A 72089-nucleotide genomic window follows, 5' to 3' on the forward strand; every position below is an offset into this window, starting at 1 on the left:
TCTCTATAATAGAAGTGTCAGAGATGAAAGAAAATTAGTAAAATGTATATGAAAATAGTATATAGATTTATTAATAAATAAACAATCACAACATGATATAACAACAACACAGATATGATATAAAAACATCAAAACATATGAAAACAACAAAAACATGATATAAAAACAACACTCATACAAACAATGACTGGTAAAGTGATTAAACTTATTCTAATTTCTCCCTGTATACCACATTAAGAGTGAAAACACTTTCAGAATGCTTGACTAATTTACTTTGTGGTGAAGTATTTACAACTTTAACTTTAATATCACATGCTCTTCAAACTCGAGAGAAAGCAACATATAACTGACCATATGCAAAAACAGGTTCAGGTAGGAATATTCCTACTCTGTCTAATTTGTCCTTGTGATTTATTAATAGTCATCACAAATGCTGACATCATGGGAAACTGTCTTCAAATTAATTTAAATGAGAGGACAGTGTCAGATGGAGACAAATCAATTCTTGGAATCAGAACAACCTCTCCTTCTGTAGATCCTGTTAATACTTAAGCTTTGATAATGTTAGGTCACAATCTTTTGATAATAAATCTAGCACCATTACAAAGACCCCATTTACTATTAAGATTTCTCAGTAGCATCCACTTTCAATTTTAATTTATGATATGGCATTCCCCAAGGAGTAATACTATTAAGAAATTCGATGGGAAAATTTTCCATTTCAGCATCATCTGTTGAATCAATGGAATCATCACTCAAACATGTGTGAAAATCTCCATCAAGTATATCCAAAAATTCTTCATTTAATTTTTGAATGTGCTCATTTTTTGAACAAAGAATCACACGTTTAAATATATTTTTAATATTATCTATAGATATAGTATTTCCAAAGGTAGCTTTAATAATAGACCCATTACAAATCATTTCACAGGGGATTTCAATAATATCCATTTCTAAAGGAAAACTGCTATCAAGTTTGCCATCTCAAAGTTTTACTAACCATTCACTATAAGTAGAATCCTCTGATCTCATATTTGTTTTAAGAGACAACTTTCTGAAACATCTCCAAACATTACAGTACTTTAAACTCTTTGGACTATGGCCAATTGCATAGCATGTGGCACAATACTGAGACATTGTCAAAAATCCCCTCCAAGAAGGAGAACTTTCCCATCAAATGCAACATTCAAATTCACAGTTTCTCTTAGTAATCTGTCTAAGGCATTTATAGCATGACTGGATGCCATAGTGCATTCATCAATAATAAGAAGTTGGGCCTTTTTAATGGTTTTAGCAACTTCACTCGTTATATTGAGTCTAGAAATTGAAGTTTCATTTAATGGAATTGGTAATTTATATTGGGAATGAAAGGTTCTTCCACCAAGAAGTAAATGTGCAGCAATTCCTATTGATGCTGTGGGTAAAACAGTACCACCACAACCTCTAATATAATGTATTAAAACTTTATAAAGATAAGTGTTTCCACTACCACCTGGATCATCCAAGAAAAAGCATTTGGGGTGTACAGTTTGATCTTCAATGGCTGAAATTATAGTCTGAAAGGCTGCTAACTGTTCATCATTTAGAGAATTTATCAAAACCTCTGCCTGTTGTCGCTCGTATGATTCATCACATGTATTTGTATTCATTAATAAAAGATAGCCTGGAAGTTTGAAATGTGAACATTTCATTCTATGCAATGTGAATACCTCTTGAATTTCATTAAGGGCATGCATTTCACAGTTCACACAGGCACCTTGTCTTCGGTGTAATTTCCAACAAAAATCTTCAATAAGGAGAAACCAAGATGGCGGCATAGGTAAACACCTGAAATTGCTGCCTCGCACAACAACTTCAAAACTACAACTAAAAGACAAAACAGACATGATCCAGAACCACAGGAAGGCTGGCTAAGTGGAAATTCTACAACTAGAAGGGAAGACAAAAGCACACTGAGACTCAGAGGAGCTGTGGAAGTAATGGCAGAGGTACGGAGGCGCGGGTGCAGAGAGGGCTGGCAACTGAGTATGCGGCTGTGTTTTTCAAGAAGGAGGGAGACAAAAGCTCCCGACTGCTCTGAACTCCAGTTCCGGGTAAGACTCTGGGGACCCAGACTCATATGGGGAGAAACTGGACTGTCTGGCAGCGAGCAGAACTTGAGGGTGGCTTTTTCTCACAGGTGCTTGCAGCGATTACCAAGGGACACTGAGACCTGGGGGCCTCTTAGGGCAGGGCTGACAGGAAGCCATTGCTGTTTGTTCTGCCCTGAGACTCCGCCCCATCCAAACTGTGCACAGAGGCTTTTGCATATGAATGGCCTGGTCCTCTGAAATCTAAACTTACCTAACAAACTGCAGCTGAATCAGTGAGACCCAGAACATCCAAAGAAGGCCCATGGCCCCACAGCAGCTTGCATTGCTTCGCAGCTGGGCCTCATCTGGGCACCTCCAAATCCCAAACAAAGAAGAGGAATCTGCAGATCTCTCCATAGCTCCTGCTGGGTGGTCTCAGGCAGAGGCTAAATTAACACCTCCTTGGAGATCCAAGAGCCAGTGTACCCAGGGGTCAGAGTAGGACCATCCAGACAACTCCTCAGATCCATAAGGGACACACTCAGGGGGCAGACTCAGTGAGCACCAAAGCCCCACTGAAGCAAGTCTTGCCTCATAAGGGTGTCTCCAGCACAGAAGTTCTCCCAGCATAGACACAGCTGATTCTCACAGCCAATTGGCCTGGAGGTAAATTCCTCCCAGTGATACCAACAACAATCAAGGCTTACCTACAACAGGACTGTGTATACAGCCCACAAAGGGGTGCACCAAGAGTGTCCACCTCAGGTAACTGGGGAGGTTGAGCCACTGGGCCCTATAGGACACCTAGCACACAAAGCCACTCTATCAACTCAGGGAAGCAGCCAAAATGTGGAGACAAAGAAACAGGTCACAAATTAAAGAAATGGAGGAAAGCAAATGACTGCATATAGAGTTCAAAACCACGGTTATAAGGTTTTTCAAGAATTTTCTAGAAAAGACCAATAAATTTAGTGAGACCCTCGAGGATATGAAAAAGGACCAACTAGAAATTAAGCATACACTGACTGAAATAAAAAATAATATACAGAGATCCAACAGCAGACCAGAGGATCACAAGAATCAAGTGAAAGATTTGAAATACAAAGAAGCAAAAAACACCCAACTGGAAAAGAAAAAAGAATCCAAAAATATGAAGATAGTGTAAGGAGCCTCTGGGACAACCTCAAGCATACCAACATCCAAATTATGGGGGTCTCAGAAGAAGAGAGAGAGCAAGATACTGAAAACCTACTTGAAGAAATAATGACCAAAAACTTCCCCCACCTGGTGAAAGAAATAGACTTACAAGTCCAGGAAGTGCACAGAACCCCCAAACAAAAGGAATCCAAAGAGGACCACACCAAGACACATCATAATGAAAATGCCAAGAGCAAAAGACAAAGAGAGAATATTAAAAGCAGCAAGAGAAAAACAGTTAGTTACCTACAAGGGAGCACCCATACGGTTGTCAGCTGATTTCTCAACAGAAACTATGCAGGCCAGACGGGAGTGGCAAGAAATATTCAAAGTGATGAATAGCAAGAACCTACAACCAAGATTACTCTACCCAGCAAAGCTATCATTCAGAATTGAAGGTCAGATAAAGAGCTTCACAGATAAGGAAAAGCTAAAGGAGTTCATCACCACCAAATCAATATTATATGAAATGCTGAAAAGTATTCTTTAAGAAGAGGAAGAAGAAGAAAAAGGTAAAGACAAAAACTATGAACAACAAATACGTATCTATCAACAAGTGAATCTAAAAATCAAGTGAATAAAAAAATTTGATGAACAGAATAAACTGGTGAATATAATAGAATCAGGGGCATAGAAAGGGAGTGGACTGACAATTCTCGGGAAGAAAGGAGTGTGGGGGGTGCGGGAAGAGACTGGACAAAAATCGTATACCTACGGATGAGGACAGTGGAGGGGGGGTAAGGGCAGAGGGTGGGGTGGGAATTGGGTGGAGGGGAGCTATGGGGGGAAAAAGAGGAACAATTGTAATAATCTGAACAATAAAGATTTATTTAAAAATAAATAAAATTAATTACTGAAAAAAAAATCTTCAATAAAATGAGATTTATTCTCATGCCATAATTTGTCTGCATCAGGACATCCAAACACACATATATACACAAAAAGTTGCCTTAGTTGTTTGATCACATCGTCAATTGTATCTTTCCAGATAGTGTCCATTAATAATCCTCGATGTTTAGCAGCTTCACGAAATGTATCATAAATTACACCACCTATAGTTCGCAGATCATCAAAACTTATCGCACTTTTTACATGCAGAAGCAAAAGTCTAAGGTAATATCATTCTGGTTCTCTAAAGCTCACAGTCAACAGTTTACCTAATACTTTATTCCCATCATGTTGGCGTTTTCTCCACAAAGAATTATTAAACACATAATGCTGTGGAATCTCCCAATAATAATAATTACGCACGTGAGAATCTTCTCTATTCAATAAGAACCAAGCCATCAAAGTCGAGTTATGCCTTTTAGCCTTATCTATAACTTCAGCAAAGTCATCAGTATGAAAATACAAATTCTGTTCATTTGGCAAATGAATAGCTAATCTTGTGATTGCATGAGATTGGTCATGCATTCACATTGCAAAAAGTCTTCAAACAGCCCCTCAGGAGCACTCACATACCTAGAGTCAATGAAGTCCTATACTTCGTCATGATTGATAATATTTTTTTCAGAAATTTGAATATTTGTGCAATCGTGCCCTTTTTAGATGTATTTAAATAAATACTTGACACTTTTAATCGATGCACAGACTTCAACGTTTATATGACAGTTGTATTTAAGGCACAAATACGGGTTATAAGGGACAATCCAAGTGTTATCGACAACTTTATTTCCAATGGACATGGTGCTATCAGATCTTCGTTTGTATTTGGGTTATCCATCAATATTTCCAATGGTCACATTTTGAAATTCTTTCAGATATCCCTTTGAACATTTTCCATTTTCCATACATGGACTATTTGGATTTTGTATTCTACATGGTCCATGTACTATATTTGATTTTACAATTTGAAAAAGTCAAGAACACTGGTCTTCATCCGGAATTTCTGCCTTAACTATACAGTCAATGTCATCTTCTGTTCGTAATTTGGATTCACTATCTAATATCAACAATATGTGAGCGTGAGGCAGTCCACGTTTCTGAAATTCAATGACATGAATTTTAGCTATTACTTTGCCAAATAAATGGAATTTACATACATCATTTAAAAGAGCATTCAGTTTAATATTAAAAATTATGGCTTCCAACTTTTTCAACTTTTTGCCAGCTTTGTAAATTGTTTGTAATATCTACCCATTTGGGGTTGCACGTCATGGTTATGAATAAATAGGGCTTGCCATACTTCTACAATTGCCATAGCATCCTGATATCGCTGCTGCATATTTCTGGGACTACCCTCAAAAGATGATGGAAGTATTATCATTTTACCAATTGGCACATTGTCATTTTCAGATCTAGATGTGAGATAATCCATCAAACCACTATATTTTTCAACTCTCAACTTAGATTGGTTTGCATTAATGAAATTTATCCAATTGCCTTCCATTTTTGATATGAATCGACAATAAACTGTTGAGTTAATTTTCCTGCATTTAAAATAGGATTGAACATGTCCTGCACAGAGAGATGAAATCCATAATACTGCATTTGTGTGACTCGTGTCCTTACATTTTGTGTAGTATTATTGTCGATTACACTGTTGTCTCTGAGTCTTAATGCAATATGTGTTCCTCAGCCTTTTTCACCATGTGGAAAAAGAATAGGATATGTCATTGCATCTAATGTAGGAAACAAGATACTGATTTGTTTCATTTTAGTGGCATTCAGATTATTGGGATCTGGTTTACAATGAATGAGCAACTCTCTTTCAAAAGGAGTTTCTCCGTCTTCATTTCTGAATATGACGGCAACCTCGGTTACACGGGGAGAATTATATCTACCCGGGTCACTACTACAAACATATTTAATTGCCATAGTTACTTCTGTGGGAGCAATACCTTTTGCTGCTGCTTCAGATTGGGCTTCCTTTTCTACCTCATGTAGCATCTTGTATGATTTGTTAATTCATTTATTTCATGCATGAGGTTGTTGATGTTGATCATGAGTCTTTCTGAGCAGCCTTGGTTTTCTGACATTGCTAAACTTTTACTTGTTGCTTTGATCATATCTAAAATATAGAGTTGAGCAAACTTCTGAGAAACACCATCCGAAAAATGTAAAGTTCCAGTATGGTGATAAACTTGTCTGTGTATTCTAAAACAGTATGGCCCATATCCTGATGGCGATGCAATATTTGCACCCATTGAAGCAAAAGCAAAAGAGCTATTTATTGAAAAAATTTTTCCATGAAATTTTTACTGTCATTAATCTTTTAAAATATGCCGGGTATTCTGGAAAATGTATATCATTTGGACAAACTTTACCTTTGCTACAACATTGAGTAAATTTTCCATCAGATGGTTTTTCATGAGAGAAATTTAGTGATTGGCTAAATTGACATCTAACAGTCATTCCACCACAACTATGTTTTATCATTGCATCCTCATGTACTCCATTTTCGCTGAGAAGGCAGTTCCTACCAGTATTGGTAGTACTTGTTGATGACTGCTCTTTAGACATATTCTGTTGTCGCCAGCACCTTCTTTCAACTTCAGAGTCAGGTTGGTCTTCAGACATTTTCTGTTGATGACGCCGCCTTCTTTCAACTGCAGAGCTACATTGTGCCAATAGTTGCTCTTTAGACATATTCCCACCTCCCTGCTATCAGGGTCTGAGGTGCAGGTGAATGGGATTCCTGGCTGGCAGGCCGCTGACAGCAAGCTGACCAATGGCCGAGACCACAAGGAATGAGGCTCCCTCATCCCTCCAGTCAGAGTCTGGGCCTGAGCCTGCAAGGACACAGTGGAGCTGGGAGGAGGCAGGACTCCCAGGCAGGCTCAGTGCCAGGCATGCAGTGTCAAGCCCAGCCCTGCCCACCTGCACATGCCCACTGTGAGCACAACCATCTTGTGATGGCGTGAGGGCATCACGGTGTGATGACTACTTAGGCTTTTATTAGTAAGGGTTATGATTTTCAAATGCTATTACCATGATTCTTACCATCTAAATTTCCAATATTTTATATGATGTAAAACAAAGCAAAATGAGACAAAACAAAACAGTACATGTAAAAATACCACAACCTGTAAATATTACCACTCCAATTCAGAGGACAACAAAAAACTTGTTTAAAAGTGAAATATTACCCTGGTTCAATTCCCCATCAGAACACATATATCCAGGTTGCAGGTTTGATCCCTGGTTGGTGTGGCAACCAATCAATATTTCTCTCTTATATCGATGTTTCTCTCTCTCTTGCTTCCCGTCTCTCTAAAATATCAGTAAGAAAATATATTCTCAGGTGAAGTTTTTTTTTAAAGTGAATATTTACTCAATAAAAGTTTGGACCTAAAACAAGGGCTGAGGAAAAAAATGAAATTAATTTGAAAAGATAAAGATGTAGTTAAAAATAAATAAATTTATATGCAAGATTAATATATTTACAATAGCTTTTCATTTTTATGTAAATTGCCTCAACTCCTCTGTGGAAAAAAACAAGCTATAAAGCACTCAATCAGTGCATCACAGGCTAAATATAAAACAAGAGTTAGATTTTCAACTGTGTCCTATGTCATCTAGCTACTATTTCTGAAATCTTTTTCATTTTTCTTCTCTTTTCAAGTGTTGCAGGATTTCTAAATGCTTATTGAAACTTTCTCCTTGGTTATTGAAGCTAAATTCACCATAACCTTCTACCTACCAATCCACCCACTCATATATTTCCCACTTATCATCCCACCATCATTTCCCGCATTACTGACAGTATTTTGAGTCACCATTGACTCATTCTTCTTATCTCCTGATTTTATTTAGTCAGCATGAAATCCTAAATAATTAGTTTGCGAAGTATCTCTGGATTCCATTCTTTTTATCCTATTTTCATAACCTCATTGCCTTGTCCTTTGTAGCTCAAATACTCCTTATGTACTTGAGTCTCTGTGCTACATCAATTTAGAGGAATAGTAATCTGACTAAAAAATAAAATTGATGACAATTCAAAACTTTACTTAGTCTCTCAAGAAATGCACAGTCTAATAGTTAAGTGTGAGGATCTGAAGCCAGACAGCCTGGGGGTAAACTGGCTCTCTCAATTCCTGCCAGTTACTTTATCTGTCTCAGTTCCTTCATCTGAGAAATGATAAAGGGGGATAAGAATCCTATTTAATAAAGATGGAATATACTAATTGACCATCACTTCCTCACAAGATGGTGGCACCCACAGCCAATAAGGAAGGAATATGCTAATTGACTGCCATGCCCTCAAAGATGGTGGCGCCCACAGCCACAGGATGGCAGTGCCCAGTCCTCTCAGCCCCCAGCTGCCCAGGGCTGGCCCTGGTTACCTGAGCCTTGGGTGGCCCTGGGCAGCTGGGCAGCTGCCATTCAAGGCTTGCCTGTGCCTCAGGCCAGCCCTTGGTGGCTGGGCAGCTGACATAGGAGGCTTGCCTGTGCCTTGGGCCAGCCCTGGGCAGCTGGGGGGCTGAGGGCGGGTCTGGCCACACCATGTGCTTGCTGCCCCCCAGCTGGGCTGAAAGGACTTTATTTAGGGGAATAGTTTGCATAGGAGTGGCTGGACCCACTTGAGGGTGGTTCTGGCTGCACCATGCACCTGCCACCCCCCAGAGGGACTGCAAGGACTGGGGGAATCCGGCATGGTTGAGGGGATTGGGTGCCGCCATCTTGTGGCTATGGGTGCCACCATCTTTGTGATGGCGTGATGGTCAATTTGCATATCCCTGCTTAATTAGATAGGATTTTAGTGTTATTGAAAATTCTTATTAGTCTTTGTCACTATCAAAGAGGATAGCAGCTATTTTCCCTAAAATATCTTTTCCTCCACTGTCAACTTTTGACGCAAATCCTTTTCCAGAAATCAGCCCACCCTGCTCACAATATCTCAGGCCAGTTTTTCAACTTGCTGGACATTTTTCTTATCTTGTTCCAATGTAAAAATCCCCTAGCCCAATTCCAATCCTTTCAGGTTTTTCAAGCTTTCTACCAAGGAAAGGATGGTGAAAGCAGTCTACAAGGTGCAGGTGATTAGAGGTCTGCTCACTATAGAGAACTTAATATCAATAACCAAGCTAATGAAAAGTCAGTTTGATTTTTATTTTTGCCAAGTGCTGGAAATTCTTAAAATATCAGTGATAAATTACTTCCTCCTTCTCCCCAATCTTTTATGAATCTAGTTGCTATGACTGCTGTTGAATTTTAATCTACACTAATAAAAGAGAAACATGCAAACTGACTGTCCCTCCACTACACCCACCAGCCAATCAGGAACGAGTACGCAAATTAACCCAACAAAGATGGCGGCGGCCACAGAGCTGGAGCAAGCAGGAGGCTTGGGTTGCCCCTGGCGATGGCGGAAGCTGGGGGTGACCCAGGCTTCCAGCTGGCCCTGGCCTCCATTCAAGGAGGGGCTGGAAAAAAAAAAGGAGGGTCTGGGAGCCTGGGACACCCAGGTGTGTGGCCAGCCTGAAAATGGCCCTCAGCCCCTTACCCAGGCTGGCCATGCCCCCTTGGAGTAAGAGTCCCCGCTGGGGGGCATGGCCAGCCTGCAAACAGCCATCAGCCCCTCACCCAGGCTGGCCAGGCACCCCAGCAGGAACCCCCACCCTGAAGGGGATGTGGCCAGCTTGAAAACAGCCCTCAACCCTCACCCACACACCCCCAGCGGGGACCCTCACCTCATGGGGGCATGGCCAGCCTGCAAACTACCACAGGCCCCTCGCCCAGGCCACCCCACACCCCAAGGGAACCCCCACCCTGATCTGGGACACCCTTTAGGGGAAACCAGCTGGCGCCCACCCATGCACCAGGCCTCTATCTATACTAATAAAAGGGTAATATGCTGATTAGACTGGGAGACCTTCCTGGAGACCTTCCAGACATTCTTCTGGACAAAGCCATGGTGGCAGGGCTGAGGTAGAAGCGGTTAGAGGCCAAGAGGGGAGGGCAGTTGTGGGTGATCAGGCCATAGGGTGGGGGCGTTGGGGGTGAGCAGACCAGCAGGGGGGCCAGTTGGGGGTGAGCAGGCCAGTGGGGAGGGAAGATGGGGGCGATCAGGCCAGCAGGGAGGTCAGTTGGGGGCAAGCACACTGGTACGGGGGCAGTTGGGGGTGATCAGGCTAGCGGGGGGGGGGGCATTTGGGGGTGAGCAGGCTGGCAGGCAGAGTTGATAGGGGCAATCAGGCAGGCAGGCAGGTGAGCAGTTAGGAGCCAGCAGTCCCGATTGCCAGCTTACGCCCGATCCCTGTAAACCGGCAGTAGGACATCTTTCGAGGGGTCCCAGATTGGAGAAGGTGCAGGCCGGGCTGAGGGACACCCCCCCATGCACGAATTTCATGCACCTGGCCACTAGTGTAAATGTAAATCTGTACACATTCATATATGTATATATGTCTGTATTGTCAACAAAAGTTCACTGCCACCAATCCAATGACAACAGGAGTTCCCAATCTGAGGTGCAGTAAAAAGAAAGACTTTATTTAGGGGAATAGTTTGCAAACTGGGGCAACACAGCTTTTGAAAAAAACTAAAAGTCCATTATCCCAGACAAAGGGAGGCCAGGTTACTTTGAGAAAATGCCTGCAATGGGCCCTGACTGATCCATTTTTATAAAACCGAGGAATCCAAATTTGCAGTTTGATTGGTCCAAATAACACTGTCCTGATTGGTCAGAGTCCCTGATTGGTTGTTATGGAGCCACTCTGATTGGTCAATAAACACTCAAATAAAGATATTGCTGCACAGCTATGCCTGGAGGGGCAGGTCTCAGCCCACAGGTCAAAATATGATTCCAGGAACTCAAACAGCAGGAGACTTGGCAGTGCAGTGTGTGGCTTTCTCCTGCGTGTATTCCCAGTATGTAAGAGAGGCCCCTGTAAACAACAGCTGCTAGAGTCTCATTATAAATTTGGGCCCAGTTAACTACAAGGAGTCCTTTTTTGACAGGTATACTCCTTCTTGGAGTCAACAATATGTATAAGCTTTATATTATTGTGATTTTATAGCATAGTATTTACTCAACATTGGATTCTACCTCCAAATAAATTCTGGAAACTCACAGTTACACAGTTGACCTCCCACCTCCAACACAGATGACTAAAATATATGTGTTCTTTTTGCTTATAAATTAATGAGAATTCAATCATTCAGCCACTTTGGGCACAATTTTCACCTCCAATTCTAAGGTATTGCATATTTCTGCATTTAACAGTAGAATTAAAATAAACAATGATAGCACCATGACTATAAAGACAAAGAAACTGAACTTGAGTTACTTCAATTCTGGCATTCTATGTAACTACCTGAAATTTTAATTTGTGTTTAAAATTTAAAAGTAAAACAGAGCATGCACTACAATGTATATTTTACTGTATCTGAATGACATCTTTAAAATATAAATTTATTCATTTTTAAATGTTAATTGTTTTAAATATAAGGAATGTATCAAGAAAATAATCATGCTAATTATTATTACATGATTATTACTGAAAGCAATTTTGTCTTATGGAGCAGGAGCTGTTAAAACTGTTTTGCTTTAGTGTCAAATATTCTTCTGTAGTAGCCTTCTCCCTGTATCCCTGATTTTATGCATCCTAAGAAGATGCTGACGTGGCATTCTTCTTGGAACAGAGGTTGTGAAGGCTGGGAAAATCCATATACATAAATAACTCTTTTCCCATTCTTGGATTATTACATTAGCCTCCGAGATAATTTTCTATGCCATACTCTGATCCTCTCTGTTAGACCTTACTTTTAAGCTCTAACTCTCTTGCAGGAGCCTATGTCAGTGCATCAAATCTAAATTTATATGCCTGAGCTTCAAAGTCTTCCATAGTTTCTTTGTCTCCATCTAATCATTCAAGGGTTCCTCTTTCTATTCCCCAGCTGGCTCTTCTTATTCTCCCTCAGGCCAGTCACCTCTCCATTGATGGGTCATTTCCAGGAAAGGGGTCTCTTCTGGAACATCATTCCTCTCCATTTCTTTATGTTATAGGCCTTCCAATGTTTAGCTTAAGACTTAGCCTCCTTGTAAGGTTGTTCTGACCATTGCCGCCCTCACAGATTGGCTGTCCTCCGGGGTCCTATAGCAACACAGAGCCCACACTATGCAATTTAGCACATTCCCATCATGGTTTTTGTTTTTGGTATTTTCTCTGTATTTAAGACCTTGTCATTTTACATAAAGGGAAGAAATTGTAACTTACCATCTATGCATCTGACATGGTCTGAACATACAAGCAACAACAGCAATTATAGTGTAGCACTTATTGAACATGGTGGTGATCAGCTATTATCTATAGTTGATACTGGCTCATTTGGTGATGATCAGCTATTGTCTATTGTTGATATTTATTCCCTATTGTTGAAGTTTATGGAAAAGTCATGTATTCACCATGATGCTTAACCCAGAGCCAAGGACAGAGTGCTCTCTAAGTCTCTCCTTCAGTCTTTGTAGTGTTGCAAAACTCCACCAGGCCTCGCCCTGCCCTCAATAATTCCAGTTGAGAGAAGGCTTTGTCTGTGGATTGATTCTGAAATTTGAATCCTCTCAGTGTTTCTGTTAATATATCATTCACTGTAGAAGCAAGTGATAGGATTTTACCATTAAAGAAAAGAGTCACTAGCACCTGTACCACTTAAACGAGAATGCTCCTATGTATCAAGTTCACATTGATTTTAATTTTTGACATTTCCTCAGTCTTTTAATGCATATTTTAGTTTACTCAATTTTGGATGATGTCTTCTTAAAGTTTTTTCTGACATATATAATTTCATTTTTCAAATCTTCTTATTGTATGCCTATACTTCTTATTATATCCCATATCACCAAGATAATACATTCTCTTAATTATGGAATCTATTGCATTAAATCTTTCTTCTTAAAGATATTCTTTCTGTAGCCCTCAGACTTTCTCTTCCCATGGTACCAGTTATTCTCAGGGCCTAAAATAGCCATAAAATTTTAGGAGTGTGTTTTTTAGTTTAAAAAATCATATAAATAATTTTATTAAGATAATATATAACATATTGTGTAAAATGTAACATAAATGCTTACAATGACAATCTTAAAAACCAGCATTCTGCACTATCTTCCCAATCTCATTCTACTCCCCAGAAGCAACTCTATTTTATCATTTTAGCTATTTCTTTGACTGTTACCTCAATATTCTAAATACTTTTTTGATTTATCCACTTTGGGCATTATCTCTCTATTTTCTGCACAAATGGATGAGAATTTATTTCTTGAACTACTTATCACTTTTTTTCATCCCCCCCCCCCAACCGTTAAACCAATGTAGTTTTATTTCTATTTTGATGTTATTCTAGCTTTTATATCATTGTAACAGTGACGATGCAATATTACATTCACTGCCAAACCCAGTATTACATTCTTTCTTGTGAAGCTTTGTTTTTTTCTGGCACTTATCATAATTGTCCTTTTCTTACTTGTGTTATTTAACCTTATAGCCTCAAGCCCAACCTTTTCCCCCATAGATTGTCCACATAGTGACACATAGTACAGTGTAAGAACATGGGCTCTGAAGGTAAGCCATTCAGTTCAAATTCTGGCTCTAAAACTTTCTGTGTGGCCTTGAGCAACTTAGTTAACAACTCTATGCCTATATTTTCTTATCTGTAAAATGAGGCTAATAATATTACCTGTCTCACAAGTTGTTATGAAGACTAAAACATGTATCTAAAAAGAATTTGGAGCCCTGGCCGGTGTGGCTCAGGTTGGTTGAACGTTGTCCTGAGCACTGAAAGGTTGCAGATTTCATCCCCAGTCAGGGCAAGTGCAGGAGGCAACTGATCCATATTTCTCTCTCACTTTGTTCTTTTCAAAATATATTTTATTGCTTTTTTACAGAGAGGAAGGGAGAGGGATAGAGAGTTAGACACATCGATGAGAGAGAAACATCGATCCGCTGCCTCCTGCACACCCGCTACTGGGGATGTGCCCACAACCAAGGTACATGCCCTTGACCGGAATTGAACCTGGGACCTTTCAGTCCACAGGCCGATGCTCTATCCACTGAGCCAAACTGGTTAGGGCTCTCTCTCACTTTGATATTCATTCTCTCTCTCTCTCTCTCTCTCTCTCTCTCTCTCTCTCTCTCTCTCTCTCTCTCTCTCTCTCTCCTTCCCTCTCCATTCATCCTCTGTCTCTATTTCTCTCACTCCCTCTTTTTCCCTCTGAAAGCTTTTAGCATCTTTCCTTTATTCCTAGTATGGAGAAATTTTGTAATTGCATATCTAGGGCTGAACACTCCTTCATTATTTTACTGGACACTCTCCATACTCTTCAGTTACAAGCTTATGTCCTTCAATTTGGAAGATTTTCTTCTATTGTTCTTTGATGATTTCCTCTTAAATTTTAATTTTTTTCTTCTTCCTTTGTAATACCTATTAGAGAAATATGTTTCCTAGACTGAGCTTCTTTTATTTTTATCTTCTATTATTCATCGTATCTTTTTTGACTTGTCTAGACTTCATCTTTCTTTCATTAGAACATTTGTATTACATTCTGATCTTGTATGGTTACAATATTATTTCAAAAATTTCTGTGCATCATCAAATAGAAATATTTAAAGTTCTAGCCCTTCTCTTTGTGTCCTCCTGCTCATTTATTTTTCTCTTGCTTCTTTAATATTCATCTTTTCCCCTTATGTTGAAGGATCTTTTAAAAATATCTGCTGATATCAAAGAACAAGGCATTGAACAACTGAATGAGAATTCTGCATGTTACTGATGGTGAAGCATCCTGCTGACTGATGAGGATCACTTCAGATAGTCCCCTGAGCTAAGGAACCCTGGAAGCCTCTGGTCTCCTGCCTGGAGGCAGACACTCAGTTGTCTGAGTTCTGTTCACAGTGGTGGGGATAAACACTTCCACCCACAGCTTTTCAGGTGCTCCCTTGTTTCCAGATCTTTGTTTCACTCACCTCCTTCCCCACATTGGGATCCTTTAATGCCTTAACCTCTTCAGGGAGGGCAGAGTGCTTTGGCTTCCTTATTCTCTAAGTGCCCCATATGTGCTCTAATGTAATAGTTACATATAAGCAGGTCAAGGAGTTCCAGGAGGATTCGTGTTCATTCTTCTTTACATTTTTGGTAGAGTTCACCAGTGAAACCATCAGATCCTGGAGTTTTCTTTGTTGTGAGTTTTTCTATTACTGATTCAATCTCCTTGTTAGTTATACATCTGTTCAGATTTTCTATCTCTTCATAATTTAATTTTTGGGAGTCTGTGCTTCTAGAAATTTATCCATTTTATCTAAGTTATTCTTCTGCAAGAATTGTAAACCTTACAACTTTAGAACACAAAATAAATTAATCATGAAAAAGCAATTTTCTTTAGAGAGATGAAGTAAAAATGTTTTTAATATCCATGTTGGCAAGGAATGAAAAACATAGGAACTATCTCGCACTGCTGTTAGTGGTGTTAGTACAACAACTGAGAGAATATTGCCTATAAAATATAAAATGCTCATAATCATTGATCTACCCATTAGAATCTGCTCTACAAAATATACTAGGAGAAGTGTGCATTGTTACATGCACACTAATGCAAATTGCAGGTTAGTGTATAAAATCTAAAAATTCAAAAAGATCTAAATGCCATTGTCAGGAAAAAAAGCTGAGATTCTGCATTTTTTCCTATTAAAATATAGTTGATACACAATATTATATTAGTTTCACGTGTACGACATAGTGATTCCACATTTATATTCCTTACAATGTGTTCACTACAATAAGCCTAGAAACCACCTATTTTTTTTTTTTTTATAACTGGAGGTTCATACTTCTTATTTCTCTTCACCTTTTTCACACATCCCTCCTTTTCCTCTGGCAACCATCTGTTTGTTCTCTGAATCTATGAGTCTACTAGTATATCTGTTTTGTTTTACTTGTTTGTTCTTTTAAGAATCTACATATAGGTGAAATCATATGGTATTTGTCTTTCTCTGTCTGATTTATTTCACTGAGATAATACCCTCTAGGTCTCTCTATGTTGTCACAAATGGCAAGGTTTTGCATTGTTTTAAAAGTATTTATGCTGCAGTCACCATTTATTTTAATTGTATTATAGTTGATTGCTTTAAATTTATAAATCCTATTTTGTGTAAGAATTCTCCCCAGATTTCTATCTTTACCATATTTTTTCTTACATTTATTGGTTCATCCATGCATTTATTCATCCTTTCATTCCAAAAGTATTTACTGAGCTCCTTCCCTGTGCCAAGTACTGTGTATTCACTAGGTAGAGAGTAGTGAATAAAACAAAGCTCCTCTCTCAAGAGATGAGCCATAAACATCATTTATCTCTCCATTTATTTAGGTCTTCCTTAAGATCTTCCAATAAAGTTTTACTATTTCTCTTATTTATTTTCTTATTAGTTTTTCTTCATGTTTTCCCCTTTGTATTGGCTTGAGAGAGGTATGTTCTTTGAGTTATTACCCCTGGAATTTCAATCTTCCATATTCCAAACACAGAAGTTATCCAGCATCTCTTCTCAAACAACACAGAGCCCTTAGAATGCTGTAAGTCAAATCTACTGGTATTCCTTCCAGTTATCATTCAATTGTTGTATTTTACCTCTATCTTACTTTAATTATGTTTACCTACCCCCCCCCCAACTTGGGTTGTTATTATTTTTTTATCGTTCTAGTGTTTATTTATATGTATCCACATATATACCTTTTCTGTATTCTTTTTGAAATATGTCGTATTAAAATTCTTTGGAGTACAGATAGTTCAGAAACTCTGTTGCTGGTTTTTAATCTTAAAATGTTGTTATTTCAACCTTGTTATTGAAAGATTTTTATGAAGAATACAGTTCTTGGTTAATTGTTTTGTCATTGTTTTATTTTGTTTTGATCATCACTTTGAAGATTTTTTTTTTCTTCTGATATCCATCATCCCATACTATTCTGGAGAAGTCAACTATCTGTTTAATTTTTATGTTACTTTTGTTACCTTTACTCTCTGATCCCTTTAGGATCTTTTCTATCTTTGGTGGTCAGCAGTTTCATTATAATTATTATTTCTGAATTTGTGGATTGATATTTTTATAAAATTCTAAAGCATTTATATAGAAAAAGATCAGTTGGTTGACTCTCTATTCTTTGCATTATTACATGCTATCATATTCTTTCTCTTTATTTTTACTTTTGCTTTTTTCTATGCATTATGAACCAATTTTCAAAGTCATACACCATATTGTTGTTTAATTTTATGTTCAAGTGTTCTCTCTTAAATTTAAAATTCTTTTTTGTGCATAATGTGAATTTTAATTTCAACCTCATAGTTTTAGTTTTCTTTCATTTATTTTTAAACTTCAAAGTGCTCTATTTTTATCTCCATCTTTGTCTCAGCCCATTTGTCTTCCAGTTTCTTGTTCATATTTCTTTTTCAAATTTGTTGAGGGCAGCAAAGATATGAGCTCTAAAATGTCCTGAACTATTGTCGTAGAGAAATGCTTTTCCTCAGAGTCTTTTTCATAATGCTCCCTCTCAGTATTAAATACAGATTCTATTCATGGTGAGGTGATGAGTATTGGCTGCGGATTTTCCAATAGGAAGGCAAGAGACAAGGAGAGGAGTGTCCTAAGTACATCTGTGTACATTTGGGTGTTAACTGGCTTTGCTTTTCAGATGGACATATGACAGAAGTGTACGTGATTAGCGAGCATTTCATCACGTAATAAACTTCACTGAATTAAAAGATTCTGTTTTGCCCATTATATTCTCTGACCACACCAGAGTAAGATGCAGTCTATGTTTTTTCTTGGTTTGGGGGTACACCCTGAGAGACTGTCCTCCTAAGTGGCCCCACTGTCAGGGCTTCTTCTGCATCTGTACCCACCAACCACATATCTTCGTAAGTGACACTGCATTCAGAGCATACTGTGCTCTCCACAGAGAAGTCAACAAAATTAATTGATGAGATTACAGTGAAGCAAGAAGGCACAGCTCAGAAAACACCTGATTAAAAAGAAAACTATAAAAAAATCTGTGTTACATTTGCATAATGGAATATTATGCAGCTGTGAAAAAAAGAAGGATCTCTTACCCTTTGAGACAACATGGAAAGACCTGGAGAGCATTATGCTAAGCAAAATAAGCCAGTCAGAGAAAGACAAGTGATCTCACTTATATGTGGCATCTAATGAACAAAATAAACTGATGAACAAAATAGATCCAGAGACATCGAGGCATGAACAGACTGTGGAATCTCAGAGAAAAGGGTGAGAAGTGATTAACCAAAGAACTTATATGCATATAATGCATGACACATGGACACAGACAGTAGTGTGGTGAGGGCCTGGAAGTGGGAGGGAGGGGGTTAATAGAGGGGGGAAAAGGGGGCCATCTGTAATACTTTCAACAACAAAAATAAAATTTTTTTAAAAAGAACAAAAAGACCAGATTATGAAACTATCCCCACATGACCTGGCCAGTGTTCTCAGTGGTTAGAGCACTGGCCTGCACACTGAAAGGTCCTGGGTTTGATTCCCGGTCATGTCTCTCTCTCTCTCTCTCTTTCTCTCTCTTTCCCTCCAACTCTCTCTAATAATCAATGGAAAAATATCCTCGGGTGAGTATTAACCAAAACAAAAAACAAACAAACAAACAATCCCTGCACAGTTGAGGATTGCTACTTCCACTGTGCATCCTCACATCCCTGTGTTAGGGTTAACAGGGAGTTAATTTAAGACTTCTTATCTCTTTAATGCTTTCTTCCTGTTCTACTTCTGAAGATAGGGTGCATGATGTTGAAGAAAGCATTTTGCTTTTATCCTCCACATTGAAACTGGAAATTTCTCCATGGCAGTTCTTACTTATGTTTCAAATGGTGTGATTGGGTTTTGTGGTTATTTACCTATCTATGTAATACTTTTCAAGGGAAATTGGGAGAAGTCTGTGCTAGTATTCTAAACTGATAACCTGGAATTCTGTGTTTGCGTATTTCTCTGTATTGGCTTCCTCCATGATTTTAAGAATTTTTGTATCATTTATATAACACTAGAGGCCCAGTGCACGAAATTCATGCAGGGGGTGTCCCCTCAGCCCAGCCTGCACCCTCTCCAATCCAGGACCCCTTGAGGGATGTCCGACTGGCAGTCGGACATCCCTCTCACAATCCTGGACCCCTGGCTCCTAATCACTCACCTTCCTGCCTGCCTGGTCACCCCTAACTGCGCTCCCCCTGCCCCCCGCAGGTCTGATCGGCCCTCACTGCCTCTGTGTGCTGGCCTGATTGCCCTCAACTGCCCACTCCCTGCCGGCCTGGTTGCTCCTAACTGCTCCCCCCCCCGGCCTGGTCACCCCTTACTACCCCCCCCCTGCTGGCCTGGTCACCCCCAAATGCCCCCCCATGCCAGCTTGGTTGCCCCTAACTGCCCCCCCACCGGCCTAGTCGCCCCTTACTGCCCCCCCCCAGCCAGCCTAATCACCCCCAACTGTCCCCCTTACTGCCTGGTCACCCTCAACTGCACCCCCCCCCCTGCCTGATTGCCCCTAACTGCCCCCCCTGCTGGCCTAGTCACCCCTCATGGCTCCCCTGCTGGCCTGGTCACCTCTTACTGCCCCCCCACTGGCCTGGTTGCCCCCAAAAGCCCCCCACCCATTGGCCTAGTCACCCCTCACTGCACCCCCTGCCAACCTGATAGGCCCCAACTGCCCCCCTCTGCTGGCCTGGTCACCCCAACTGCCCCCCCTGCCGGCCTGGTCACCCCTCACAGCACCCCCACCAGCCTAGTCGCCCCATGCAGCCTGCTGTTCAGTTGTTTGGTCGTCCCTCACTAACCCCCCTGCCGGCCTGGTCATAGGCAGCCATCTTGTGAGGGTTAATTTGCATATTACTTCTTTATTATATAGGACAGGCTATATCACCTTGAGACTGCTGATTTTTTAAAATATATTTTATTGCTTTTTTACAAAGGGTAAGAGAGGGATAGAGAGTTAGACACATCAATGAGAGAGAAACATCAGCTGCCTCCTGCACACCTCCTACTGGGGATGTGCCTGCAACCAAGGTATATGCCCTTGACCAGAATCGAACCTGGGACCCTTCAGTCCGCAGGCCAACGCTCTATCCACTGAGCCAAACTGGTTAGGGCAAGACTGCTGATTTTTTATATCATGATTTCCACTTCTATTCTTCTCTAGAAGACTTGTCATTTCACGAAATTGAATCAGCTTGATTATGAAAGAGTCATCTAATTGGTTGAATAGCAAGATGATGAATAGATTGCCTACACCTCTCTTTCATGGGATTAGAGCAGGGGTGGGCAAACTTTTTAACTCGAGGGCCACAGTGGGTTCTTAAACTGGACCGGAGGGCTGGAACAAAAGCATGGATGGAGTGTTTGTGTGAACTAATATAAATTCAAAGTAATGGAGCAGAGGGGAGAGCAAGAGAACCGGATAGAACAGCCGGATCCGGCCCACAGGCCGTAGTTTGCCCACGGCTGGATTAGAGAGTTAATGCTTTACATCTAAAGCAACTAAATTACTCAAACTATGACTTCCTCAGTAACTTCAGCCATTTTTCATCTCGATTTCTGAGTTCATGTAAGTATTAAAACTGCACATTTCCCACCTTTTCATTTTGAAATTTTAAAAACTTACAGAAAAGTTGAAAGAATATTGCAACAAACACCAACATATTCTTAACCTAGATTCATCAATTATTAACATTTTGCCATGTTTGGAACCTTCTTTGAGTACGTGTGTAATTGTTTTGTATTTGCTGAACCATTTGAAAGAAGACATAAATTGCAGACTTCCTGACACTTTGCTTGTAAGTACTTCAGTATATATCTCCTAGAATAAGCTTATTCTCTAATATAATGACAATATCACTATATACTAAAATATTTAGTCACATTGATACAATATTATCTAATATACAGTCTCTATGCAAATTTATTTGTCCAAATTATATACTTTATAGCTATTTTTAAATCCAAGATCTAATCAATAATCAGGTATTGCATTTAGTTGTCATTTTCTTTAGTCCCTTTTATTCTAGAACTAGAAGCCCAGTGCACAGATTTGTGCACTAGTGGGGTCCCTCAGCCTGGCCTGTGGGGATTGGGCTAAAACTGACTCTCCAACATTCTCCAAGGGGTCCCGGATTGCGAGAGGGCAGTTCTTGGGTGACACACCCCGGAATCAGGCTTCCTCCTCTCTGGTTCTGGGTGCGTTAACTGAGAACCCAGCTGCCAAGTCACCGCGGCTCGGCAACTCCAGCGTCTCACCCCTGGTGGTCATTGCACGCCATAGCTACCTGTTGGATGGTCGAACGGTTGTGTAGGCTTTTATATATATATATATCCTGTTTTTATATGTCAAATTCAGATACCAATGCAACTGTATTTATCTAAAATTTAGATTTTTTTGATAGGTAAAAATAATAAAATGTTTTTGTTTAAATCAATTATGTTCCCATAAAAAATAAGTATCTTTTTGTAAATCTGAGAAGTATCAGTTAATGGCTAACATCATGTCTTACTTTACTCTATTAACATAAGTTAAACAAATTACAATCATTATAAACATTTGTAGCTTACAAATTGTTGTTCAAATTAGAAATATTTTAATGCCTAAGCCTCATTTTATTGATCACTAAGATGCATAAATATAATGTTTTTTAATCACCAAACATTTTCTCCTTCTGTTCATATTTGACACTCATTTTATTACCTCTTATTTCCCTCTAAATGTATATTTCCTCATCATTTTCAATATCTATTATGTTTTCCCATTATTTTCTCTATTCCTTATCCCTCCCCACCCTTCCACTGCCCATACTATCTTTCACAGCAGTATCCCTGTTAGGAACATTTTTATGGTATAAGATAGACATCCAAACATTGACTTAAAACAACTGGGATTACTTCTTGGTTCTAGTAAATGTTGGGTGACCTTTTAAGGTTAATCTCATTTAGCTGTAGTCTAAAAGGGATTAATAAAATGCGATAAAAGCAACCTAATAAAGTGAATACCATCTGAGGCACAGACAAGTCAAATCCTTTGCCCAAATCCTACAGCTGACAAGTGGAGAAACTGAATATAAACCCAAGCGGCTGAATCTGGAGTCCCAGATCCTAACCACTGTACCCTATCGCAGTCTCAGGGCCAGAAACCTGAGAGCATTTGAGCCTGAGATCCAATTTTTGTCTCTCAGGACGCCCCCTGTGGCCATTTCTTTCCCATTTGGGAGAAAGCTTTCCATGGACCCGCTCCGCTCTCTGATGCCTTTGGTTTCCTTGCACTTCTCGGCTGCCTCCCAGGACTCCGTGTCCTCTGCAATAGGGTTGTAGACAATTAGTTCTGTTAGTGCAGCCTCTGTTTGGGGCCAGAGGAAAGGCGGTGTTATCATGAAGAGTGAAGATGGCGAAGAAAAGTAGTACTTCACTGTGCAGGAGTAGCCACCCGCCTTCTAGGATCGACCTGTTTCTCTGTGTTCAGTTCCTTTCCAAAAGGCGCCACAATTATCTCCAACTCAGTACGTGTCAGACTAAGGGGATGAAATGATAGAGAAAGCATATTATGCACTGGAATTCACTGGAATTGAATTCCTTTACTGCTCTAGGCCTGAGATGAGACATCTTTTTTAAAAAAGGCTACTAACGCCTGTCTTGCAGGACTCATATTAAATAAAATAAATCACATCAAATGCTGAGGAGAGAAACTAATAAAACACAAGCACTTAGAAAGTGGTAGCTAGTCTAACTTTTTCTAACAAAGAATCTTATGTGCATTGAAAGAATGTTCTCTGAAACTCTTGACAATATTTCAGTGTAGTTATTAGTATTCCTGGGATCCTGAAATACATTTATCTCACAAAGACTTGATATATGTCCAACATTATCAGAAATCATTCTGAATATATGGATATTATCTTTTTGATGTTTTCTTGCTGTGTTGTTTGTTATGTTGCTTTACAGAGGGAGTAATATCCAATATATGGTACTTTATCATAATTTCATATAAGTGGAATCACATCTATAATAATAAAAGCATAATATGCTAATTAGTATGGACTGCCTTCTGGATGTCCTTCCTTCCAGATAAAGCTGCAGCAAGCGAGGAAGAGGCAGAAGCAGCGACAGGTGGGGGCTGGGACCAAGGCCCTTGCATGTCTTTTGTGCATTGGGTCTCTAGTCCTATATAATAAAAGCCTAGGTGTTGTAGCGCGACACCCTCATGTGACGTCATCACAAGATGGCTGCCGTGATGTCATCACAAGATGGCCGTCACAAGATGGCTGGCAGGGGAGGGCAGTTGGGAGTGAACAGGCTGGCAGGGGAGGGCAATTAGGGGGGACCAGGCCTGTAGGGCAGGGCACTTAGGGGCAACCAGGCCTGCAGGAGAGGGCAGCTGGGGGCAACCAGGCCTGCAGGGGAGGGCAGTTGGGTGTGACCAGGCTGGCATGGGAGGGAAGTTGGGGGCAACCAGGCCAGCATGGGCGGGCAGCTGGGGCAATCAGGCAGGCAGGCTGGCTAGTGGTTAGGAGCCAGCAGTCCCAGGTTGTGAAAGGGATGTCTGGCAGTTGGACATCCCCCAAGGGGTCCCAGATTGGAGATGGTGCAGGTTGGGCTGAGGGACACCCCCCCCCATGCATGAATTTCATGCACTCAGCCTCTAGTCTATAATAATAAAAGCGTAATATACTAATTAGACGGGACGTCCTTCTGTCCTTCCATACGAATCTGGGGCTGTGAGGGAAGCACAGGTCCCAGGTGCCAGAGGGAAGCCGGTGCTGGCAGCCAGGGGAAGGAAGGCCTACTCTTGCAAGAATTTCATGCATCAGGCCTCTAGTATTTTCACATAAAACTATATGAGACTGCCCTGGCCAGTGGTTTAGTGGTTAGAGCTCAGCCCATTCACCAAAGTGTCACTGGTTTGATGCCTGGTCATGTACCTGGGTTGCAGGTTCGATCCCTTCCAGGTTGAGGCATATGAGGGAGGCAACCAATTGATGTGTCTCTCACATTGATGTTTTTCTCTCTCTGTTTCCTCCTCTATCCCTCTCTTCTACTCTCTCAAAACCAATGGAAAAATATCTTCAGGTGAGGATTAACAACAACAAAAATTATATGAGACAAATAGCAACAACAGTCTTGTGTGATTCCTGGTTTAGGGGAGTGATAATATTTTTCATAAATTTGCAAGAAATAGATACCACAGGTGTGGATTACTTATATGTGGAGGCTTCTGTTTTGGTCTTGAGAGTCATTACAAATATGATTCACCTGGACACTTTAATAAAAGAATTGGTCATAAACCAGAGTCAATTCTCAACCTCAATGCAATTGTTTGGGACCAGATAATTCTTTGCTGGGGGGACAGTCCTGTGCATTGTAGGCTGTTTACCAGTATGTTGGCCTCTACCCCCCATAAGCTAGTAGCACCCTCTCACTTGTGACAACCAAAAATGTCCCCCCAAACTTTGCCAGATGTCCCCTGGGGCAGTGGTGGTGATGGTGCAAAATCATCCTTGTTAAGAATCACAGCCTTAAAGTCACACTATATTTAATCTACCTGGAACAGGTCATCAAAGAATTGAGAAAACAGTTCTCAGTAGGAAAAAAGATAAAAGAAAAAAAGGCTTCAAACGATCCATTACTATTGATTTTTATATTCAGGACATTCTTTTGGTCAAGATATTTTCCTAAAAGTGAAGAGAATACACACACATTCTCACAAAAGCACTTACAACACCTTTCTGCTTGACAGATCCTTCCCAGGCAAAGTTCTTTGCTCCCAAGGGCTGCAATTTCAGAATCCAACACACCAATTTCCTGCTCATATCTTAGAGCTATTGTTCTCATCTCAGTATCTCATGGTAGCATTTCCACCCCCCCCCCCCACCACCACTTCACAGAGACTACCTTCTTCCAGACACTATGAAGTTAAGGACTCAGTATTACACAATTTAACGGTCCATTTTAAGACTTCCCAAAGATCCATGAATTCATTTAAATAGTGATTCATCACATTTTCCTCCTCAGAAGCAAAACCCAAACCCACTTTCCATTCTCCCATTTATTGCTTTTCTACTTAGTGTGCTTTAGGTTTAAACTGTTTAGGTTTAAGCACCAGATAAAGCTCAATATAACATTAAACTAGGATAGTGGGAAATTTAAGGAGTCATGATGATACCAAAACTTGTAAGATCTTTGGTGATGACAAATTGACTTACATCGTTTTACAAAGAGATTCCTTGCATTCCTCTCTATATTATCACAATAACCCTTAGCACAATGCATCAAATGGTGGCCGCTAGCTGGAGAAGTCCCTGTCAATCTGGTGGGTAACTAAAACATGGAAATTGTTCAGGTCATAAGGAAGCAATAGACTTGATCTCACAAGACACTGACTGGGATATAGGGATGACTTAGTTTCTCTCTCTTGTGCCTCTTAACATCCCAGCCTTTGATGTTTGCTATCAAATCAAGACCAAGGGAATGGTGAGGTTTGGAGCTTATTTGTTCCAAAGAGGTAAAATGTTGAAGAGAATTTAAGAATTCAATGAGTGTTTCTGGCTGACTCTGCTGGGGGACATAGAGAAATTCAGGCAGCAGGAGTTTCAAGGCATTTTCTCTTACTCTCTGCCTATTCCCTGAATCATTGTTCACCTGGTGAGAGAAGGATGAGGTCAGTCTGACAATGACTGCTTCTGAAGGGGCTGAGATGCAGTATCTTAATTCTATACTCATCTTTCCTGGCGCAAATGTTTCCTTTTCGGGCAACTTCCCATGTCCCCCCCCCCCCCCCCCCCCCCCCCCGCTTACGCTAATCAGTAACAGTCCACAGGTCATAAGGAAGCAGTAGACTTGATCTCACCAGACACTGGCATCTAGGGTTCTGACCCCTTTACCAACCTGTGTTCTGGTTGCTTATGTACAAGCCTTAGATCACTTACTGGTCTCTGAGATCCTTCAGAGCAGGTCTATGTGGTTGTCTGGCTTCAGGGACCCAGCTCTGAGCGACAGCCTTTGGTCTCCCTGAACAAAAAGAATAGAGAAGACCTATGCCTGATATCTGCTCAGCATGGCTTTTGCTTCTGACCAGGCCTGAACACAGTGGCAACAGTGATAAATAACCTCTTAGCTTCCTTTTATATACATTGCATCAACAAATGTTATTCAAGCAATAGTAGTAATTATACTTGTCTGAATCTACTGATAGATTTTCCCTCCCTTCCTCTTTCCAATTATTAAGTATTTGAGTGGCTGCTTTGTGCCAAGTACTCTTCTAGGCACCAGAATTCAGTGGTGAATATGACAAAGTTCTGATCTTTGTTGATCTTGCACCTTGGTGTAAAGCTCAGACTTATCCTAGAGATCTGAAAAGTGATTTGGCCACCTTTTCCCACCTAGGTGCTATATGCTGGGTTCCTGACAAATGGAGAGTAGAGGTGGCCATCATATTCCCTTTCAGTGTCCATTGCACTGGGGTACCTTCCAACGCTGCACGCATACCTTTTGCTCAGGCTGGTGTCCTTGTTCCTCATTACGCCTGGCACTGGGAACATGGAAACAGCCTCTCAGAAAGATGGAACCACCTGGAAAAGCTTTGTTTTACAAAACAATTTCTTGCATTTCCTCTTTTCATATTTAAGTAACCTTTAGGACTATGGGTTCAGTCGCCACCCCTATTTGGAGAAAGTGCCTGTCCATCTGGTAAATGACTAAAACAGAATTTTTCAGTTCATAAGGAAACAATCCATTTGACCCCACAAGACATTGGCTGATTTGCTGTCTGATAACCCCCTTTATTATTATTATTATGAGAAGCATTCCCTTTAAGAAAAGATGTCCAGAAAAGTTAGTTACATTCAGCAGAGAAAAAAAAAGGCCTGTAGAACCCTGCAGGATGAATGACATGGAGGTTTTCTTTTTCTAAATATGTCCTAATATAAGTGTTCTAATCTAGTCTATCATTAGGAATGTAAAGTATCACACGTAATGTCTTATAACTGGGATTTTGCACCAAGAATAAAATTATTTCTATTTTTGTAAGTGGCAAAAACAATAGACATTTTAAAACTGGCATCATGGGAATCCGTGGGAGAAAAGCTTGGCAAAATAAAGGCAGGATGGTTCCATGTCAGGAAAGAAATTGGGTTCTGGTAAAGTCACATTTGATTTTCTGTTCAAGAAACGAATTCATTCAAATAAGAGGATATTTTAGGAGATATTCAGAAATGTATTTCAATGGGACACATTTTTGTTTCCTGGTGACAGCTGGGTCCCATTTGAGCTTAAATTTTCCTTCCTTACGCAAGGAACCAGCAGCATAAATCAAGGTGCTGAACATAGTCATTTCACTCATCATATTTGCTTAATGTTTTTCCATGCTATTGTTTCTACTTCCTTTCTGGGGAAATTACTTAGTTTTATTTAGTGTATGTTTCTTTTTGTTTTAGGTCCCAGAATAGCATTTCTAAGGTCACCAAATCATGAGAAATTCCCTCCAAAGAACAAAATGAAATCACTGTTTGAATCTGCTATGTGTGAGCTGTCCAAGACATAGTACTTGTCCCTTTGGTTTCCATCAGCTTTTTCGATCAGACTGTGGGAACAACCCAGACCCCAAGCATCCCTTTTCTGAAGGTCACTGTAGTGCCAGGTGAGGCGAGACATCAGGTCACATCCTCAATTGGACATTAAATTAGTTGTTTATTAACTTGGAGCCAAAATGACAATAATTTATCTTTAAATTATACTAAATAATGGATAATGGATATGGATTAACTTTGGATGTTCCCAATGCCAAGTAAATGAAGTCAGCAATGTAAGAAACATGCCTCTGATTTATCTTCATAGAAAAGAAACAGCATGTGACCAGGTGGTTATTGAATTTCCCAGAGCAAACAGGATGTGGGAGATGGGAGAGGGTATGAGCTGTACACATGGCTGATAGCACATGTCCTAGGAAGATCGCCCTAGGCAAAGGGAGGTGGAGGCAACTAGAAAAGGCCCAGCCCATTTTTTAAAATAATCTAATGGGAGACAGTAAGACCTGGTTGACTTTAGGAAATAGGTGACCAAATAGTACTCAGCCAATGAGGAACCGGAGGAGGGACTAAATAAATAGGCTATGTTCCCTGCCCCATGTGTGTTCCTGTACAATGGGCACCTGCTCTTGAGAATGTTAAAAGTCTCATTTTTGCCATGCTTCTGTTTCCTAGTCCATCATTTGAAATTTGGACAAGTGAGCCATTTCTCACAAGCAACATTTCTCATACTGGAGTATTTACAAGTGAGAAATAATAATCCTTCCATGGGTACTTGAAACATTGGAGGTCCACTCTGTAAAGCACATGGTTTTCTAACCATTATGCTATACATCCGAAACTAATACAGAATAATATTGAATGTATACTGTAATTGAAAAACAAGTAATAACCCTTTCAGATAAAGCCATCCCTGGCAGTCTAGGCCACTCGGCATTCTCAAAGGCACTTTTTATTTTTATTTTTTATTGCTGAGAGTATTGTAGATCTCCCCAATTTTCACCCATTGCCCCCTTCCACCTGGTTCCCTCTGCACCCAGGCCTTTACAATACTATTGTCTGTATCCATGAGTCATGCATATATGGTAAATCTCTGCCCGTCCCCTCCCTGCTTGCCTCTGAGATCTGTCCGTCTGTGCCATGTTTCCATGTCAAAGGCACTTGCCTAATTCTCCTTTCCTCTTATGCCAGGTCTTTGTGAACCATTGGCCTCATTTTGGCCTGAGGTCCCCCAGTCCAGACCAGGGCAGGGGGGCGTGCCTTGAGGTCCCCCATCAAGCCCCGCCAAGTGTGGGACATGGCCTGAGATCCCCTGTCAAGCCCTGCCATGTGGGGGCAGGGGGCAAAGCCTCAGGTCCTCTAGCCCAGCACCAGGAGGGGGGAACAGCCTCAGGTCCCCTGTCAAGCCCCCCTGGGCAAGGGGCATGGCCTGAGTTCCCCTGACCCCGCACTGGGGTGCACTTTGAGGTCCCCCATCAAGCCCCGCTGGGTGGAGAGCACAGCCTGAGGTCCCCTGTCAAGCCCCACCAGGCAGGAGGGTGCAGCCTCAGGTCCCCTGGCCCAGTGCTGGGGCGGGGGGTGCAGCCTGAGGTCCCCTGTCAAGCGCCACCTGGTGGCGGGTGCAGCCTGAGGTCCCCTGGCCTGGCGCTGGGGCAGGGGGAGCAGCCTGAGGTCCCCCATCAAGCACACCAGGATGGGAAGCACACCTTGAGGTCCCCCATCAAGCCCCGCTGGGCAGGGGGCATGGCCTGAGGTCCCCCAGTCTGGTGCCAAGGCAGGACGCATGGCCTAAGGTCCCCTGTCAAGCCCTGCCAGGCGGGGGGTGTGGTCTGAGGTCCCCCGGCCTGGCGCTGGCGTGGGGGGAGCAGCCTGAGGTCCCCTAGCCCAGCACCAGGACAGGAAGCGCACCTTGAGGTCCCCCGTCAAGCCCCGCTGGGTGGCGGGCATGGCCTGAAGTCCCCTGTCAAGTCCCACGGGGGTGGGAGAGGGCATAGCCTCAGGTCCCTGCTGATTGCTCATTAAGGCTCCTTATGGGAACTTGGCCTCAGCTGTCAGTGCAGCCATCTTTGTGACGGAGTGATGGTTAATTAGCATATTCCCTCTTTATTAGATAGGATAAATCTTGAATTACTACAGAAAAAATTTTAAAAATAAAAATAACATGCACAATATAATATATTTTTAGAATTAGGTTCAATCATCATTAAATTGCTTTAAAATGTCTAGATGCTTACATTCGATTTCTGATCTTACCTCCTTGGAGGCCACATACAAGAGTGGCGCTATTTGAGAAAGTATCTGGTTAGCGGTAAAGAGCTCAGACCAAACAAAAGAAATGCTACAGATGGAACAGACTTCATGGGATCTGCATGAGGGTGTTATAGAGAATAGAGTTTCCTGTGGAATAGTTCAGGAGCCACTCATTTCACCATTTAGTTGTTGCTTTGTGGAATTACATTTATATATTTTTTACCTACTTATTTGTACTTTCTTTTAGCTTAATGTGATGCACCTGAAATCAAACTACTGGTCAGGTCCTTTGGAGAGATCCTTCAGATTTCTGGATAGCAGCTAGAACTGCTAAATTATAACATTTCTAAAATATTACTCAAGTTTCCTGCCACCAGCATTTCTGTCAGAAAGAGTTCCAAAGGAGGAATATGCCCATGCATATGCCTTAGTTGTATGCTAAGATAGCAATGATTCTCTGATCAAGGCACACTTTAAATCATTTGTGTTAGGTCCTGAATATATCCCCAGGAAAGAGGTGGGTAACAGTTACTCAGCCAAGATTTGATCAGTAAAACCAAAGGCTGGAGTGGGGTTGAAGGGGTGAGGAGTATTTGTTAGAAAGAAAGCAGAAAGCACCTTTAGGGATAAACAAAAAGGCAGCTGGGAAGATGAAGATGATTTATAGATGGCCAGAAGATGAACAGCCAATAATTTTTCCTTAGACAAGCCTGTATTCAAGGCCATAGGCATGATAAAATACGAGGAATCAAAAAATAAGAAAAGCCAAAAGCATGTGGATCATTAGTCATTGATAAAGAAAAAGACAAGACCTATTTTAAGGCTCAGAGTAATGATTTGGGGGATTTTTTAGCACAGAAGTCTGGGTAGATTGTAAATATGAGGTGAAAAAAGAGCACAGGAGTCACAGGTATCTGTTGAATGAGTTTAATGGATTCAGATTAGTGTGCTGAGGGTTCCGCAAACAATAATTAGGATACTCAGGTTTTTCCAGGTGGCTTTTCATATAGTGGGAATATAGCCTTAAAAATATTGAAACCATTTGGTGTGTGGGAAAGGGCACAAGCCTTGATTTTAGGAGACCCAGCTGCAGATTCAAGTCCTTTAGGACCTCAAGGTTTACCTGACTGTGAGCCATCAACAAACCTTCTCTTCTCTCAATCTTATTATCTGAAATATGGGAACAATAGTCATCCCTGTGGTATCTGATTCACCAAGTTGCTGTAAAGATCAAATCAGCTCATAAGTGAGGGATAGGAAAGAGTAAAATGACTGAGATATGTAAAAACTGAGAAATACAAGGATACACTTACCTGTAGCTTAACTTGGCCTTGATTCATTAGAGATGAAGGAGTAAATTTAAAGCATTTATTTTCCAGATAGTTTTTAAGGTACCTGTGTGGGCTCCATTCATTAAGTTGATGTTAATGACTTGTGGGGTAGAATTTTCCTTTTCATAAGGTAAAACCCAAATATGGTGATGTTCATTTTATTGATGTTGATGCTGTTTTGCTGTCCTTATTCTCCTCATCAAATAGTTCTGAATGGAAGTGGACAGAAACAAACCACCCATCGCTTACTGTGAGGTGTTCTCCAGTCAGTCCTTTGTGGCTCAGGGCAGGAAACTGCTCCAATGCCAGGGTGGCTCTACTGCTTTGTGTTCACCTGGAGCTTATGATGGGGTTAAGAGAGAGCTGACCTCAGACTGTGGGGCCCAGAACTCCAGCTTCATTCTTTGCAGCACTCCTCCAGCTCAGGCGTTATAACACTCCAGGGGCCTGTAAGAATAAACGCAGCCACTGGGGTCCATATCTCTGGGCCCAGTTTGTTGGCTAGCAGCCAGTCTCATTTTCCCAAGGCCTGCCTCTATGTAAATGCGCACAGCCAACTACCGAGGAGCAGCTGCTAATCTCAAAGTGCCTTAATTTGTTGGAGCCCTATTTCCATGAATGTGCTTTCCTTTGTCCCCATCTCTCTCCATTAAAGGCAAACAAATTAGCCCAATTTATTAGATGGGAAATCCTGTAATGGTGTCCAGTGCATTTTAGCGCTAAGGATTTCCCACGACACCATTGTCCACATCCTAGAAAGACAGAATGACCTCCAGGGAGCATTTCTCATTTCCCAAAGTAACAGCTGATCTGATTTTAAATGGATTCATGTTGCTTTTCAATATTTAAAAGGAGGTGGTGGGGGTGTGTGTAAAATTTAACCTTCTGAATTCCAAGCAGTTTTGGATGAAAAGGTTAAATTCTAAACTTCGCTACTTAATCTCTACATTACTATTGTAGGAGGTCAGCAGACTCAAAAGTATCAGTTGAGCTGGGTCTCTGGACCTTAGGACACTGTCAAGGGGGTTGCAGCCTTTTGATTATCTGGAAGCCTAACAGCTTGATTTGCTAGAGGGGGCGAGGGTACTTATGACGTCCAAAGGAAATGAAAACTGAGTGTATTGCACAAATGGGTTTTTGATTCATTGCAATGGTTCCTATGATTATGAGAGGCATGGATATCTAGTCATCCACTTAAAACTTTGAGAAAACAGAGGTAACATTTACAGCTTATAGTATTTGTTTTAAGGTGTTTCCAATATTTGCTGTTAAAGACAATCTTAATACAAGAGTAACTACTTAGCTGAAAAATATATATAATAATAGTCAATTCCAGAAATATGACTATTGCCAGAGATTTGCATATAGTACATAAGCATTAAAAAATATATAATAATTCATTGAAAAGTACCAAAGATATGTAGGGTGTTATGACTAAAGATCAATTGATTTGTAATATAAGAGCACATAGCTTATAACAAAATAAACCCTAGAGAATAACTTGGTATCACTGATTATGCTGAGAGACAGTACTGTACTCTGCTACTTGCAAGGTAAGTGACCCTGTGTATAGAACTGATGTTTGTCCCTCAGTAAATGGTGGTCATAGCATTACGCACTTCACAAGGTTGCTGAGAGGATCACACAAGGTCATACATAAAGAGTTTTCAGCATTGCCTGCCCAGAGTTAGCACTGAGAAGAGGTTTAATGTTACTATCACTACCACTGTTATTACTACCACTAGAGGCCCAGTGCACAAAATCCATGTGGGGGAGGGAGGGGGTGTCCCTCAGCCCAGCCTGCACCCTCTCCAATCTGGGACCCCTCAAGGGATGTCCAACTGCCTCTTTAGGCCTGATCCCCCTAAACAGGCAGTCTGACATCCCTCTCACAATCCAGGACTGCTGGTTACCAACTGCTCGCCTGCCTGCCTGCTTGATTGCACCTAACCACTTCTGCCTGCCAGCCTGATTACCCCCTAACCATTCCCATGCCAGCTTGATCGATGCCTAACTGCTCCCCTGCCAGCCCGATTGCCCCTAACTATCCTCCCCTGCCAGCCTGGTCACTCCTAACTGCCCTCCCCTGCCGGCCTGGTCGCCCCTAACTGCTATCCCTTACAGGCCTGATCCCCCGCAACTGCCCTCCCCTGCAGGCCTGGTCCCCCCACAATGGTCCTCCTCTGCAGGCCTGGTCGTCCCCAACTGCCCTCCTCTGCCAACCTGGTCACCCCTAACTGCCCTCCCCTGAAGGCCATCTTATGGTGGCCATCTTGTGTCCACATGGGGCGGCCATCTTTGACTATATGGGGGAAGTCATCTTATATGTTGGAGTGATGGGCAATTTGCGTATTACCTTTTTATTATATAGGATTTTTATCACTGCTATTACTAATACTCCCTTTTCTAGTTTTCATATATTTTTGAGGATAAAAATTATACATATGTTCCAAACTCATAGGTCTTCATTCTGAGAAATGCTATTGAGAATCTCTGAAGACAGAATTTCCAGTTTGAGGAGCATGCTTTAGTTGTGGACTCTTCACCCAAATCAGGAGATTTGGAAAAAATTAGAGGCACTTCTGAAATTCTTTAGAAGTACCCCTCCTGTGCTTTAGCATTTGAAGAAGCATTTAAAATTTAGGGGTAGCAAAATTATTCCCCTACTTAGAGTGAGAGTAAGAGACAGACACAGTGGCCAAGAAGTGCTGAGCAATACTCAAATGACTGTTAGTGTACTACCAATGTTGCACCAACTTATCTTAGAAGGAAGCACTTCTTAACCAAATCTTGGCCCAGTTCCTTGTTATCATTATTTGGAAAATTCAGTTTCTTCAGTCTCCTTCACATTCTTATTTCTCCATATATTGCATTTAAGAAACTTAACTAGAAATGTGGTTAGCTTACCAGTTTTAACATGTGTCCAAAGTTTGAACATCTTTCCTGAGCTAAGAGCCTAACATGGACTGATCATATAATTTGAATGACATTAACTTGATTTAGAGGAAATAGAAAGCAATTATTGCTCAGTATTTTAAGAAAGTATTTTTTTTACTACTTTTATATTTTCTGATGAGAGGTAGGCCCATGAGGAAGACTACAGATACTTTTTAAAATTCTAATATGCATTTCCTGGCTCTTTGACTGAATTAATAAGATGAAATGCCACAATCATGAATACATATATACTTGAATATTCATTTGTCATTCAGATCATAATTTGCACGAATTAAGCTCTTTGACTTCAGAACATGTACATATGTAAAAATCCTCAAAATAAAATGTTAATTTAGCATTCCTGGTGATAGTAGAAATATACCGTACCATTTTTAAAACGGCCTCTTCTTACACCTGCCAGTGAGGAAACACTGGGCCAAATTCATCTCTTCACCTCTGGGGGCAGAACCATTTGGCTGTAGCCTCAAGCTTGAGAGGCCTCACATTTTGGCCATTCTTCTGTTGCCTAATGGTGGCACGGGTAGCAAGAGAAACCTCATCATGACTTTTGATTGAAATCTGTCAGTCCCTGCCACTGGCTCAGTCTAAGAATGGGGGATGAACCCATTTGTGGAAGAATTTGAAACCCCTGACACCCCTCTGGACACCTTAAAATTTGGTACATATCTATATATATAAAGAGCCAGGGTCCATAACAACCGAAGGCTGGACCAACCGGAAGTCAGTGCTGGGTTGCCGTGGTGACCCAGCACTGACTGCCGCTGCTGCGGGTGTCCAGACACAGCACTGACTGCTGAGGGGGCTGCGGATCTGGCCTGAAGAGAGGGCTGGTGAGAGAAGCATGGTATGATCCGTAGCCTCGGTGGCAGCTATTGATCAGCCCTTGCCTCTCTCTTTCTCTCAGGGCCTGGCCAGCAGCCACGCCTCTCTTTCTCTTGGGCCTCCCCTGGAGCTTCCGATCAGCCTCGCCTCTCTGATCAGGCCTGTTGATAGGCTTGGAGACATTGACTGGCATAGAAACAGACCAATCAGAACCAAATCTGGATGAAGTGCAAGGAGCCAATGGCTGCCTAGGAGGCGGAGCTTTTGACGCTGACTGGCATAGAAACTGACTAATCAGAACCTAATCTGGGTGAACTGCGAAGGCAGAACCTAAGGTGGGGGCTGAGGAGGAGTTTTAAGGGCAACAGCTATTTGGTGTAAGGTGTAAGAAAGCAGTTCAATTTTTTAATGACCGGTTTGGCAGTATAGTGCATATGGCTGGCTATCAGTCCAGATATAGAGATTATGTATTTTTGTCTGCCAAGAGCATCTCCTCCTGCTGAAAAAGGCTCCCCCCACCCCATTTAAGCAATCCTATCCTATATAATCTATCTATACTACTAAAAGGGTAATATGCTAATTAGACCGGGTCTACCAGCCATCTTCCAGACGTCCGACTTCCTTCCAGACAAAGCCATGGTGGTGGGGGCTGAGGCAGAGGCTGTTAGGGGAAATCAGGCCAGCAGGATGGGCTGTTGGGTGCAAGATCAGTCCAGCAGGGGAGGGCAGTTAGGGGCAATCAGGCAGGCAGAGGCAGTTAGTTGCGATCAGGCTAGCAGGGGAGAGCAGTTGGGGGCAAGATCAGGCCAGCAGACAGAGGGGTTAGGGGCAATCAGGTAGGCAGGCAGATGCAGTTAGGGGCGATCAGGTAGGCAGGCAGGTGAGCGGTTGGTTAGGAGCCAGAGGTCCCAGATTGATTGGGCCTAAACTGATGGTCAGATATCCCCCAAGGGGTCCCCAATTGGAGAGAGTGCAGGCTGGGCTGAGGGAATCCCCCTAGTATAACATAATGAAACATCTGAGTCCAGGAGCTTAAATCATGAATATGAATAGGAACTTAGTAACCCAGACTTTTCCTCTCCCCAATTTATCCCACTATACTTTATACTACCAATGATCCTTTATAATAAAAGCCTAATATGCTAAGTTTCTGGTCTTCCAGTTGTCCATTCAACCAATCAAAGCATAATATGCTAATGATATGCTAAGGCCACTCAACTGCTTACTATGATGTGCACTGACCACCAGGGGGCAGATGCTTCGACTGGTAGGTTATCTTGCTGCTGGGGTCTGGCCCATCCGGACTGAGCGAGACAGGCCAGACATACCCTAGAGCCCTTCTGCGGTCCCACCCTAGCTGGCCAACCTCCCACGTCCCTCCCCGGCCCTGATCGTACACCGGTTGGGTCCCTCGGCCTGGCCTGCACCCTCTCACAATCCAGGAACCCTTGGGGGAAGTCAGAGAGCCGGTTTTGGCCTGATCCCGTTCAACACAGGAACTACCCACTTGGGGAGTGCAGCTCAGCCAGAAGCCAGGCTAGTGGCTGGGGAGCACAGTGGCAGTGGTGGGAGCCTCTCCCACCTCCCCAGTAGCGCTAAGGATGTCTGACTGACGGCTTAGGCCTACTCCCCGATATCCCCCAAGGGCTCCCAGACTGCAAGAGGGCACAGGCTGGGCTGAGGGACCCCCCCTGAGTGCATGAATTTCATGCACAGGTAGGGTCCCTAGGCCTGGCTGGTGATCAGGCCAATCTGTGGGGTGACAGGCAGGGTGACTGGGGGGGCCCCCATTGGCACCTGCCTTGGCCAGCCTGGTGCTGCCTGCTCACCAGCTCCATTCCCTACTGCTGCCACTGGTTGCCTCCCTCTGTAGGGTAACCGGCAGGGAGATCGGGGTGGGGGGGGGGCTGCTAGCACCTGCCTTGGAGGTGACGGGTGGGGTGATCAGGGTGCGGCAGTGCCAGCCTGCTCGCTGGCCGGCCCCACCCCCCAATTGCCCCACTGCCGCTGGTTGCCTCCCTCTGCTGGCTGACTAGCCCTGTCCACCCCGCCCCCCCTCCCCCGCCACTGATGGTTGCCTCTTTCTGCGGGGCGAGCGATCGGTGGGGTGATTGGGGGGGGGCCCTGCTGGCACCCGCCTTGGCTGGCCTGGGGCCTGCGGGATGGGGGCAGCTCTTGCATTGAGCATCTGCCCCCTGGTGGTCAGTGTGCGTCATAGTGCCTGGTTGTTCCACTAGTCATTCTGCCGTTCAATCCATTTGCATATTAGGCTTTTATTATATAGGACTAGACAAGCTTCTGAATTAGTAAGAATAACTACAAGAAACTATTGTCCCAATAACTTATCAAACTTGTTTAGATCTCAGTTTGAAGTGGAAAGATTTTATGCTATTGAATCAAACTATTTCTTATTTATGAATAAATGTTTTTAAGTCCTCATGTTCTTAGTTCTGGACTGAGCACTGAGGAGATAAATTCAGTCAGGTAGAATCCTTGTTCTTTATACAGCCGTGTATAACAATCAAAGCATCGTTTTTCATGCAAAGACAGAAGAAAATCTGCCTTTATAATCATATGTATCCATATATCCAGTCAGTAGGATTTGACCATTTGAACCATTTCCTTTTTCATTGATTTGAAATCTCCCCTTCAAATTTCCCTATACTTGCTATATACTCAATTAAAATAATTTTTACCAAGACAAAATTCAGAAAAAAAATTAAAGTAAGTAAAGGCTTTCAACCCCAAATTTGTTGATCAAATATTTAGTTTGATATGTGCCAACATAATCAGAGAATATATAAATTAATGTTCAAAATTCAGTCCAAATTTCAGTCCTCAGAGCTATAGTAACTGGTGCCCCCTCCACTCCTGCACCTTCTGCTCTGGGTTGAGAGGACTGATGTGTGGGGGAAGCAGCTTCTTTCATTTTTGCACCAGTGCGGTGACCTGAGTTAAATTCTGTCCTTCTTTTCAATCTCTGCTCTTATCACCCGTTGTTAAAAGTACTCCTTTCCCTCACAATTGCAGGTTTTTTACTTGGGGCAAGGAAAATAAAACTAATTAAGGTTCAAAGCACAAACACCACACTTTCCACCAAAACTTGATCCTACTTGGTCCTTGTCCTACTGATGTTATATTCCTTGTCTCATGACATAATCTGTTCATTATACTTTGCTTCTTCTGCACCCAGTGAACCCCAAGTCTTTCCGCCTATAGGATTCCTCTTGTATCCATCGTCTTCTCTTCACTCCTGCTGATTTAGCTCTGGTGCAAGCCATTGTGGGATAGATAATTTCCTCTTCTGGACTGTATGTTCTTTGGAAACACAGATAAAATTTTGTGCCTTTTTGTATCCCCTAGGTTGTACATGGTGTCTGCTCATGTAAGACCTGAAAAAATGTTTGTTAGAGGGTTATTTTGCATCATCAAACTGTGGTACAAAAATAGCTTCATTCTCCCTCAAATTCAAATGGCCTTATATGCCTTTTAAACTATCTATTTAAAACTCCGGAATTTATTTATTTATTTTTTCAGTTTGCAGGAAGATAGATACATACATATTATGATTAACATGTTTGAGTTATTTGTTTATAAATGTACTGATATTGAAATGTACATACTAGAATGCTAAGATGACTACATTTTAGAAACACAGGAGCTGTTATTTTAAGCCAGTGAAATAGAGTGGCTCCTTTTTGGTCTTGGTTAATAATGTCCCTAAGTTTATTCCTCAGCTGTTCATATGCCACAAGCTAGCACCAGTCAAGCATAACCATGCCAGATGTATGTACTTTTCAATCTGAAATGAGGGCATAAATGACTCATGCAAGCCCTTTGGCTAGTTGATGTGGCATATCTGTGGGTACGTCACTGTCCCAGATTCACGCATGAGCAATCTAGTTTTGTGTGTTGCTGGGGAAATCACAGATGACCAGTTACTATGAAGAACTACTTTTCTTTAAGGATATTCTCTTTGGTTTCATATGATCTTTGAACATTGCAAATTGCTTATTGACGGGATCCGTTTTCATATTTTACTCATGTACACTACTCACATAAGTCAAATAAATAACAGTCCTCACTGGTATGGACATAGCAGATGTTCGTCAGCCAGGAAAGCTTAGACAGAAACAGGGAAACAGATTTCACATAAGAAAAATGGCTAAAATTGAAAAAATTAAAGAAAATAAAATGATCTTTAATCTCTTCCCATAACTTAACAAGATTCTTTTCATATATGTATAAATTTTACAATTATAATAGACATTCCACTCTCTCTCACACACACAGATGGGTAAACATACACATGCACTTGCTCCACAAGCCTTTAGGCCCAGCTTTTAATGAGATAACCGATTCTCTTGAAAGGGGTCCAAAATTAAATGGCCGTATAATGATTTTCGCTACATGGTAAATGGTATTATATCAGGGTCAGGAGAGGAAGGTGTTGGGTAATGTTCACAAACAGGGTGATATCTAAATGTTTTCTAAGGCTTTGGTTGATTTGAAATATTCAATGTAAAGTAAATTAGGAGGAAAAAATCTCTCTTTGATTTTGCTACTTGATTCTCTTCAAGTAAGAGTAGTTGAGTTTACAAGGTCTTTTATGAAATACTTTCTGATAAAATTAAAATAGTTTTATTCACATGATTTATGAAATGTGGCTTATATTTCTATTTAGTCATTGCTTTCAGTTCATGTTTTACATAAATCTGCTGATGAACTGTTATTTTTATCTTGCCTGTACTTTCTCTTTAATGCTGATGACTCTTAACCTCTGTGCATGGTGTGGCTGTGATCTGACAACCAGCGATTTTAATAGCCCATTTTTCCAATGTTTATTTCTCCTCCTTTGTATGCTATCATTTTTTTCTTGAGCTCATGCACAGAAATACTAGGGCGTGTGTGGAACTTACTAGTAGTGCACTTGTTATGAGAATTATACCCAATAAATGAGATGTTAGTACTGGCAGGATCTACTGCATTTTGAGATGGGCCTGATAAAATTGAAGAGAGTGTTTAAGGCACTGTTTAAGCACTGAGATCTGATATTTGTGATTCTTTATAACCGGAGAATATTAGTTTGAAGCTTAATACCAGAGTGGTACAAAAAAGTCAAAAGTGGCTTTCTGTGATTGAATATTTTGTTGTTAATTCATTATTTTTGTGATGAAAATTTGGTGAGCCATAGTGATGTGGATTGTACTAAATTTTTCTGGGCAGCCATCATTGCAAAGTATCTGCTGAAGGACTTAAATCTGTTGATAGCATGGAAAACACTCTTAACTTTAAAAACTGAAAATATGAAATAATTCATAAATACAAAATAATAATGGACTTTTTAGTTAAGTTGTAAAAATTAAAAATAAAGAAACAGCCATATAGCTTCCACCCAGCTAGAGAAATAGAACATTAATAATATATTTGAAGCCCCTATCTGCCTATCCCCTATTCCTTTTTCCTCCCCCATCCAGAATTTTTCTGAATTTTTGTCTACATGACTCCCTTTCAATTCACCACACATGCATGAGTCCTGAGGACTACATTGTTTTGTTTCAAATATTTTGAATTTAAAATATTGAGTATGTTTTTCTGCCACTTTCTGGCTCAAAAATTTTATGTTGCTGGGGCTCATACATGTTGGTACATACAGCTGTACACCATTATTTTCCAGAGCTGTATACTAGTCATGCATTATTGTTTTCATTTTCCTATCAATGTGCATTTTGGTTCTTTCCAGGTGTTTGCTACTACAAACGAAAATCGTCCAGACAGCACACAGAAGAGTTATTCTGGGGTATGTACTAAATAATGCCAGGTGCCTTAGCAAAACAGTTGTACTAATTTAACTTTCTCCCCAGATGTATGTTAACATTCCTTGTTCTATAACTCCTCTAATATTTGTATTGTCTGATTTTTATTCCAATCAAAGAGTATTTCATTGTGGTTTTAATTTGCATTGTCCTGAATTGATAAGGTTGAGAATCTTTTCATTTTAGATTGGCTATCCTTATTGCCTCTTTTGGGAATTGTTTTTTTATCCATTTTGCTGTTGTTGTTTTTGTAATTGAGACATAACAGCTTTTTAATATTCTGAATATGAGTCTCTTCCTGGATATATGTGTTTAACTTATCAATTTGTGGCTTACCTTTTCACATTCTTTTTTTTTTTTTCTAAAGTCTTACATATGTCTCCTTTTTCCCCAATTGACCCCCACCCTAGCCATTCCCACCCCGGGCAAGCCCCCACTGCCCCATTGGTTATGCTCATATGCATGCATACAAGTCCTTTGGTTGATCTCTTATCCCCCACTCTCCTGCCATTTGTCTCTGGATCTATTCTTGTTCATCAAATTATGTTGATCATTATATCCCACATATGAGTGAGATCATGTGATATGTATCTTTCTCCGACTGGCTTATTTCGCTTAGGCTAATGCTCTCCAGTTCCATCCATGCTGTTGTAAATGGTAAAAGTTCCTTCTTTTTTATAGCAGTGTAGTATTCCATTGTGTAGATGTACCACAGTTTTTTAATCCACTAATCTGCCGATGGGCATTTAGGCTGTTTCCAAATCTTAGCTATTGTAAATTGTGCTACTATGAACATAGGGGTAACATATATCCTTCCTGATTGTTGTTTCTGGTGTTTTTGGGATATAGTTCTAGGGGTGGGATTACTGGGTCAAATGGGAGTTCCATTTTTAACTTTTTCAGGGAGTTCCATTTTTAACTTCCACAGTGGCTGCACCAGTCTGCATTCCCACCAGCAGTGAAGAAGGGTTCCTTTTTCTCCTCGCCAGCACTTGTTGTTTGTTGATTTGTTGATGATCAACCAACAGATCTGACAGGTGTGAGATGGTACCTCATTATTGTTTTGATTTGCATCTCTCAGATGATTAGTGACTTTGAGCATGTTTTCATATGTCTCTTGGCCTTCTGTATGTCCTGTTTCAAAAAGTCTCTATTTAGGTCCTTTGCCCATTTTTTGATTGGATCATTTATCTTCCTTTTGTTAAGTTGTATGAGTTCTCTGTAAATTTTGGAGATTAAACCCTTATCTGAAATATCATTGGCAAATATGTTCTCCCATGCAGTGGGTTTTCTTGTTGTTGTTGTTTTTTGTTGTTGTTTTTTTGTTTTGTTTTGTTTTTTGGTGTTTTTTTTTTTTTGTTGCTGTGCAGAAGCTTTTTATTTTTATGTAGTCTCATTTTTTAATTTTCTCCTTAGTATCCATTGCCCTAGGAGCAGTGTCAGTAAAGATATTGCTATGACATATGTCTGCTATTTTCCCACCTATGGAATCTTGTAGGATTTTTATTGTTTCCCATCTTACTTTTAAGTCCTTCAGCCATTTTGAGTTTGTTTTTATGTATGGTGTAAGTTGGTGATCTAGTTTCATTTTTTTGGATGTATCTGTCCAAATTTTCCAACACCATTTATTGAAGAGACTGTCTTGACTCCACTGTATGCTCTTGTCTCCTTTGTCAAATATTAATTGAGCATAATGGCTTGGGTCAATTTCTGGGTTCTCTGTTCTGTTTCATTGGTCTATATGTCTGTTCTTGTGCCAGTACCAGGCAGTTTTGAGAATGGTGGCTTGGTAATATAGCTTGCTATCTGGTATTGTGATCCCTCCAACTTTGTTCTTCTTTCTCAGGATTGCTGTGGCTATTTAGGGTCTTTTTTTATTCCAGATGAATTTTTGCAGAGTTTGTTCTAGAACTTTGAAATATGCCACTGGTATTTTAATGGGGATTGCATTGAATCTGTAGATTGCTTTGGGTAGTACGGACGTTTTAATGATGTTGATTCTACCAATCCATGAATATGGTATGTTCTTCCATTTGTTTATATCTTCCTTTATCTCTTTTTTCAATGTCCTATAGCTTTCCGAGTACAGGTCTTTTACCTCCTTAGTTAAGTTTATTTCTAGGTATCTTAATTTTTTTGGTGCAATGGGAAATGAATTTTTTTTCTTCATTACTCTTTCTGTGAGTTCATTATTGGTGTATAAAAAGGCCATAGATTTCTGGGTGTTAATTTTGTATCCTGCTACATTGCCAAATTCATTTATTAGGTCTAGTAGTTTTTTCATGAAGTCTTTGGGGTTTTCTATTCTTTTCACATTCTTAAGGTGTCATTTAATGAAAAGAAGTTTTAAATATTAATATAGGAGAAAATACCATGCCATTCAGTATACTGAGCTGACTAATTTTTACCTTCATTGATCAGCATCGCAGTCTTTCAAACAGGATGCAGTCTGATCACCCTGGAACTGCCTGCCATGTATAAAACAAGCAGCTCTTTGTTGATCAGTCAAGAGCTGTTTATAGGGCACTGTGCAAGTGACAATAAAATCCAGCAGCTCTGCCTAGCCTGTGTTGCTCAGTGGTTGAATGTTGACCTATGAACCAGGAGGTCATGGTTCAATTCCCGGTCATGACACATGCCTGGGTATTGGGCTCAATCCCCAGTGGGGGGTGTGCAGGAGGCAGCCAATTGATTGATGGTTCTCCCTCATCATTGATGTTTCTATCTCTCTCTCTCTCTCCCTCTCCCTTCCTCTCTGAAATCTATCTATACTAATAAAAGGGTAATATGCAAATTGGTCATGATGCCCTCACAGTAACAACTGAACAGCAGGCTGCGTGGGGTGACAAGGCTGGCAAGGGGGTTAGCGAAGGACGACCAAACGACTGAGCAGAAGGCTGCATGGGGCAACCAGGCCGGCAGGGGGGGTAGTGAGGGACAACCAAATGACTGAGCAGCAGGCTGCATGGGGCAACCAGGTCAGCAGCGGGTTTAGTGAGAGACGACCAAATGACTGACCAGCAGGCTGCTTGGGGCAACCAGGCTTGCAGGGGGATTAGCAAGGGACGACCAAACGACTGAATAGCAGGCTGTGTGGGGTGACCAGGCCGGCATGGGGGTCAGTGAGGGGCGATCAGGCTGGCAGGCAGAGGCAGTTAGGGATGATCAGGCTGGCAGGGGAGGCAGTTAGGGGCGATCAGGCAGGCAGGCACGTGAGCAGTTAGGAGCCAGCAGTCCCGGATTGTGAGAGGGATGTCTGATCCCTGAGATGGGGCCGAAACTGGCAGTTGGACATCCCCCAAGGGGTTCTGGATTGGAGAGGGTGCAGGCTGGGCTGAGGGGACCCCCTCCCTCCATGCACAAATTTCATGCACTGGGCCTCTAGTATAAATATATTAAAAAATACCCAGCAGCTCCTGAGGCAGTTCCATAGTGTATCCTAGAGGGAAGGATTATACTTGCTTATAGGTATAATCTTATAAATACACTGGGTAACTTTTTAGAACAAATTACATAAAATACAAATCATGTACATTAATATTCTTAAGAACTAAAAGCTTAATGGCAGATAATAAAATAATTGTAATAACTGTGAGAGACTAAAGATTAATAGTCTTACTATAAAATACCTTAGAGTAAGAACATCATCATCAAATAGCAACAAATGAACAGCTATGAACAAATAAATCACAAAGAAAAAAATGTACAAATTAATAAAATAGCAGAGATGCTCAACTATGCCAATAACTGAATAAATGAATATTTAAATGACAGTTACATATCATTTTTCAAAAGTCAAACAGTAAAAATGTTTATGTAATACTATTAATTGCTAGTGAAGATGGAGAGGGACATTCAAAAACTGTTGGTGGAAATGACAATTATTATATCTTTCAAAATGTATAAAGCAACATTATGCAAACAAATGTAAAGAACTTCCAGTATATTTTCTTTTGATCCTTTATTTTTTATTAAAAAATTCATTATTGATATGACTAGATATTTATGTACTAGAGGCCTGGTGCATGAAATTCAGGCACTTGGGGTGGGGGGGAGAGGGGGCCCCTCAGCGCGGCCTGCACCCTCTCACAGTCCGGGAGCCCTCGGGAATGTCCGACTACTGGCTTAGGCCTGGGGAGCCTGCCTAAGCCAGCAGACGGATATCCTTAGCGCTGCCATGGAGGTGGGAGAGGCTCCTGCCACCACAGCTAAGCTTGCCAGCCGTGAGCCCCTATGGGAGCGCACTGACCACCAGGTGGCAACTCCTGTGTTGAGCATCTGCCCCCTGGTGGTTAGTGTGTGTTATAGCGACCGGTTGTTCCAAGTTTGGTCAATTTGCATATTAACCTTTTATTATATAGGATAAGGATGCTTAGTAAAGCATTCATCTTCCTAATAATAGACAAATATGTAAATTGACTGCACCTCTGCTATGCCCATAGCCAATCAGAGTGAGTATGCAAATTAACCCAACAAAGATGGCTGTTAATTTACATACATAGGTGCCCAGTGCCTGGGTCCCAGGAACATCCTGGCACCCAGGTCACACTGAGGTAAGCCAGCAGCCTGGGAAGGGCCTGAGCCTGGTGGCTCCTGAGCAGGGCCAAGCCTGCGATCAGAGCCGAGGGGGTAGGGGTGGAGCCTGCGACCGGAGGGAGCTGGGGGGGCCCTACCCAGGCCCCGAGGCTTTAGGCCTGGGCAGGGCCCAGCCAGGGATTGGTGTGAATTACAGAGGAAACACCTTTTCTGACTGCTCATTGGTTAAGCTTCCTGTATGCCACTGGTAATATTCTTAGTAACTTGGGTAATAAGAATCCAAAAAGGTGATCTAGGTTTTTTTCCACCACATTTCTGGAGAAAAAAACCAAGGTCTGCTACTGGAGGGCTAAGAAATGTCATACCCTGCCCTAGCCGGTTTAACTCAGTGGATAATGCCTTGGCCTGCCGACTGCAGGGTCCGGGTTCAATTCTGATCAAGGGCATGTACCTAGGTTGCAGGCTTCTCCCTGGCCGGGGCCCAGGTCAGGGCTCATGCAGGAGGCAGCCAATCAAAGTGTTCCTCTCACTTTGATGTTTCTCTCTGTCTTTCCCTTTCTCTTCCACATTCTCTAAAAGTCAATGGAAACATATCCTCAGGTGAGGATAAAGAAAAAAGAAAGAAAGAAATGTCATATCCTATGAAAGACACATCTTGAAAATGCCTAAAGAAAGTTGTCATTTTTTTCATGGTGAAGGGACTGGAGTCCGTGTTGATGAAAACACCTTGGTGGCTGTGGTGACTGGCAGTGGCTGCAGCAGCAGGGTGATGGGGCTGGCACCTTCCCCTGATCAACCTGGTCGCCTCCCACAAAGGGAGGCCAGACTGCAGCTTAGGCTGCCAGTAGGACATCCCCTGAGGGCTCCCAGTATGTGAGAGGGGGCAGGTTGGGCTGAGGGACCTCCCACCCCCAGTGCATGAGTTTCATGCTCCAGGCCCCTAGTTTACAATAATAGAAAAAGCAAAATTTTTTAAATGTAAAAAAATGACATGATTAAATTATGGTACAAGCACATGTTGGAATATTATGTACCCATTTAAAATATATCTTAGCCCTGATCAGTAGTTCAGTGGTTAGAGCTTCTGCCTGAGCACCAAAGGGTCTCCAGTTCAATTCCCTCCCAGTCAAGGGCTCAGACCTGGGTTGCAGGTTCAATTGGTGGCCCTGGTTGGGGTGCATGCAGAAGGCAACCAATCAATGTGTCTCTCTCACATCCATGTTTCTCTCTCTCTTTCTCCCTTCTCTCCCCCCGACCCCACTCCTGCCCTTCCACTGTCTCTAAAAATCAATGGAGAAAATACACTTGGATGAGGATTAACCAAAAACAACAACAACAAAACATCTTAGAAGAATATTTAATAACATGAGTAAATGTTCATGCTATTAAATGAGAAAATGGGGTATGAAATCATTTATATGTAGTTCATTGTATTCATGTTTGTATTTAGATGTATGTATGTAAGTGTATCAAATTTTAAAGAAAATACACCATATATTAATAGTAGTAATTACTAAATGATGTAAATGTGGATAACTTTTTGCTGTTGTTGTTAATACTCACCCAAGGATATTTTTCCCATTGATTTTAGAAAGAGTGGAAGGGATAGAGGAGGGGAAAAGAGAGAGAGAAACATTAATGTAAGAGAGACACATTGATTGATTGCCTCCCACACGTGGCCTGACCTGGGCCAGAGATCGAGCCTGCAACCCAGGTACATGCCTTTGACCGGGAATAGAACCCGAGACCCTTTGGTGTACGGGCCAATGCTCTAACCACTGAGCAACATCAGCCAGGGCTGTATGTAACTTTGAATGTTCATTTTTAAACTTTTCTCTATTTTCCAAATAGATTGCAACAATCAAGAATTGTTTTTATAAGTAGACAAAAAAATAATCAATGAAAATAGATTCAAGGCTATTGAAAAAATAACCCAAGCAGAAGTGTGGACAATATTCTCCATCTTATATTCCTTTGGGAAAATTTATTTGAATGCATAGCCTTTTCAAGTTGTACACATTTGAAAGGAACCCAGGTTGGTTGATTTTTATATTTCACAAATGAACTTGACCTATGGGGCATACTATGTGTTTTCATCAAAAGTGCTAAAAAGAGTGCAGACCTCCAAATGAATGGTTTGTATGTTTTATGAAAGAACTCTCTACACTTCAAAGGGAATCTCAGTTGGAATAGCTGTGTGACTTTAGTTATAAAAGGAAGTCAGCCATTGTGAACAGAAACTCACTTCTGCAAAACCTTATGAGTTCTCAGCCTGCCTGATGAGCCAGGGCGAAAATCCCATTTTCTCATGAGAGCCAAGGCTATGCACCATATTGCCAAACCTAAAAATAACAGTGTTGTAGGCTTCCGGATGCAATGGTAACAACTAAATCCAAAAGCAGCCTCTATTCCTAACAGATTAATCTACTTTCCTGGAGCAATACAATTTTCAATTATCTCTATTTTATTTTAAAATAAGAGAAATTAAGAAAAAAATAATATTTACACTAAACCCACATTCTCTTTTGCAACTGCAACTCCATTATTTCTCATGTATCTAATGGTGTGTGTTAAGACTGAATTTCTCTTCGCATAGGCAAGGAACACAGCCCTCTTGTAGAGAGCTGTAGCTATTTGAATGAAAATGGGCCTGTTTCCAAATATGAACTAAAAGCATGCAGATTGAATTAAAAATACTCTTTCAAATCAGAACAGTGGCAATGATGTTACTTGTTTATACAAGACCACAGAACCCTGGCCTTGATGCTTCTGAAAACATTTTAAAAGGAAATGGACAGAACTTTATGATTCTATGTTGTTTTATTTTAATTAGAAAGAGTTTCTAAATTACAAAGAAGGAAGGCAAAGTTCATATTTTGAGGAACTAGGCTTTTCTACACGCAAAAGCCAAATTCCTCAAAATATGAGCCTTGCCTTCCTTCTTTGTAATTTCTACTCCTCACGTCGTTTGATGGTATAACCCAAATGTTCTGAACCACTCTTGGGCTTCCCAGTGACTTGCACATGCTTTTTTCTGTAATTTATTTTAAAAAACATATATATGCATTTTAATCCTCGCTCAAGGATATTTTTCCATTGATTTGTAGAGAGAGTGGAAGAAAGAGGGAAAGACAGAAACATTGATGTGAGAGAAACACATTGATTGGTTGCCGCCTTCATGTGCTCTGACCAGGACCGGGCCAGAGAAGAGCCTGCCACCTAGGTATGTGCCCTTGACTGGAATTGAACACAGGACCTTTTGGTCTGCAGGCCAACACTCTATCCATTGAGCCAAACCGGCTAGGGCCCACATGCTTTTTTCACTCTCTGAGGTTAGAGCAAATGGAATGGACTCTGTATGAAGATGGCCGCATGCAATGCCTGCTCCCAAATTTAAATTTATTAAACACATCAGCAATCTAATGAGAATGACAACTTAGATTATACCCCTCAACTCTTGGGGCTAGAAAGGAAAGTTGATGTCAATTCTTAAATATTCAGCTTTCTGAATGATCTCCTAAGCCTTTTTTTGTGGTTTTACTTGTGGTGATTCTCTGTTTCTCTGCTTCTCTTAATAGGATTCTTTCCATATTTTATTTGTGTCTAACACTATGTGGAGTAGTGGCTTTTCCTCTTAATAATATCCAGTAAACAAACTGTAAAAACCTGAAACCGTGATTGCCTTTAGGTAGAACAATAATAAGCCCTCACTATGGCTTCTCCATACCCAGACTTCTTGCAGAGGAAATAAGAAAATTCTAAGAATCTTTGTGAGTGGGGACTATTTCTTTCTCACATTCTCCTGTGTGAGCATCCTAATAAAAAAAATTCTAAGAAGAACATTTCAGAGAATAGCTTTTCTGCTGCTGCTCGAAAAGCTAGCATAGATTGGAAAGTGACTTCAGTTCTCTCTCAGCTTTCCTTTTCTGCTGTTCATTTAGAATAAGAACGTCTTTCTTTTGTAGCCAAAAAATAACTGTCAGCAGTGACATTGTACAAGAGATTCCAGGGTTGTTCTTTTTTCTTATGTTCTCTGAAGAGAAAATGATTACACTGTGGCTTGCCATTGATTAACTGAATCATCCAACTATAGAGAAATGAGAAAGGGTAGCACAGAAACCATAGCAACCTCCACAATAATGATTCCCGTAATGACATGCTTTCAGAATGTCCAGGCCTCCAGGTGGCAATTGTTTATAATTTTTGCCTGTGGTTCTGGATCACCCACAGTGGAGTTGGCCGGGGTCCACTTCTGAGGCCCATAGTGCCTGCTATGGAACAGAAAAAAATCGCTTTTATACATTGTATGATCAAGGAGGGATTATCTATACTCACCCCACTGCATTAGAAATCGACATGTATCTTGTCTTAGTGTGTTCAGGTTGCTATAACAAAATATCATACACTGAGTGGCTTAAACAATAAACATTTATTGCTTACAGTTCCCGAGATGGAGAGGTCCAAGATCAAGGTGCCAACAGATTCAGTATCTAGTGCGGATCATCTTCTCACTGTGTCCTCACATGGCAGAAGGAGCAAGGGAGCTTTCTGAGGTCTCTTTCTTAAAATATGTTTTTAATTGATTTCAGAGAGAGGAAGGAAGAGGTAGAGAGAGATGGAAACATCAATGATGAGAGAGAATCATGGATCGGCTGACTCCTGCATGCCCCTACTGGAGATCAAGCCTGAAACCTGAATATGTGCCCTGACTGGGAATTGAACTATGACCTCCTATTTCATGGGTCGAAGCTGAACCACTGAACAACACTGGCTGGACCTGGGGTCTCTTTTATGAGGGTACTGATACCATTCATGAGGCTTCACACTCATAACCTAATCACTTTCCAAATGCACCACCTCGGAATACTGTCACCTTAGGAATTAAGTTTCAGCATCTAAATTTGAAGGGAGACAAATATTCAGCTTATGGCATATCGTCAATCATTAATTGATCTTTTAATTTCGTTTGATAACCTAAGTGTTAGTCTCCTTTTGGATTTGGAAGAGTCACTTCTATTTCTTACGAGGAACAATTTGTTATTCAAGAGAGAGAATATTAAAATTTACTAGTGGTACTTCAACAATATATTTTATGAGAACATCTTTTCCATTGTCAACCATAATCAAAAGATGAGAGACTGCAACTCTGGAAATAAAACTTCCATAGCAGTATTATCACTTGGAAACCAGGGGGACAGGCCAGAAGTAATCACCTTTTTAAACTTAAATCAGAAGGGTGTTTTGTTTTTTTTCACCATTTTTAATAATCTTCCTCACTACATTTGTAAAAAAATTTTAATTCCCTTATTTATACATACAAAGCCATGAGAATACTATAGTTCTTAAAACATTGTTACTCTAGTATTTAACAATTTGTTGGTGTATGGTGAAGCCAACTATGGAAGGCAAACATGGGAAATACCTCATATATTATTTTAAATGTAGTCACTTGCTTATTTAGAAGAATCAAAAGATAGCTTCTTATCCAAACTTATGTTGTGCTAACTAATCTTGTATTTTAACACTACTCTAAAAAAAAGACATTTATTCATTTATTCTTTTTTTAATTTTTATTTTTTTTTTATCAAGCAAGCAGAAAATGTTGACTATCTAGTGTATGCTAAGTACTTCGGTGGGCTGGGAAAACCAATATAAAAATTATCTTTCTTTTAAAATGTATATATTTGTATTGATTTCAGAGAGGAACAGAGAGGGAGAGAGAGATAGAAACATCAATGATGAGAGAGAATCATTCATTGGCTGCCTCCTACATGCCCCACACTGAGGATCGAGCCCTCAACCCAGGAGCCCTGACCGGGAATCGAACCCTGACCTCCTGGTTCATAGATCAATGCTCAACCACTGAGCCATGCCAGCCAGTCAAAATTATCTTCCTTTAAAGGGTCTGCAGACTAGAAATCTTCAAGTTCCTTTTGGTTGAGGAAACAATAGATACCTGAAGATTTGAGGGTATTTGCAGAAAGAGATTTGCTATAAATTAAATGGCTCTAGATACCATACTCATTTTCTCTAAAGCTCTTCTTTTTAATAGGCTGCTTAAGGCTGTACTCTTGTCTTAAAATGACTCTCAAACCAAGGGTAATAGTAGGTAATCTCCCATTCGGTAAAGAAAACATGGTTCAATCTAAGGTTTCTGTAGCCTGCAGTTAGATTGGAAAGAGCCAAGCTTTGGGCTGTGATCAAATGAGGGAGCAAATAACAGAGATTTTAAGGGCATATCATAACTTTTGGAAACCATGAATTTTGAGTCATTTCCATATACTTTTAATTTACTTATGATTGTTTCCATGTGTCTAAGTCTCTCTTCCTCAGCAAGATTTTACTCCCTGGGTAGACAAACTATATCTTACCTTTTTTATATCCATAGTTTATACAGCTGGTCAATAGGTATTTATTGACTTGACTCAAGACCACTCCCATAATATAAATTAGAATGTAAATGTATAAAACAGTCAGAAACAATGCAACCTGTTTGACACTGGAAGTTATGACAGCATATTCTTTTAAAAGATTTTATAACAGCTTCAAACCTGAAGATGGATTTTAGTCATCACTTAAATACACTTCGGGGTTATGTAAGGGTATTTCTTGAAGAAGCTAAATATAATGATGAATACATAAGTTTGCATTGCACATTCTCCTTCTAAAGAACTAATTTAGCTTATCTCTGAAAAACAGGTTTGATTAATTTAAAATATGCCCTTGGATATTGACTTTCCAGAATGAAAATCTTCAATAGGCTTGGTGCACACATAAGCTGTGTACTGATCAGGGGGAAAAAACAAAAAATCAAACTGTGGAGTCAGCAGAAGCTGTGCCTCTTTCTAAGGGCTTGACCTCTAATGTCATGTAGTATATGTCTAATTCTTTGTCATCATTAAGTACTGTTTTGAATATAGTTGGTAGAATGTGCAGGATGTTTATCAGGATGTATACCATTTATAAGTTACGGTATACAAAACAAATGAGGCAAGAACTCATAGCAAGCACTGTGGCTAATCCTCTCCTTTGAGGTAAAGCAGTATTTGGGGGCGAGGAAGGGATAAAGTATTTAGTTACTATTCACTGGCTGGCAGATTATCACATTTGAAGTCACAATAGAGATGATTTTGCTTATCTAAGTAAAGTTTCTATTATCTGTACTATTAGAGGCAAAAAAGCATGGAGGTCTAAAAACGACTGTTAACATACTGAAATGCAACTAGATATGCAGACAGGATTTTGAAAGAAATGATGAGTCTGAATTTTTTTTAAAGTCTTCTGCATGCATCCATTTTCATGATGATGAAAGGCACATTTTTTTTTCTACCCTGCCCTGTCTATAATATGCAAGTAACTGATTTGGTAGTTGCTCTTCCCTAGACTTTGTGGATATTACAGAAGTTTGAATAACAGTTCCAAACTGTTAGGTCCTTGAATAACACCATTTTGTTCAATGTCAGTTTGTTATAATGTTGATGAGGAAAAAAAATCAATTCCCGGCTAGAGCCACTATCTGTGTAGAGCTGACACATTCTCCCATGTCTGTGTGGGTTTTCTCTGGGTTCTCTGGATTCCTCACACATCCAAAAGAGGGATAAGTTAGCTTAACTAGTGTGTCTCTATTTTCCCAGGCTGACTGACTGTGGTGTGTGTATGTGTGTGTGTGTGTGTGTGTGTGTGTGTGTGTGTGTGTATGTGTGTGTGTCCCTGTGATGGAAAGGTGTCCTGTCCAGGGTGGGGTCCTGAGCTGCCAGCAGAGAATCCAGCCACCCATGACCCTGCACTGGAATGAGTGGGGTGGGAAAGAATTATATTATTTGTTTTTATTCATCTCCTTTCTGCTTAATATTAGAAGTGTTTGGGGTCTTTATTTAGAAGTTTGGTGATTTTCTGTGTGACCAAGAATATACCATAGGAACTTAACTCTTGTTTAGTCGATGGTAAAATTGGTTTCCTTATATGTTGTTTTGCTTAGTCACAGTTTCCAAGAGCCTATCAAGGATGTTAAATGAGGATTTACTGTAGTTCACTGTATAAAGCATTTATGTCTACATAATTAGACATTTCATCAACTAGACATGCTCTCCAGAGAGCAAGCACTGGAGTCTGAATCTAAGTCTAAGGAAGACATCCAAATACACTGGTTTAAAGCACTGATGAGAACCAACCCAATCTGGTTTATAATCCTGACTCTGCCATCTAATTCTTTGGGGCATTATGCAAATTACTTAGCCTCTATAAAGTCAAGAATAAGCACTTAACAAATGGTAGTCATTGTATGATTTTATTAACATGGTAAAGGCTGTTATTTCAAATAGGTCAGAAAATAAACTGTTATTTAATAAATTGTGCTGGAACAGATGGTCATTTTATCTGGAAAAATAAAATTTTGTATTGTGTATTCCTGGAAAATTAGTAATAAAAATAAAGGCTAACTTGTATGTGTCAAGCCTTATTCTAAGCATTTCATAAATAGCAACTAATTTAATCTACACAACAACTGACCAGTAGGTACTGTAATTACCCCCATTCTACAGATAAGGAAATGGAGGCACAGAAATATTTAGTAACTTGCCCAAAATCTTGCAGCTATTAAAAGAGAGCCAGCATTCACACACAGATAATCTAGCTCCAGAGTTCAGCTCAGTCTCTATATTGAACTCCATTTGTCCTACAGTACCATTCTTTTAGTTTACTGATAAATTCTATTTAGTATTATTTTACCTAACCTTTTCCCATTGATATTTATTTATAAGTGAGTATTGTTTTTCTTCTTTGCACTACCTTTGAGTGATTTTGCTATTATTGTTATTCTGGCTTCATAAAAGAGAATTTGGGAGCTTTCCATCGTTTTTCTAGAGCATTTTAAGTGACAGCAAAGTATCTTTTTGTTGAATGTATTTAAGGATTAGTCTTCTTCCCTCATCCTAATATCCTAAGCGACATTTCTATGAGCACAATTCATGTTCCAAGGGGAATGGGCATGTAAATTGGAATGGCTATGCAGCATTCCCTTCCCAGTAGACATGCTTTGGAACATGAAATTGAACACATCATCTGACAAGAGGGCATACCAACATTTAGAAGGAGGTATGGCTGACTCAGCCCCTGCTCATGACTCCCGGGTGCTAATCAGAGGTCTATTGTGAGATACTGTGGCTGAGCCATCACTCTGGAGCTCTGGATTTTGTGTAAAATATGTCTGTCCTAGGAGGGTTCTTTTTGAGAAATGATCCACAGATGCAAAAAAATTCTCAAATGAGCCAAAGTGTTAGCCAAAAACTTGGGTTCTTGGACACAGCTACTTCTTACTGTATGATGACAAAAAGTATAGAAGGATAAACTAGTCATAAAATTTAAAACCCAGAGAATTTATTACTAATCCATTTTATAGATGAAGAAATTGAGGTCCAGAAAGTTGAAATAACTTTTCTTAAGATTTCTCAGTTATTGGTAACTAAATGATGTTTCAAAACCAGATTTCCTGGTTTTGAGCCTTTCTTCTCCATCATTTATGTCTCCTAGTCCACCAGTGAGTAGAATTAATATTCTAGACAAAGCCCTTGTATTTGGCTTCACAGGCTGTGCACCACACAACTCCAGGTGGTGGCATTCATATTGAATAAGATACAAAGAATGGATAATGCTGCTTCCTACCCATGAACTTGACTTGTACTATGCCAGTGACACTCTAGAATAAGGTGGGAAGACATCTGTTCCTTGATTTTTGCTCTTAGTAAATTTTTTTGAGAATTCTGTTCCCTTCCTAAAGCTCAGGTATTAATCAACAAGGATTGAGTTGAAAGATACTGATTGACTGAAAGAAAAATCACCCTTTTCCTTAGGATATAAGGCATTCTTACTAGACCTCTTATGGGGCCTAATTCACCCTCCTTAAGATGACTTGTTTTGCAAAATTCTTGGTTCTTTGTGAAAAGAAATCCTTGGTTGACTCATAGTAGGCCTTTGGGCATGGCCAATATAGGGGTAGGCAAAAGTAGGTTTACAGTTGTTTGTCCACAAAACACGGAGCTTACTCTTGTTTTATTATTTATTAAATGTTGTATTATTTTCTATATGAACAACTGTAAACCGACTTTTGCCCCACCCTGTATGTCTGTATCTTGAGAGTGAGCATGGCCCAAGCTCAAGCTGAGAGCACCTTCATGAATGATGAAAGTTGATTCCCTCTCAGAACAGTACATGCTAAAGGCGGGTTCTAAGTGAGTCAATGGGAAGAAAATAGAACAAAGTGTTCAGGGAATCTGGGTTCTTACCTGATTCAATACATATAACCGGGCTGGTTGAGAAAGTTATTTAATCTCTCCAGGGCACATTTTCTCAACTCAAACCATTAAAACCAGATTCATTGTTTCCTTCCTTTAGTAAATATTATATGAGTTGTGGGTTTTTTCCCCTGTGGTATCTCATTCTCTGGATACATTTGAGCCAACCAGAGGGGAGATCACCCAGAACATAATTTTTCTAATACTTTGAATTAACAACTTTTGCGATGGTTATATCTGCTGTTGTCCTTTAAATTTGTCATTTGTGGAGTGTTGGTGCTTGGGGACAATTTTATTGGATCAGATACTTGTAGCAAATAAAAGCAGAGGTCACCAGCATAGCTTTGAAGAATGGAGAGAAAACTTATCTGGTGGCAGACTCACTTGAAGCTCTGTTAATGGCTCCTATGGTAGGACAATGGGGTGGCAGCCTACCTGCAGTGACTTGAGAGGCACTATTTTAAAAGCCTCTTCACTATAACATTCCTCACTCTGCCCTATAGTGATGCCAGGAGAGATCGGGCCTCCAAAAGTGATCCCATCATCAAGAATGCCCTGAGGAGGGCCAGGGTGAGGGAAGCACATAAAACCTTCTATAATAATAAAAGCGTAATATGCTAATTAGACCAGAAGTCCTACTGGATGTCCTTCTGGACAACCTTCTGGATGAAGCCAGGGCTATGAGGGAAGCCCCGATCCCGGGTGCCAGAGGGAAGCTGGTGCCGGCAGCCAGGGGAAGGAAGGCCTCCTTTTGCATGAATTTCATGCATTGGGCCTCTAGTTAGGACTACATTTTAACTAGGGCCCAGTTCCAACACAATAAGGGGCTGACCCTGATAAAAGCATGGCAGCCAATGAAGGGACTCAGGTCTCCTCAAAGGAGAAATGAGAAAACTCCAAAACCCAGCCTCACCTACATTTCACAAAGCCCCCAGAACTAGAAAGATTTTCGGAGGCCACTGGCAGAACAGGAAGAGCTGGTCAAAATCACCTCCTCTTATGGAAGAAGGTGCCCTCCCATCTGCAAATATTAATTTACATGTTTCAGGTTCACTTGCAATCTGAACAGTCAGTTCCCTCCTTCCCTAACAGGCTGAGGCAGTAGCTGAAGGCACTCATTGCTTACTTGTCTGCTAGGGGTTGAGACACACACATGGCATGACTTCCGTTTCTATATTATTTCTGCACACTCGGCTGTTCTGAGCTCATTGGGAACCAGAACCTTTCAGATCTGTTGTACAGGTAATCATAACTCAACTTCATTTTCAGTTTCAATTTTCAGCCTTATTAATAAGAGTATTTTCTTCCTCCTCCTCCTGCCCGTCCCCCCCATGACCTGAATGGTTACTTCCAACAAATTAGGTGAAGGATGAAAGATACAAAAGAGATGGGCAAATATAACTATATGAAAGAAAAAAAAATTAAAAATAAGATAATTCACAGATGAAAAAGCCAGTGCTTGATAGCTGCATGTAATTTCCCCCCCTCACAAGCTGTCCAGGTAGGAGAGGGCAGCATGAAAGCTTTGTAATTTCACTGAAAGTCTGCTCTATAATGTGTCAAACCTGGGGGAGCAAAAAGAATATGTGACTCAAAGAATATGTGACTCAAAGCCATTTACCTCTGACTGCAATTTCCCCTCTATTACTCATATTGCTAAAGATAAGTGTATATGACAGCTTTTTCCTCCTAAAATCATTTTCTAAAATTGGAAAACCCCAATGAGATCCCATTAGTTTCTGACATCATTGTATTGTCTGAAGATAAGCCCTCATGCTGAAGATGGAAAAGGGAAAAAAATAAACCAAACAGAACCCTCAAATTAGACTTGTTTTTGTTTTCCTGAGGGGGAAGATTTTGTTTCTTTGACCCAGGAGTTCTGGTGGAGTAAATTCTTGAGATGAATGTGAGACAGAAGAAGGAGGTGAGGCAAAAGCTATTAAATCAAAGTGATTGGAAATGAGGATTAATGTTTAGATTTGTTTATCTCCATAACATTTTTACTAGTGTTAAAGTCAGGCTATGTAATAAATTGTCTGATGGAAATTTTGCCTATCTGAATAACATTTAATTAAGAGCTGTAAACAATAAGCATAAACAATATCCAGTCATTATTTCTATTCACCTTACTAATAGTTAAAAGAGCCCTGTTTGAGGAAAGTTAATCTCTCCTTCAAAAAGCAAGATCTAATATATAGAGAGAACCAAGATGGCGGCATAGGTAAACACCTATATTTGCTGCCTCTCACAACCACATCAAAATTACAACTAAAAGGCAGGACAACTACCACCCAGAACCATGGCAAAGCTGGCTGAGTGGAAGTTCCACAACTAGAGTTTTGAAGAAAGCGCATTGAGACTGGTAAGAGGTGCAGAGGCGCAGAAAGCGCTGGCACCTGGATGTGCTGCTCTTTTAATCGGGAGGGAGATACAAGCCTGCTCTGAACTCCAGTTCCGGGTGAGACTCTAGGGGACCCAGACACATACGGAAAGAAACTGGACTGTCTGGCATTGGGACAGGAACGTGAGGGCGGCTTTCTCTCAGAGGTGCTCACAGCAATCATTGTTCCTGCACAGGAGCACGGGATGCGGAGACTTGGGGACCTCTCCATTGCAGGGCTGACTGGCAGCCATTGCTATTTGCTCTGCCCTGGTGATTCCCAGAGATCTCACCCCACCCAATTTATAACCCCACCCAAGCTGTTTGCATTGGCTTTTGCATATGAATAACCTGTCCTTTCTCTGCCTAAAAACCTGTCAAACTGTAGCTGGGTCAGAGAGCCCCAGAGCTTCCAAAAGAAGGCCCAAGGCCCAGCAGCAGCAGCCTGCCTTGCTTCACAGCTGGGCCTCATCTGGGCACTTCCAAACCCCAAACAAAGAGGAGGAATCTTCAGATCTCTCTGTAGCTCCTGCTGGGGGGCCCCAGACAGTAGATAACCTTGCACTTCCTTGGAGATCCAAAAGCCAGTGTAGCCAGTGGTCAGAGTGAGACCATACTGGATTACAACTCTTCACATCCATAAGAGACACACTCAAGAGGCAGACTCAGTGAGCACCAAAACCCCACTGAAGCAAGTCCTGCCCCATAAGTGTGTCTCCTGCACAACAGATCTTCCAGTGTAGACACAGCTGGTCATCACAGCCAATTGACCTGGAGGTCAATTCCTCCCACTGATAACAACAGCAATCAAGGGTTAGCTACAACAAGACTGTGCAAACAACCCACAAAGGGGTGCAACCAAGAGCATCCACCTCAGGTGACTGGGGAGGCTGAGCCACTGGGCCCTATAGGACACCTACTACACAAGGCCACTCTATCAACTCAAGGAGACTCAGCAGCTACCAGGTACATAGAAACAAACACAGGGAAGCAGCCAAAATGCAGAGACAAAGAAACAAGTCACAAATGAAAGACATGGATGAAAGCAAAATACTGGATATAGAGTTCAAAACCACAGTTGTAAGGTTACTCAAGAATCTGCTAGAAACCTCTGAGAAATTTAGTGTGACCCTAAAGGATGAAAAAGGAACAATCAGAAATTAAGCATACACTGACTGAAATAAAGAATAATATGCAGAGATCCAACAGCAGACTAGAGAATCCCAAGAATCAAGTTAAATATTTGAAATACAAAGAATCAAAAACACCCAACTGGAAAAGCAAAAAGAAAAAATAATCCAAAAATATGAAGATAGTGTAAGGAGCCTCTGGGACAACTTCAAGCGTACCAACATCTGAATTATGGAGGTGCCAGAAGAAGAGAAAGAACAAGATATTGAAAACCTATTTGAAGAAATAATGACTGAAAACTTCCCCTACCTGGTGAAAGAAATAGACTTACAAGTCCAGGAAGTGTAGAGAACCCCAAACAAGAGGAATCCAAAGAGGACCACACTAAGACACATCATAATTAAAATGCCAAGAGCAAAAGACAAAGAGATAATATTAAAAGCAGCAAGAGAAAAACAGTTAGTTACCTACAAGGGAGTACTCATATGACTGTCAGCTGATTTCTCAACAGAAACTATGCATGCCAGACGGGAGTGGCAAGAAATATTCAAAGTGATGAATAGCAAGAACCTACAACCAAGATTACTCTACCCAGCAAAGCTATCATTTAGAATTGAAGGTCAGATAAAGAGCTTCACAGACAAGAAAAAGCTAAAGGAGTTCAGCACCACCAAACCAGTATTATATGAAATGCTGAAGGGTATTCTCTAAGAAGAGGAAGAAGAAGAAAAAGGTAAAGATAAAATATTATGAACAAAAAAGTGACAACAAATACATATCTATCAATAAGTGAATCTAAAAATCAAGTGAATAAAACACCTGATGAACAGAACAGACTGGTGAATGTGATAGAATCAGGGGCATGGAAAGGGAGCAGACTGACAAGTCTCAGGGGGAAGGGGTTGTGGGGGTGCAGGAAGAGATTCGACAAAGAGCTTACACCTATAAACAAGGTTAGTAGGGTGGGGGAAGTCATGGAGTGGGGTGGGAACCGGGTGGAGGGGAGCTATTGGGGGGGGGGGGAAGAGGAACATCTGTAATAATCTGAACAATAAAGATTAAAAAAAAATAAAAAAGATCTAATATATAAAACAGACTATAATCAAGCCACTGGGATGTAGTGATAAAATTTCTATGTTCCTTCTGTGGGGGGTAGTGGATTTAGTTTTCTTTATCTTCATATTGTCAATGGAATACCAGAACAGAATTAGTGTGGCTGTAGGCTAGGATCTATCCTTCATCCTTCCCTCCCAGACTTAGCAGATATTGGAAGTCAGAAGTCTGGAAGCCTGAAATCATTGCAGGGCTGGCCATAGGTCCTGTCCAGGAATTGAGCAACACTTGAAGTCAAGAGCCTGGGCAGTATTTCATTCATTCATTTAACAATGATGTACTGAGTGGGTGCTGTGTTACAGGAGCTTTTCCAGACAGTTGGGACACTTCAGTGGAATAGCAACCCTTGTCTTTGTGGGGCATATATTCTAGTGAGACCAGAAGCATACAAGAAACATGATAATTTACTAATAGCAACCCTTGTCTTTGTGGGGCATATATTCTAGTGAGACCAGAAGCATACAAGAAACATGATAATTTACTAATGCTATAGTGTATTGGAAGCTGAGAAATGGTATGGGAAAAAGCAGAGTAGGGCGATAGGGACCAGAAGTACCATGAACTTGTATGGGGTGTGGGTTTCATTTCTTAAAGGAGTCAGGGGAGCTTTCATTAAAAAGTGTCACCTGAATGAAAGCCTGGAAGGATGTGAGGACCTTAGCCATGTGCATATCTAGGCAGAGCATCCCCAGAGGAGAGCATGGTAAATACAAAGGACACAAGGTAGAGAGAATAAGGAGGTGAGTTGGCTGGAGTAGAAACAGCAAGGCAGAGAGTAGGAGAGATGGCATCAGAGACCAAAAGCAAAGTGGGTGTAGCCCTCATGGGACACTATAGGTACCTTGGCTTTTACTCTGAGATGGGAACCATGGGGGATTTGGAGTCCTATAAATATAGAATTAAGGCTTTCATAGGTCAGCTAAGAAAGGAACATTTTAGGTGACTACTGTACAGGTCAGCAGTGTTGCTATCTGTATGGAAAGCTTATATAATTATTTATTTATTTTATTAAATATTGATTTCATTTTTTTTCCATAAAAATTAACTTCTTGCCCTAACACAATTGAGGCAAAGTTGGAAATCATATCCGTCATTCTCAACCTTGGTAATGAATTTGAATATCTTGGAGAGATTTTTACAGTCTGCTAAAGCCAGAACCCGCCCCCAGAGATCCTGATTTAAGTGACCTTGGAAAGAGCCTAGGAATTAGTTTTAACACACACACACACACACACACACACACACACACACACACACACACACACACAAGAACAAAGAAGTAAACCTTCCAGGTGATTGTAATGTGCTACCAGGAATGAACAATTCTATATTAGATGTTTTGGAGGCAAAAATCTTTGGCTCATTGAACTTAAACCACAGTTTTAACTTCACCATGTTTTATTTAAGATTAAAAGAATCAAATTTCAAGAATATGTATAAAATGCACAAAAGACATCATGAGACATTATGCCAAAAGAGAATGATGGATTTAGAGATTTTATGATATTTTCCCTCTATCTAAATTTGAAGATATCTTCCCTCCAATATAACATATAAGGCTGTGGGAATTCCCTGCATTGCATTTTATTTATAGTTTCTAAGAGTCATTTTTAAGTAAGGATTTGGGATCTCTGAAAATGTCCCTTTCTTTGATGGTGACTGCTATGGACTGTATTGTATTTCCCCTTCTCTTTCTAAATCCATTTGTTAAAGCCCAAACCCCCATTGTGATGATATTTAGAGATATTTAGGATCTTTAGGAGATAATCAAGGTGGAATGAAGTCATGAGGGTGGGCCATAATCTGACCTGATGGCCCTATAAGAAAAGGAAGAGAGATAGATCTCTCCATGCCCGGCACCAAGGCAAGGCTATGTACTCACCTAGAGAGAGGCCAAGGTCATCTACAGGCCAAGAAAGAAAGCTCAGCAGAAACTGAATTAGCTAGAACCTTAACCTTGGACTTCTAGCCTCCAGAATTATGAGAAAATAAATTTCTGTTGTTTAATCCACCAAGTCTATGGTATTTTGTTATGGCAGCCCTAGTAGACTAGTACAGTGACTGAGCGTGCACACTGGTGGACTGGACAGGCCTAAATGTGTCGCTGGCTTCCACTCCCATTCCTCAGCAGCGGGCCTCAATGCCCAGCCCTGCTCAGTGAGGCAGCCACTCCCCTTAGCAAGCATTTCAATTAACCACAATAAAAAGCAAAACACCCCTGTGCAAGGAAAGAATGTGTGTGCTATGTAGCCAAGGACAAAGTAAAAAAGCAAAATAGTTGATAAAAGAGAATGACTGCTAATCATTGACCTTTCTGTGTAGCTCTTTGCCTTCCTATCTATTAGGACAGGCAGGTAAGGCATTGCATCATAGTAAGTAAAACCACCTTTGGTTATTCCAAGGTGGGTTTGACATTTTAAAAATAATTATTCCAAGGTGGGTTTGACATTTTAAAAATAATTATTGTCATTATTATCAATATACCTATACAGTCATTATCTTATGTTATTCTGACAACAATCCTGAAAACAAGATGCTATTTTCACCTGTTTTTGCATATGAGGAAACCAAACTTCAGAAGATCTGAGCTCCTGTTCGCACATCTAGTGCATTACGGTCGCTGGCTTTGATCCCCACACTCAGCTCCTGCCTACTCCATTCCACTATGAATAAACACTGGATTTCATGCCTGGTACAGTTCCTATAAGCTGCTTAGTAAATAGAATGTACCCTATAGCCATTTTTGCTCAATATTTTCTTAAAATAAAATATTCTCAGAGTTTACATGCCTATTAAGCCGCATGAAAATAGACATACTCACTCTTTTACCTGTTGGCCCTAAATAATATCAGAGTGCATTATGATATCAAAGATAAAATAAAATATTTTGCAAACAACACTGGGTAAATTTCATCTCCCTTGAAAAGTGCTATCTGCTTACCTTCTTTAAATTGATTATTGCCCTCAAAATGTAGCAGCAAAAATTCTGTTAATTTTGGGGTGGGGAAAAGTCCATTCTATAAAAACCGGATTACCCAGATGGAAGAGAGAATCTGGTACCGAACTCCAAATCACAACAGTGCATAATTAGCAGCTGCTAAAATAATAGAAGTCAATTGAACAAAAATATGGTATGCTTGGTGTTCATTTATTAAATGCTTTATGTTTTCAAACTGCTTTCCTCAGTAGTTGAAAAGCCTTGCAGGGGCATTTCTGCATTTTTCCCTGGGCATCAACTGACAGACTTTATTTTTTATTTTTAATTTTTTTTACAAACTTCTGTAAGGAGCTATTACTACATCCGACAGACAGACACAGACATGACTATTGTACAGCTGCCCAATGAAAAAACTCATTTGTCAAAAGCAACCTGTAAGTGGGTAGCCATTATCAGCGACGTCAACAGCCTGTCTCCCTGGGAGACAGCAGAAACCCCCCATTTATCTAAATTATCTCTGTAAGATGACAGAGTGATTGCTCACTAATGGTCAGTAACAGTTTTCTTTGTCATTTTCCTAGTCATTACCTCCTCAGAATGAACTCCAGAATAAACTACTTGCAGTCTATGACTAGAATGTTAATTTCCTCCTCACATTGGTGGCTGGTTCTCTTTTTTTTAAAATATATTTTATTGATTTTTTACAGAGAGGAAGGGAGAGGGATAGAGAGTTAGAAACATCGATCAGCTGCCTCCTGCACACCTCCTACTAGGGATGTGCCCGCAACTAAGGTACATGCCCTTGACCGGAATCGAACATGGGACCTTTCAGTCCGCAGGCCGATGCTCTATCCACTGAGCCAAACCGGTTTAGGCGGTGGCTGGTTCTCTTAAACATGGGGACTTGGCTATCACATTTCTGACGTTTTCATTTTGTGATAAAGAATACCTGCCTTAGAGAGCTTAATAAACGCAGAGATGCTTCACAGGCAAACAAAAAATGCTGTTTGCGGTTTCCTGGGTTGTGAGTTGTCTTTTATTCGCTAAGGCGTGTAGGAACTGCATGCTCAGAAAGGGCTGGCAGAGGTATTTGCTGGTCTGATTCCTGTGGCTTTATAAAGCTACGTCGCAGATTTTCATATTTCAGCCCATGCCCCACTGAAGATACCGACAACACTAAAAAACGATTGCCTCTCAGCACAGATTCCATGAATATTTTGCTGCAACAGAGTGAGCACCCAAAACCCTGGTCCTTTCTAGGGATGAGGGCTATTTGTTGTACCTGTGTTTCTATCTATCCAATAAAAAGCTAGATAAGATTTCCAAAATCTAAAGCCCAAGCCAAAAAGAGAACAGTAAAACCACAGAACTTTTTCTTCCAATAATTACAGCTGAGTTGTTTAAAAGAAAGAAAGAAAAATTTAAAAGTATATCCTATATAATCCTATATAATAAAGAGGTGATATGCAAATTGACCATCATACCCTCACACAAGATGGCCGCCCCCATGTGGTCACAAGATGGCCACATCCATGTGGTCACAAGATGGCTGCTACAAGATGGCTGGCAGGAAAGGGAAGTTGGGGGCGACCAGGTAGGCAAGGGAGGGCACTTGAGGGTGACCGGGCCTGCAGGGGAGGGAGGGCACTTGGGGGGGGACCAGGCCTGTAGGGGAGGGCAGTTAGGGGCAACCAGGCAGGCGAGGAGAGCAGTTAGGGGTGACCGGGCAGGCAGGGGAGGGCAGTTAGGGGGGACCAGGCCAGCAGGGGAGGGCAGTTAGGGGCAAACAGGTCTGCAGGGGAGCAGTGAGGCATCGATCAGGCTGGCAGGGGAGTGGTTAGGGTGTGATCAGGCTGGCAGGCAGAAGCCGTTAGGGGCTGGTCAGGCAGGCAGGCAGGCAGGTGAGCAGCTGGGAGCCAGCAGTCCCAGATTCTGAGAGGGATGTCCAACTGCCGGTTTAGGCCCAATCCCTGTGGGATCCCTGTGGGATCAGGCCTAAACCAGCAGTCGGACATCCCCGGAGGGGTCCCAGATTGGAGAGGTTGCAGGCTGGGCTGAGGGACACCCCCCCAGTGCACGAATTTTATATATATATAACAACTGGTTGTGCCAAAGAAAATAGGTCATTGTAGTTGAAATGGCAAGCTCCCTGGGAAATTCAGTGATAGAGGCCTAAACAATCAGCCAGGACTCAGAGCATCAGCTGCAGCTGCCATGATCTGGAGGACAAGCTGGGTCTGCATGCACCCTCCTGAGCAACTGCCACCTTATGGGAGATGAAGTGAATAATGGTGGGTGCTATAGAAACAACTGTCTAGGAATATCATCACCACACATTTGTGGGACAGGGGTGGTGACCAATTCAACACATTCTCTGAAAATAAGCCGCTTTGCTTTTAGAAAGGACCTATACTAGCACCTGTTTTCGCTAACTGAAAGAATCCCAACAAGGATTTTCATTTTTACAAAAAAGAAGGTGAAAAGTGAAAACAGTGTTCAGCCTTTGTCTTCAGCCAGCCCTTATAAAGGCAGTGGCACTGCCAATCCAGTGTGCTCAGTGGTTGAGCAGCACCAAGAGGTTGCTGGTTCTATTCCCAGTCAGGGCACATGCCTGGGTTGTAGTCTCCATCCCCAATGTGGGTGCACAGGAAGCAGCTGATCAATGATGTTCCTGTCTTGTCAATGTTTCTATCTCTCTATCCCTCTCCCTTCCTCTCTCTCTAAAAATCAATCCTATCTAATAAAGAGGTAATATGCAAATTGACCATCACTCCAACACACAAGATGGCCACCCCCATGTGGTCAAAGATGGCTGCCCCCATGTGGAAACAAGATGGCTGCCACAAGATGGCCAGTAGGGGAGGGCAGTTAGGGGTGACCAGGCCTGCAGGGGAGGGCAGTTAGGGGCAACCAGGCTGGCAAGGGAGGGCAGTTGCGGTGGACCAGGCTTGCAGGGGAGGGCAGTTGGGGGGGACCAGACCCACAAGGGGGGTGGCAGTTAGGGGCAATCAGGCTGGCAGGGGAGCAGTTAGGCATCGATCAGGCTGGCAAGAGAGGGAAGTTAGGGATGACTGGGCCAGCAGGGGAGGGCAGTTAGTGGTGACCAGGCCAGCAGAGGAGGGCAGTTAGGGGCAATTGGGCAGGCAGGTGAGCAGTTACGTGTTGATCAGGCTGCAGGCCTGGTCACCCTACTGGCCATCTTGTGTCCACATGGAGGTGGCCATCTTTGACCACATCTTGTGTGTTGGAGTGATGGTCAATCACCAGGATTGGGCCTAAACGGGCAGTCAGACACCCCTCAAGGGGTCCCAGATTGGAGAGGGTGCAGGCTGGGCTGAGGGACACACCACCTGCGTGCATGAATTTCATGCACCGAGCCTCTAGTAAAAAATAAAAATTTAATAAAAGGCAGCAGCACCCCTGCCCCAGCAGTGGGAGTGGCCCACCAGGCTCCTTCCCTAGGAACTACACTAATAAGAGCTTGCAAGGGTGTTCTGCTTAGCATAAAACTGGACATAATTTTTTCAATGGTAGTGAATGAAATAAAGGCATTGTAGGTGCGCTGAGTTTTTGGTCTGGGAATGCTCAAAAATGTTTTCACATAAATGAATGGCAATTTCTTCTTTACATCATTTGTGCTTTCGAAAGTTTTCATAGGAACGCCTTACTTCTGGGTGGGGTGAGGCTAGAGAGGGTGGGGGGAGCATCCCTTTCCCAGCCCAGGGTAGTCTCAGCCTCACTGCTTCTCTGGTTGTTTTGACCATTTGTTTGTTCACCTAGAAAGCAACATATGACCATAATTTTCTGGTACAAGATACTTGGAGTGATTTGTCCCATCATACTTGAAAGTACATATATGCTTATCAGAATAAATTGGGGCTTGGGAAACTATGGCCACTAAACTTACACTGGACCTATGCCTGTTTCAAACACAGGTTCATAGCCTGTCATCCTGTTTCATCTTTTCCTATCCTACCTGGTCCATGCCTCTGGGCACTTAACCTCACTCCCAGAACACACAGATTTCCAACGGACAACCCAAACTGGCAACCCATGTGCCCCATGGGCATCTCAATGGTATTTTTACCCAGAACAACAAACTGGCGTTTTCCCTCAGACTTGTGTTATAGTCCATTAAGTCTCACAAATCAGAAAACTAGCAGTTACCCTAAAATCCATCTTCACTTTCAGCCCAAGCCCAGCCAACTCTCTCTAGAATTCATTTCACGGCTGCAAGCCTGATACCTCTGCACATCAAACCCTCCCCATCTCTTTTGTAAACGATTCTTATTAGCTTAATTGGCCTCTATTTCCAGTTTCTTCAACTCCAGGCCATTCCCCACACTGCTTTCAATTTTTTTTAATGAAAAATTACCTTGTCATTCTCCTAATTTAAAATATGTAACACCCCACCCTGAAATCCTCCAAATTTCTTAGCATGGCATTTTATTTAACTCCAATTCAGTCTCTAAATCTCATTCCAAAAACCTCCTCACAGTTGTGGTGCAGAGGTTCTGCTGTGCTTTATTTCTGTTGTCGCTTTTGTCAAAATTGTCCTTCCCCCCTCCCCTTCCACCTTCATGCATCATTTAAAAACAACCTTAAATCCCATCTTCTTTGTTTAAATTCCATTCCATCCCTTTAACAAATTATCCTTACTTTCTCCATTTGATATTTTCTGTTCTCCATGCTTTCCTAGCTCAATTTCCATGCCTATTATAGCACTTAACACACTAAATTGTAGTTGTTGGCTTATGTGTTTGTTTCCCTTTCTAGTCTGTCAGTTCCTCAAGGGCAGAAACTATTGTTGACTCCTCTGTGGTCTCAGCCCCTGGCATATCACAGACCCTCAATGAATTTATGTTGAACTGAATGACTATAGATGGTCACATTTGATACTCTAACTTGATCTTATATTTTTCTTTTAAAACAAGACATGATTAAAAAAAAAACACACTATTTTTCAACTCTGAAGACATTTTCTATCTTAGTAATAGTAAGGCATATTTTGTCTGAGCAGTCAGATGTTGGCTAGATCAATCACTCAGACAGCAGAAATCTTGAGCAGAGTGTCTTCTGAAAAGCAGAATCATGGATAAAATAAGGGACAATGCCCAGCTGGCATGGCTCAGTGGGTGAGTGGCGACCTGTGAACCAGAAGGTTTGATTCCCTGTCAGGGCACGTCTGGGATGTGGGGCTCGATCCCCAGTGTGGGGTGTGCAGGAGGCAGCTGATCAATGATTCTCTCTTATCATTGATATTTCTATCTCTCTCTCCCTTTCCCTTCATCTCTGAAATCAATAAAATTATTTTTTTAAAAATGATAAGGGGCAATAACCCAGTGGTTTGTGTCCAGCACACCTATGGCCTAGGACTAGCGTGAGGTCGGGGAGAAGCATAAGGACAATAGCCAGTCCACAGGCACTGTTAAGATTTCATTATGTTCTTTCAAAACATTTTCCCTACATGATATTTTCCCATGAATCCAGAGTCCCTTGAATGTGATATGAAATTTGTGGTGATTTTCTAAGGGCTTTTCAGATTACCCTGCTTTAGGAGAGTTCTTGGCCTTGTCAGCATCCATAAACCTTGCTGTGAGAAGAGGCATGGAGCAACCTCACTTCAGAGAAGGGGGCTGAGAATATTCTACATGAAACTACATTGAATCAATAAACTCAAGGCTCATAATAAAAAGTCAAACGCTGAAACTATGAGGACCGTAAGTCGCAATTATAACAAGTACAGTCTTCTCACTGGATTCTGACTGTGTGGCTGCATTATCACCTAGTCTGAGGACTGAAGTTTGAAATGCTGACACTGAGTCATCCATGAAAAGTTAAATTATTTCTTTAAGAAGCCAAATGAGTATGGGATGTTTTAGGAAGAATTTCCCCCAAATGGTATAATTTTGATAATCTTGTGCTTAAAGGAGTAAAGTGCCATTGCCTGGTGATTTGCTTTTTGTCAATTAGCTTGTTTTCTACCCATGCAAAATCAACTGAGGTATTTATTGCATCATTAGACGAGCTCTGAGTAGGCACTATACCCGGAATTCATTTTTAGATGTAAATTGTTTTGAAGAACATTTTGCTCACTCTTGTGAGGATAAATGGTAGATTTGGACTGTTATATATTCTCAAAAACAAACTGAAAATACGCATAACATTTAAGATAATTACATAGTGCAGCTTTCGATTTTCCCTTATTATAAATATGTGCTCACCTCTTCTTTGCATTCATCCCAGAATAGATGGTAGTTTATTTGAAGTCAGACTGTGTCTAACTCATTTTGTGTCTTGTGCATCACTTAAATGAAATGGCTAACACTATTAATGTTCTCAACATTAGCAGTGGGAAGGAACCATTAGTAGGAAACTCTAGCCTGGTTCTCATATAGAGATCCTAAATTTAAAACCAAGAAGGCCTATCTGTGACTGGTGTACCCAGTGCCACACATAGGTGAGTTTTTTACACTTTATGAAATATAGGAGGAAGAGGTGAACTATGCTTAAAACATGGCCAAATACATGCAGAGCCTAATTTGTATTTAATAGAATATTCATAATTAATAGCCATTTTTGGTACCACATACATTTTATTCTAAACCTCTAAATATCTTGAAATAACATCAAGTAAGAAGGTTTTCCTTCTTTCATTAGAGTGCATCCAGAGAGAACTGACTGAGATGATGAAGGCATGAAACCAAGCTTTAAGGGAATGCTCATTTAGCAAGAAGAAAGTAAACCCAAATGCCATATTCGAAGAACTATCATGCAAAAGAAAGAGAAAAAAATGTTTCTCTTCGTTATTTAATCTGGTAAGAGTAGAGTTAATAAGTGAACCACAGTCTGGACAGTGTTGCTCCGTAGTTGAGCATCGACCCATGAACCAGGGGTCAGGGTCCTATTCCCTGGGTCAGGGCACATGCCCAGGTTTCAGGCTCGATCCCCAGCAGAGGACGTGCGGGAGGCAGCCGATCAATGATTCTCATATTGATGTTACTATCTCTCTCTCCCTCTCTCTTCCTTTCTCTGAAATTAACAAACACACACAAAAAATAAGTGAACCATATTACAGAGGCAGAGAAATGCAGGTGTGTGGTGATGGTGGTGATGGTGGTGGTGGTGGTGGTGTGTTTATGTGTGTATGAGAGAGAGAGTAAGAGAGACAGACAGAGACAGAGAGTGACTGGAACAGAGACAGATAAAAAAAAAAAGTCTGAAGAGAGAGGAAAATAAAAAGAGAGAGAGAAGAAAGACTGAGAAAGATGGTCTTCTTTCAGACTTTCCATTAGTGAATTTTAAAAGTGACTTCTCTAACTAGTGAGGGATTACAGTAGATGACATTTAAAGTCCTTTCCAGATTTCATGATTCCATGTCTGGGTGTTTATTTTACTCAGAAGGGAGTGAATGATTGACAAACATAATGACTCAGCTCCAAATGGAATTTTATTATCAACTTTTTGTTGTCAATGCTATTCAACCTCCAGTATCTTAAAAAAACAAACAAACAAAAACCCCCGATAGATTCTATCGGATAGAAGCACACAGACAATGAGTCTCCTTGAGTGTTCCTCAGTCAAACAGCAGCAGTATTCTCTTCTGCACCACAGACACAAGTCTGATATTTTCCTTCAGCAATCACTGCAGGTATGTTGACCAACACTCACACAAACTAATTTAAACACAAATGACATGATCTGGACCTTGAGAATAGGTTCACATTACCTTCTGTGCTGCACGTCAGGGCTGCCAGATCCCATTGCACATTACCTGCATCTGTTATTGGCCCAACAGCTTGGTTTAGATGTCTATTTTTTGTGCAGGGAAACTTCCTCCAGGTTTGGACTGAGGGTGACTTCACCATCTTGAAGAATGAGATCTTTAGTACAGCACAAATGATGGGTTACTCCTGGAAAATAAATCATGGCTTAGAGATTAGTAACCTATTCAGTTTAGTATGGGCTATGAGTCTCCCTTATAGGTTAATCCTATGATCCCAGGAGTACCTGCCCCTATTGGCAGTGATAACACATTTCCATAAGGAGGCACTGGGCATGTCATGGGGAAATGAGTCATGTCCATGATCTGTCCACAAACTTTGTTTCTAGCCCATTTGCTTTGATGAAACTATGACATTATTTTCTTCTTTGTTTAAAGATTTGGAGGTCAGAAACCATTAGATGGTAAAATAGATTCTAAGTTTACAGACACCCAGAACCTATTTATCTATTGACTGCTATTCAGAGCAGAACAGGCACTTTGTAAGAAGACTGAAGTTCCAACATTATAGAATGTAATAAAGATGGGACATGACAGTCAACAACCCGTTAGCACTTCCAGATCTATCAGAGCCAATGGACCTACCTGTCATTCTCCAATGAACCAAGCCTTAATCTTTCCAAAATAAGCTCATGTCAGTGCTTTAATCATCCATCAGCCACATTAGATTGTCTTCCCAGAGTCATTTTTCTCTACGGGTATACATTCTAATGGGGAAGGCAGGACTCCTTCATCAGCAGGACCCAGTGGATTGTCATGTGTGGGTAATAGACACATCCCATACATGAACATGGATAGGTAACAAGTGTTTGATGCTTTTATTGTGTAATTGTGTTGATGAATTAGAGCAGCAGTGCTTTTCCTTCTTCATGTACTGAAAAAACATAGATGAACCAGCTTGCAGTGAACCTTTAGGTTAACACAGAGCTAATGGACTGGGGAATGAGAATGTTGAAAACTACCTGAAAAGTTAGATGCTTATA

Source organism: Plecotus auritus (genome assembly GCF_963455305.1).
Source record: "Plecotus auritus genome assembly, chromosome: 1".
Lineage (NCBI taxonomy): Eukaryota > Metazoa > Chordata > Mammalia > Chiroptera > Vespertilionidae > Plecotus > Plecotus auritus.